The sequence below is a fragment of the Triticum urartu genome, chromosome 7 (assembly GCF_003073215.2).
Source record: "Triticum urartu cultivar G1812 chromosome 7, Tu2.1, whole genome shotgun sequence".
NCBI classification, from domain to species: domain Eukaryota; kingdom Viridiplantae; phylum Streptophyta; class Magnoliopsida; order Poales; family Poaceae; genus Triticum; species Triticum urartu.
In genome coordinates this window covers 89,065,491-89,137,579 of record NC_053028.1, presented here as the reverse complement: position 1 = coordinate 89,137,579, position 72,089 = coordinate 89,065,491, and the positions used below count along the sequence as shown (strand labels likewise).

Here is a 72,089-nt window from a genome sequence, read left to right as displayed (position 1 = left end):
TACGCGTCAGATCTAGATCCGGCGGCTATTGGTGAAAGATGGGAGGCACAACATCATCACCAACTCAGGGCCTGTTTGATTCGCAGGATTTTGAAAACGCAGGAATAGGACACGACAATATTAAAAGTTTCAAACTGATATTACAAATGTTAGGAGTAATGCTGCACCTACGAAGAGGGAATTACTAGGAAGTTTACGTAAGAACTTTCATTACTTTAGGTGGATGCAACATTATCGTACAAACTAAAATCCACCGCCCTGACAAGTCACTAATGGGCAAACAAGTTTTTGAGTCTCTGGCCACTTGATGTTTCAAAAACAAATTCAGCTTCTGTGGAGAATTTGTCATTTAGGCTTAGACGCTTGCGGTGATCAGCACGCCATTCATTGTTGCGCCAGAGAACGCCAAACCTCATTACCTTGAGCACACTTGCCTCCAGAACAAAGAACCTGGCCAATTTAATCTCAGATGTGCTGCCTCGGTAGTCGATCAAATCAATTTATGTAAGATGGAGATCAAGGCATTCGATGAGATTGTTATAGTGCAGCACATTTTTCACTTTCGGGTCTTTTTTTATCTGCAAAAGAAGAGAACATATTAGAGCAGCTGGCTGCATAAGATTGCCGTGTCATCAAGAGGTACCAATATCATTCGCTCATACGATAGGGTTGGCTGGCTAGTGATATTTTCTCTCTCTCTCTCTCTCTCTCTCTCTGTTTCCTCTCATTTAACTAGGAGCACATGAAGAGCTTGGGCATTTGTTGCCTTCCACTATGTGGCCGATGCCATATTTCACAAAAGTATGCCACATAATACGCAAGATGTCAAATCAAAAGATTTTGGCACTGCTCTCGCGATGTGAGAGAGTTGGCACCGTTGTGCACACAGACCCACATGTATAAACAAATCAATCAAACCAACTACACCAGCCTCTCACTCTCCCAAACAAGTGTTTTTTATTGCCTCAGTCCTCTCTCTCTCCCACGCAGTGTTTTTTCATTGCGTGAGTTAATTTGGCACCGGAGCAAAGTAGGTGATCCAGATTGGGACACCAGGTGAGCAATGGAGGGGCATCGATGCCAAATGCATCACAAGTGAATTTGGCACATGTATTGGCCTACATAGCCCACTTTTGTACTCCCTCCGTACCAAAATTCTTGTCTTACATTTGTCTAAATACGGATGTATCTAGTTACATTTTAGTGTTAGATACATCCGTATCTAAACAAATGTAAGACAAGAATTTTGGGACGGAGGGAATACTACCTCGTATTTAGTATAAAATTTTGACCATAGATTTACCTAAGAAAATGCCAATGCATGTCACTAAAAATTACACCATTTGAAATTATGTTCAAATACGAATCCAATGATATAGTTCTTAGTGACATGCATTAACATTTTGTCAGTTAAATCTATGGTCAAATTTTGATACTACAAAATTGGAAGAGTAAACCAGGACGGAGGTAGTACTTGCCCTTAGGGTAACCATAGAGTTACTGGAGTAGTCTAAGTTACTTTCCACTATGACTAGCCTAGGCTACTATAGTAGTACAGCATAAAAACGATGCAGGTGATCACGTGAGAAAAAATACTAAAAACATTTCTTTCGGTGCAGTGCGTAGATGCAGTTTTGAACACTACACTTGTCATCGTAATTTGGGAAAATTACAAAAAATGAGCTACGTTGTGATTACCGTTTACTTATAGGAAAGAAGTTTCACCTTGATGAGTAGCTTCTCCGTGCACAGAAAGCATGTAAGGAATCCAACAATTTGATCCAGATTGGGGCCGATAGATTTTAGTGCTAAGATCTTCACTGTGCGCATGGACTGGGTCAAGCTTGTGGGAATTATTTTCTGGAAGACGGTCGTAAATACATCAAGAAGAAATTTAAAAATGTGAATTTCAAGAAGACGGAGAAGAAGATGAGTGTTGTACCTGAACGATTACGGATCCAATAAAGAGTTCGGAGAATTTGGCAGATGAGTACACCAACATTGTCAATTTCGGCGCGTCAATGACCCTGATTTTTGTTGGACCTTCTAGATCCGATACAAGCAATCTCTCAAGGAAAGGCACATTCTCAATGACCATAACGTGGAACTGCTGGAGTGATCTCTTCCCAATTGATGTCTTGTTGCGGGGCCAGCAAGACACATAAATCCATCGGAGATTCGTCGAGGCGATGTGGAGGCTAATGAACCCGTGGATCTTCTTAAGACGAAGGTACTCGAGCACAGTACAGCTGCGGAGCAGGTGCTCCATAGCCTTCTTCGAGATGACAATGTCGAAGAGGTCAAGCTGCTTGAGTTGAGGGAGAAGAAGGGCGGGCGCGGCATTAATCTGGGGAAGATAGCAGGAGCTAAAGCTGGCGCGGCGCAGCGTTGGCGTGATGCGGAGCGCGGACGGCGGCAAAGAGCGACATCGTCCAGCTTCAAAGATGAGCTCCTCGAGCTGATCTAGGGCGGGGGATAAGAACCACTCGTCGAACTTGGGTTGGACCTTGCAGTTGGTACTGAACATGCGGATGTCAAGGCGTCTGGCTAGCCCAGGGTGCGATGAAAGGATCTTGGAGACTGCGGCCATGCGTTTGCAATCCGCGTCGCAGAGGCAGCTGTCGACGGTGAGGTTGAGGGGGACGCAGCGCCAGAGGGGGCACCACCGCCGGGAGAGCAGGGCGGTCCGCACGGCAGATTTGGTGGGGAGGAGGCCGATGATGACGAGCAGCATGTTGTCGGGGAGGCTGCTGATGAAGTCCAGGCTCGCCAGATGCGGTTTTGGCTCGAGCTGCCTCCGCTTGTTGGCTACCTTGCCGTCCATCTCAACCGGCGGCGACGCCGGTGTACACGTGTGCTGGTGTGTGTTGTGTGTTGGGTGTGCGCGAGTGCGTCCTTCTGTGCATGCCGCCATGCAGTGGTGAATTGTGCGCGAGTGCGTCCTTCGCGCGCAAGAAGTTTGTCCTCAATGCGCCCTCAATTTACTAGCGTGCGGGGTGCTACCCCAAGTGGTTTCAACTTTGTTTACTTCACCGCATGTCAGATGGGCCTCTAGTTTACCTATTTTCACCCACTGCCACATGGGCCAGCACACGAAGATACAGAACATGAGCTGACAAGGCAGCATGTGGATTGGTTGACCTGTCGTGGAATTAACACGTCAGATGTCCTCTTGAAAGGACTTAGTCGTGGAGCCATCGCTACGGGTTAGCTTGAAGGGGTTAAATCGGACAAGGGACACGGGAGTTTATACTAGTTCGGCCCCTTCGATGAAGGTAAAAGCCTACGTCTAGTTGTGATGGGATTGATTGGGTTTCGATGACCAGGGAGCGAATACGCTTTGCCTGAATCTCGAGTTGTTGTTTTTCTGCCCTGAACCGCCGCCGGGTCACCCCTTTATATACGAAGGAGGACCCCGGCCGGACTATAGAGTCCCGAGGCTGGTTTATACAAGTGTCCGCCTCGGTCTCCTCTTTCTTATCGTACAATACAAGTTTCTACAATCATGGCGGTTTACTATCATGGGCCCTAAATCGCCTGTGGGCTCTGGGCCTCTAAGCTTCATCCGTAAAGCGCCATCTTCTGGGTCTTCTTGGGTTTTAGTATAGCTAAAGGTGAACTGGCCCCTCTTGGGCGGTTTACCCTTAGTAGTTATATCCTCAACATTAGGCCCCAGATTGATTTGAACCTGTTCATGTCAATCTTCAATCCTTAGAAAAACTACCTGAATTTCCGATAATTCTCGTAAACCGCCATATTGTCTTCTCCCTGTGAATTTTGGTGAACCGCCATGACGTCATCTTCTGTCACTGCAGTACATCCTTGTGATGTCATCCTTGTATAAAAAGATTTATGAAGATTCCCTTCTCTTTAATTAATTCCCGAAGATCGAGGCGACAGCTGCATCCTCTTTCCCCGCTTAGACTCCTCGATTTTCGCACCTGCCATTTTATCCCTCTTCCTTTATAAATAAGACCGGGGTTCCTCCTCGCGACCCGAAGACCTCAAGCATCGCCGCCACCACCGTCGTCGATCTTCAAGTCTGCACCAACTAGGCCGCTGCATCACCCTGTTCATACCAGATCTCCTGTGATACTCCGCCGTTGCGTGGCCCTGGTAAATACTCCTTTCCTTTATTAGATCTACATTTAAGGGCTCGAAGTTTCTTCGGTGTTCATCAGCGTTCATCAGTGTTTATCTGCTTTTCCTTGAGCATCTTACTGAATCTAGCTAGGCCTGATAGTTTCTCTTTGCGACTGGATCTGTAGCTTTACTCTCCCGTACTACCGCATCTTACTGTTCCTGGATAGATCCTTATCTGAACCTTCCCTGTTCTGCTTCTCACCATTGTAGGGCTCAGAAAAATTTCTTTAGTGAACAACGGTAGATCCAAAATTATATCACCATCTTGTGAAACTTGTTTATGCAACAATTAGCAGATTTTTAGATTAGGTTCTGCCTCCCAAGGACGGTTTAACCTTTAGTAATCGGTAATCCGTCATATGCCATTAGCCCTCACTTAAACCACCATCTAGACTTTGAATAGCAATGCCTTGTTCACTTCATATGGACACTTTGATTAAATTGCCAGTTTAACATTGGCAAACACACATGAACCGTTAATTGTAAACCGCCTATTTTCCTTTTACAGACCTTGTAAGATGGTGAAGCAATTTGCTGCTTGCAATTGGGTTCCATCTCGGATCACAGAGACGCAAATCAATGGATATGTCACCACAGGCGCTTTAGCTTCAAAAAATGTCCTTCATTGGCGAGTTCCTGGCCCTGAGTGCCCTCCTGAGCCTCAAGATGGAGAAGTAATTGTATTCATGCAACATCTAGCTCGAGGGTTTAGTCCCCCCGGATCAAAAAATTTCCGGGATGTACTCGCCAGCTTCCAGCTCCATCCTCAAGACATTGGACCAAATTCTGTGTCCAACATATGTGATTTCCAAGTATTTTGCGAAGTTTACCTGCAAGAAGAACCAACCGTTGATCTCTTTCAAGACCTCTTCCACTTAAACCGCCGGACCGAATTTTCTGACGGCCCCAATACTGAACTTGGAGGTGTGTCGATTCAAAAGAGGAAAGAGGTTGAATTTCCTCACGCCAAACTTCACAGCCATCCAAAAGACTGGAACCAAACTTGGTTCTATTGTCAGAACACTGCCCCTGCTGAAGAAAATCCTTTGCCGGGTTACCGTCCACACTGGATTATCAATAGCCACCCTTTACCTCAACGATTGTCTGCCAAAGAACGACAAGCCTACGCACCTCAACTCGCCAAACTCCGGGCTTTCCTTGCCAACGGTTTAACTGGTGTGGATCTCGTCCGCTGCTGGGTTTCATGGTGTATTCTACCTTTAAGCTGCCGCCCCAGATTGATGTGTGAATATACTGGCAAGACCAATGACCCACAACGGTTTAATGAGATAGAACTATCTGATGATGAAGTTACTAAGAGTGTAAAGAAAATGCTTGACGAACCGCTCGCCGTATGCACTCAAACCGGTCTGCGCCCTTTTTACGCCTCCAACAAACCACCGGCGATAAAAACTTTAACCTTGTATCTTTATGATCCTACTCCGCTTTAACACTGCTATAACAACCCTTTGTGCAATCCCGCAGGCCAATAGCTCCTTCTGGAAAAGGAAAACGCAAGAAAAACCGGCCAAGGTTCCTCGTGTCAAGAGCAAGGCCACCAAGAGAACTGTCAAGAAGAAAACTGCTGAGTCTTCTAAACCGCCAGAAGATGTCAGTGACTCGGCTGAAGAGGTAAAACTTGATTCCCTTGGCTCCTATTTTATACACCTTATTGATAATGATTACTCCCAGGATGATGCGGAGGCCAGCCGTGCAGATCATATTGAGGTAATTTGCCTTTCTGACTCAGAACTTGTGCCGGTTCAAATATTTCACCGTGCAGTTCGGAAAGTGAAATGCTCTCACCCTCTTGCTTATTTGGGTCAAAAACTTTCTTTGAAGACACAGCAAACCGAAGGGCGTCGCACAACTCGGCACAGCAGTCAACAGGTCACTTCTTCCGGTTTACCTCATACACCAAACCGGAAACGTCGTCCAGAGGTTGCTTGTTCTCCTGAAAAACTTTATCCTTTGAAGGGTTTTTTCCCGATGCCCTCCAAATCCATCTGATTCAAATTACCAGGTGTCTTCTAATTCGTCTGGCGGTTCTACCCAGCTGCCTCCACTGAAAACCATCCCTGGGTAAATATGTCGCCCTCCATTTTTCCTTCATAATTCGGTTAATCATGCTAATCCTTATTTTAATATTAGTGGCCAAGCTCGTCTGAGTAAGAAGGATAAGACCAGTGCCCCTACTGGCGAACTTGAACCGGAGGAGACTCCTAAAAATGCTGATGAAAACCTTGATAATATCATGGATGATTATGTCCCGCCGGAGCCAGCTACCAATGCTGATCCGCCGGAAGCTGATCCGGCTACACATGAGGGCACATCAAGTCCACATGCTACACCTGCAAGTCCAGTTGTTGATCCACTAAACTCAACTGCTAATCCGCCAAACCCTGCTACCACTCCAAACCCAGCCAAAGATGATGACGTTGTTGTTACTGGCACTGCTTATACCGCCCCGGGCAATCCAGTTATCTTGGCAAAACACACCGCCAAGGACGAGTTTGTTTTTATGGGCAAGGGGAAGATGGAGGTTGACTTGACAAAATATGCTAATCTTTCTGCCCAGGATCTTCATTCCGGATTCTTGAATCGGCTTTATGCAAGCCGAGATTATGAAGCTGATTTGGTAACTCTAATGAAGGACCGCTATGAGGTGACCATTTTCGTCCTTATCTTGTATCCTCACTGCCTTGTATCTTGTAGCCCCCAAGGGCCGGTTTAACTTGCAAAGATAAACTGGGACTTTTGATCTTCCATACTGCACTTTGTTGACTTTCCCTTGCTTATATTCTTTGAGCAAATACACATTAGCCCCCAAGTGCCAGGATTGAAACTTGTATTAATCCTCCGGACTTTGAACAAGCAGTAGTAAAGAAGCAATCCGCATTAGCCCCCAAGTGCCAAGTGTATAACTAGTTGTATACTTGGGACTTTGATAAAATATTGATATGCTCCTTTGATTGTGACGGGCTGATATAAACCATCAACGCACTCAAATTGCTGATCTTCAAGAAAGTATCAAATCCCATCAAGAAGAATCTTTCAAGGCCAAAGATGAGCTAAGAGCCGCTTTGACTTCCCTGGAACAACTTAAAGAAGGATTCAAGACTGAACGTGCCAATTGGGACACTAAGAAGGATGCATTGCGGAAACGGGCTGAAGACGCCGAGTCAGCTCTTAAACCGGTGGCAGAGGAGCTTTCTGGATTGAAGCATCAAGTTAATGCCATGACCTCTGCAGTATTTGGTAAGTACTCCTATCAAGGCATCTGAAATATCCATCTTGTAAGGTGCCAGTTGAAATATGAAATCCTTAAACCTTTATAGGTAGCCGCATTACTCATCTGGGCTCGGATGTATGGATGAAACTGAAAGCAGCATATACTCTGATTGAACAACTATATGCTGGTGCCCAACGGGTTATCTGCGCAGCATCCTACGACAAACCGGCCCCAACACTGATCAAGGACACTCTAGCAAGGCTATCCATGGCACCAGCACAGATAGAAGAGGTGAAGCAATCCGCTGCCAGGGCTGGCACTTTGTTGGCACTCACTGGAGCCAAAGCGTGGATAGCCGACCTGGATCCGGTTGACCTCGCCAAAGGCTTTCCCAGCACACAAGAAGATGGGAAGATTTTGGTGACGAAGCCCTTAAAAATGTGACAAGGGAAATGCGTCCTCTGGCGAGTCAACTGGCATAAGATGCTAACTTGACTGTTCGCCGGTCTTGTTATGATGCCAACAACAAACGGATTAACGCTGTCATGCCGAAAGTGCAAAATCTTATTCCGCCAATCCGTAAGCACACTTATGCCCCTGACGTTGATCCGTCGGAACTTATCAGTGAAGAAACTGTCTTTCAGGCTTTAACCCGGATTGACTGGACCACCGCGGACTTCCAGCCACTAGGTGAGAAGGAGGAGGCTAATCCGACGCCAAATGAATCAACTTCACATCCACATGGAAATGAAGCTTGATCCGGCAATCTGATTGATGCTCCATAAACTTTGTTCAGTTGGAAACAATGCCATATTTTGGGCCTTAAAGCGCCTTGTAATAGGCTAGTGAAAATACTTTGATCTGTTGCCATCGTGCCCTGGATTATATTTTTGCTTTGATCCATCATGATAAGTTTAGTACTGGCTTATGTACTTTCACAATACTATGCAATCCCTGTGTCTGCATAAGAGAAAATCTGTCCGGGCGGTTTACCACCGGACGGGTCAAAATACCCAACACAACGTGGTATACAACCATGGTTGCTATGAAGTAGCAATAATAAATCATACCTGTGATATGCAACTATGCTGTTGGTTTACCAATTTTGACTTTAGTAAGGGTGAAAACCCAACTTCCACCATGCAATGCTGGTATATATGATATAAAACCGGGTTTGTGATGAACGTCGGATGATTGCTGGAGACAAGGTGTCAGAACCAGACCGGTTTGAAGGATACCGGATTACCTTTAATTGTATGCTTTAACAGAAAAGATCCGTAAGCCATACCGGGTTAAGAAACACCGGGTTAACATAAATATTATGAAAGAACAAAAAACTTGGCAAGAAGCAAAACAAAAAACCATGGTCAAGGCTTTTCAAGGGCTGTCAGGCCCAAATCGAGGCTTTTCATGGGCTGCCAGGCCACTGAGTTAAACCATTTTGACAAAGCCTTTTAAGATGGGCCTCCAACTAACCAATCATCGTTTTAACTTTAACAAGTTCAGGGTCTCAATGAGAGTAACTGTCAAACGTTCGACGGGTCGTGCCAGGATTACCTGGATAGGAGTGGCTTACTAGATGAAGGCAGGTTAACCCGGGGTTTTAGGTGAATACACCAAGCTTCCAAGCCGTGGGTCGATACCCGGCTACAAGGGTCCTTTCAAACTCTTTGGTATTGACACAAAGAGCCCCCAAGTAACTTTGTGAGCTGTGCTCAATGGGTGCCTATGTTTGAGTCGTGCTTTGAACAACCAAACTATCTTTGGCCCCTTGGGTGTGAAGCTCCCAAGCTAGGTGGTGGCATGATAGCCGGTTTAACAGGTAGTACTTCGCTTTATTAGCTGAAGCCCCCAAGTAAAAACAGATATTTGAAGAAAACGGCGGAGACCCTGCTTAACAGCAAGGATGTCGGTTTATTATATTGGTCATAATATATACATTGTTGAAATATGTACATAAGAAAAGCCTCTGGCTTCAAGTGTAATAAGGCCGTAGGAGAGCTATGTTCCATGGCCGTCGGGTCTCCTCCTCAGAGCTGCGTGAGTCTTCTCGAACGTCAATGACGCAGTATGATCCATTGTGCAGATCTTTGCTGACCACAAAGGGCCCTTCCCAAGGTGGGAATAACTTGTGCATATCGGTCTGGTCTTGAATGAGCCGGAGCACTAAATCGCCTTCTTGAAAGGTTCTTGTCTTAACCCGGCGGCTGTGATAATGTCGCACGTCCTGTTGATAAACCGCCGACCGAGCCAAATCCATGTCCCGTTTCTCATCTAACAGGTCCAGTGCCTCTTGGCGTGCTTGCTCGTTGTCCACTTCAACATAATTCGCAAGCCGGGGCGAGTCATGACGAATATCACTTGGGAGGACGGACTCAGCCACGTAAACCATGAAAAAAGGTGTATAACCCGTGGATCGGTTTGGGGTGGTATTGATACTCCATAACACAGATGGTAATTCTTCCACCCAACAACCCGAAGTCTGCTTCAAAGGGACCATAAGCCGAGGCTTGATACCCTTCAGGATTTCTTGATTCGCCCTTTCATCTTGACCATTAGACACGGGGTGAGCCACGAACGCTACATCAAGCCGGATGTGCTCTCGTTGGCAAAACTCCTCCATTTCACCTTTAGAAAGGTTCATACCATTATCTGTAATGATGCTGTGTGGAAAACAAAAACGGAAAATAATCTTTTTGAGAAATTGAACCGCCGTGGCTGCATCACATTTATTGATGGGCTCCGCTTCAACCCATTTAGTGAACTTGTCAACCGCCACCAACAGGTGGGTCTTCTTATCCTTGGAGCGCTTAAAGGGTCCAACCATATTAAGCCCCCAAGTAGCAAACGGCCAAGTGATGGGAATCATGCGTAACTCTTGAGATGGAACATGAGCTCGACGTGAAAATTTCTGACAAGCGTCGCACCGCTTTATCAGATCCTCCGCATCAGAATGAGCTGTCAACCAGTAGAACCCATGTCGGAAAGCTTTAGCCACCAAGGATTTTGAACCAGCATGGTGACCACAATCCCCTTCATGGATTTCACGTAGAATCTCTTGTCCTTCTTCAGGAGAAACACAGCGTTGGAATACGCCTGAAACGCTAGAACGGTGTAGCTCACCATTGTGAACAACCATAGACTTGGACCGCCGGATTATCTGTCTGGCGAAAATCTCATCATCTGGTAACTCGCCCTTGTTCAGATACGCCAAATATGGAACCGTCCAATCCAGAGTGGTATGTAAGGCGGCTACCAATTGGGCCTCCGGATCGGGAACAGCTAAATCCTCCTCTGTAGGCAACTTTACAGATGGGTTATGCAAGATATCTAGAAAGGTATTGGGTGGTACCGGTTTATGCTGAGATCCCAGCCGGCTTAGAGCATCTGCTGCTTCAGTCTTGCGCCAGTCAATGTGCTCCACCTGATAACCCTTAAAGTGACATTCTACAATATCCACCTCGCGCCTATAAGCCGCCATGAGTGGGTCCTTGGAATCCCAAGTACCAGAAACTTGCTAAGCCACCAGATCAGAGTCTCCAAAACATCGAACCCGGCTTAAGTTCATTTCCTTAGCCACACGGAGACCGTGGAGTAAGGCCTCGTACTCTGCTGCATTGTTGGTACAAGGAAACATTAAGCGGAGAACATAACAAATTTTATCACCTCGAGGGGAAGTAAGGACAACCCCAGCCCCCAAGCCTTCCAATTGCCTGGACCCATCAAAATGAATGGTCCAGTATGTATTATCCGGTTTGTCCTCTGGTGCCTGTAACTCGGTTCAATCATTGATGAAGTCAACAAGCGCCTGAGATTTGATGGTTGTTCGGGGCATATACTTCAACCCATGTGGACCAAGCTCAATTGCCCACTTCGCAACCCGGCCAGTTGCTACTCTATTCTGGATTATATTGCCCAAAGGAGCAGAACTAACCACTGTGATAGGATGGCCTTGAAAGTATTGCTTGAGCTTCCTACTTGCCATAAAAACTCCATACACTAGCTTCTGCCAATGCGGATATCTTTGCTTTGATTCGATCAGTACCTCACTGATATAATAAACTGGCCGTTGAACCGGATATTCTTTTCCAGCCTCCTTACGCTCAACCACAATCACCACACTGACCGCACGAGCATTGGCAGCCACGTACAATAATAGAGGCTCATTATCAACCAGAGCAGCAAGGACGGGCAGTTCAGCCAGCTACCGCTTCAAATCCTCAAATGCCGCATTGGCGGCGTTACTCCAGACGAATTTATCTGCCTTCTTCAACATCTGATGCAGGGGAATCGCCTTCTCTCCCAAACGGCTGATAAACCGGCTGAGGGCTGCAATCCGGCCCACCAGACGCTGAACATCATTGATACACGCCGGTTTAGCCAAGGATGTGATCGCTTTGATTTTTTCCGGATTGGCCTCAATGCCTCTGTTGGACACAAGAAAACCCAAGAGCTTGCCTGCCGGAACACCAAAAACGCATTTGTCTGGGTTGAGCATCATTTTGTAAACCCGAAGATTGTCAAACGACTCCTTGAGATCATCTATCAAAGTTTCCTGCTTCCTGGACTTTACCACAGTATCATCCAGATAGGCATGCACATTACGCCCGATCTGCTTGTGAAGATAATTTTGCACACAACGCTGGTAAGTTGCTTCGGCACTCTTGAGCCCAAAGGGCATAGAGACATAGCAGAAGGCTCCAAAGGGAGTGATAAAGGTTGTCTTCTCCTGGTCCTTAACTGCCATTTTAATCTGATGATAACCTGAATAAGCATCCAGGAAACTCAGGCGCTCACAACCCACCGTCGCATCAATGATCTGATCAATACGCGGGAGAGCAAAAGGATCTGTCGGGTAGGCCTTGTTCAAATCAGTGTAGTCCACACACATACGCCAAGTGTCGTTTTTCTTAAGAACGAGCACCGGATTAGCCAACCACTCGGGATGAAACACTTCGACGATAAATCCAGCTGCGAGTAGCCGGGCTACCTCTTCACCAATGGCCTTGCGTCTTTCTTCGTTAAAATGGCAAAGGAACTGCTTGACCGGTTTAAACTTGGTATCAATATTGAGAGTGTGCTTAGCGAGTCCTCTCGGTACACCTGGCATGTCAGAAGGCTTCCATGCAAAAATGTCCCGGTTCTCATGGATGAACTCGATGAGCGCGCTTTCCTATTTCGGATCTAGATTGGCACTGATACTAAACTGTTTGGATGAATCACCAGGGACAAAGTCAACGAGTTTAGTCTCATTAGACGGTTTGAACGTCAGGGCCGGGTCATGCTCAGTTGTGGGCTTCTTTAGAGGGGTCATGTCTGCCGGATCAACATTGTCCTTATAAAACTTCAGCTCCTCTGTAGCACAAACCGATTCAGCATAGGCTGCTTCGCCTTCCTCGCAATCCAAAGCAATCTTGCGACTTCCATGTACTGTGATCGTCCCATTATAACCCGGCATTTTGAGTTGTAAATAGACATAACAGGGTCTCGCCATGAATTTCGCATAAGCCGGCCGTCCAAATAGCACGTGATATGGACTCTGGATTTTTACCACCTCAAAGGTCAATGTTTCAGACCTGGAGTCGTGCTCATCCCCAAACACAACTTCCAAAGCAATATTTCCAACAGGGTATGCCGATTTACCTGGTACCACACCATGAAAAACAGTGTTTGACGGTTTAAGATTCTTATCAGTCAACCCCATGCGACGGAAAGTCTCATAATACAGGATGTTGATACTGCTCCCTCCATCCATCAGAACTTTGGTAAACTTATAACCCCCCACCTGAGGTGCTACCACCAAAGCTAGTTGACCCGGATTGTCAACCCGGGGCGGGTGATCCTCTCTGGTCCACACAATGGGCTGCTCCGACCATCTTAGATAATGTGGTACAGCCGGTTCAACAGCATTAACTACCCTCTTGCGAAGCTTCTGATACCGCTTGCACAGGCTAGTAGTGAACACATGATACTGTCCACTATTCAACTGCTTGGGGTGACTTTGGTAACCTGACTGCTGCTGATTCCCTTCGTTATTCTGCTGGTTATTACTATGGTTGTTCTGATGGTGAGGGAGTCCTGGATTAGGGGGTGTTCGGGTAGCCGGACTATACCTTCAGCCGGACTCCAGGACTATGAAGATACAAGATTGAAGACTTCGTCCCGTGTCCGGATGGGACTTTCCTTGGCGTGGAAGGCAAGCTTGGCGATGCGGATATTCAAGATCTCCTACCATTGTAACCGACTTTGTGTAACCCTAACCCTCTCCAGTGTCTATATAAACCGGAGGGTTTTAGTCCGTAGGACAACTTCATCATACAACAATCATACCATAGGCTAGCTTCTAGGGTTTAGCCTCCTTGATCTCGTGGTAGATCTACTCTTGTACTACCCATATCATCAATATTAATCAAGCAGGATGTAGGGTTTTACCTCCATCAAGAGGGCCCGAACCTGGGTAAAATATCGTGTTCCTTGCCTCCTGTTACCATCTGGCCTAGACGCAAAGTTCGGGACCCCCTACCCGAGATCCGCCGGTTTTGACACCGACATTGGTGCTTTCATTGAGAGTTCCTCTGTGTCGTCGCTTTTAGGCCCGATGGCTCCTTCGATCATCAACAACGATGCAGTCCAGGGTGAGACTTTTCTCCCTGGATAGATCTTCGTCTTTGGCGGCTTCGCACTGTGGGCCAATTCGCTTGGCCACCTTAAGCAGATCGAAAGCTATGCCCCTGGCCATCAGGTCAGGTTTGGAAGCCTAAACTACACGGTTGACATCCGCGGGGACTTGATCTTCGACGGATTCGAGCCACAGCCAAGCGCGCCGCACTGTCTCGATGGGCATGATATAGCTCTGCCGCCGAACAGCGCCTTGGAGGCTGCACACGCATCGGTTCCGACCATTGATTCGGAGCCTACTGCGCCGATCGAGGATCAGCGGTTGGACGCTGCCTCAGGGGCTGCGATCTCATAGGCGATCGAGCCGAACTCCAGCCCCGCACTCCGCATGGCCCGTGACTCCGAGGAGCCGGATTCCTCTCCGAACTCTGAGCCCCCCGCGCCCCTGCCGATCGAATCCGATTGGGCGCCGATAATGGAGTTCACCACCGCGGACATCTTTCAGCACTCGCCCTTTGGCGACATCCTGAATTCTCTAAAGTCTCTCTCTTTATCAGGAGAGCCCTGGCCGGACTATGGTCAGCAAGGTTGGGATACGGACGATGAATAAATTCAAAACCCACCCACCACCCACTTCGTAGCCACTGTCGACGACTTAACCGACATGCTTGACTTCGACTCCGAAGACATCGATGGCATGGACGACGATGCAGGAGACGAACAAGAACCAGCACCTGTAGGGCGCTGGAAGGCCACATCGTCATATGACATATATATGGTGGACACTCCAAAGGATGGAGATGGCGATGGAACAGCGGGGGACGATAACTCTAAGAAACAGCCCAAGCGCCGGCGTCAGCGGCGCCGCTCTAAATCCCGCCAAAGCAAAAACAGTGATCCGGCACGGGAGATAATACTACTCCGAATAACGCCGAAGAACACCCCCTCCAGCAAGATTCAGCACAGGAGGACAGAGAAGCCAGCCCTCACGAGAGGGCGGCGGACCAAGAGGTTGAGGAATATAATTATACGCCTCCCTCCGAAGACGAGGCAAGTCTCGACGACAACGAGTTTGTCGTGCCAGAGGATCTCGCCAAACAAGAGCGTTTTAAACGCAGGCTTATGGCCACGGCAAGCAGCCTCAAGAAAAAGTAGCAACAGCTTAGAGCTGATCAGGATTTGCTAGCTGACAGATGGACTGAAGTCCTTGCGGCCGAAGAGTATGAACTCGAACGCCCCTCCAAGAGTTACCCAAAGCGCAGGCTGCTACCCCGACTAGAGGAGGAAGCACCTACATCACCAGCGCATGACATGGCCGACCGGCCACCTCGTGGCCGTGACAGAGAGGCCTCTTGGCCCTCCACTAAAGCCATGCCCCGACGCCGCGTTAAGCATACTAAGGCACGGGAAAATGCGCCCGACCTGCGCGACATACTGGAAGACAAGGCAAGGCAAACAAGATCGATCTACGGATCGCGTAGGCGCCCCACGGCATGTGACGGTGATCGTCACTCCGGATGCAATAAATCCGGTCGGGCCGAACTCAACAGACAAAGCTCCTTCGAGCTGCGTCGTGATATAGCCCAATACAGAGGCGCCGCACACCCACTATGCTTCACAGATGAAGTAATGGATCATAAAATCCCTGAGGGCTTCAAACCTGTAAACATCGAATCGTACGATGGCACAACAGATCCTGCGGTATGGATCGAGGATTATCTCCTTCATATCCACATGGCCCGCGGTGATGATCTACACGCCATCAAATACCTCCCACTCAAACTTAAGGGGCCGGCCCGGCATTGGCTTAACAGCTTGCCAGCAGACTCAATCGGTTCTTGGGAGGACCTGGAAGCCGCATTCCTTGATAACTTCCAGGGCACTTATGTGCGACCACCGGACGCCGATGACCTAAGCCACATAATTCAGCAGCCAGAGGAATCGGCCAGGTAATTCTGGACACGGTTCCTAACAAAGAAAAACCAGATAGTCGACTGTCCGGACGCAGAAGCCTTAGCGGCCTTCAAGCATAATATCCGTGACGAGTGGCTTGCCCGGCACCTGGGACAGGAAAAGCCAAAATCTATGGCAGCCCTCACGACACTCATGACCCACTTTTGCGCGGGAGAAGACAGTTGGCTAGCTCGCAGCAACAACTTAACCAAGAACTCTGGTAATCCGAATACCAAGGATAAAAGTGACAGGTCGTGTCGGAACAAACAAAAGCGCCACGTTAACAGCGACAGCAACGAGGATGCGGCAGTTAATGCCGGATTCCGAGGCTACAAATCCGGTCAACAGAAAAAGCCATTCAAAAGAAATACTCAGGGCCCGTCCAGTTTGGACCGAATACTCGACCGCTTGTGCCAGATACATGGCACCCCCGAAAAGCCAGCCAATCACACCAACAAGGACTGTTGGGTGTTCAAGCAGGCAGGCAAGTTAAGAGCCGAAAACAAAGACAAGGGGCTACATAGCGACGACGAGGAGGAGCCCAGGCCGCCGAACAACAGTGGACAGAAGGGATTTCCCCCGCAAGTGCGGACGGTGAACATGATATACGCAACCCACATCCCCAAGAGGGAGCGGAAGCGTGCGTTACGGGACGTATATGCGATAGAGCCAGTCACCCCAAAGTTCAACCCATGGTCCTCCTGCCCAATCACCTTTGATCGAAGGGACCACCCCACTAGCATCCGTCACGGCGGCTTCGCCGCATTGGTTCTAGACCCAATCATTGACGGATTTCATCTCACAAGAGTCCTCATGGATGGCGGCAGCAGCCTGAACCTGCTTTACCAGGATACAGTGCGAAAAATGGGCATAGATCCCTCGAGGATCAAGCCCACCAAAACGACCTTTAAAGGCGTCATACCAGGTGTAGAAGCCAACTGTACAGGCTCAGTCACACTGGAAGTGGTCTTCGGATCTCCGGATAACTTCCGAAGCGAGGAGTTAATCTTCAACATAGTCCCGTTCCGCAGTGGCTATCACGCACTGCTCGGGCAAACCGCATTCGCAAAATTCAACGCGGTACCACACTATGCATACCTCAAGCTCAAGATGCCAGGCCCTAGAGGAGTAATCATGGTCAATGGGAACACTGAACGCTCCCTCCGAACGGAGGAGCACACGGCAGCGCTCGCAGCAGAAGTACAAAGCAGCCTCTCTAGGCAGTTCTCCAGTTCGGCCTTCAAAAAGCCGGACACTGTCAAGCGCGCCCGGAGTACCCTACAACAAGACCGCCTGGCATGTTTTGAACTAGCGTAGCAATGCGGCCCCAACCCTAGCCCTCGCGATATAGCGAAACCAGTGCTTCGCGTACATAACTACGCTCTTGAAATACCATGGGCACAGGGGAAGGGGCACTATCACGGCACGCTCGAAATACGGCTTAAACCGCACCAGGGGCTGTCGGATTCCTTTTTTTCTTACTCTCAGGACTCCATACTTCGGATGACCCGTTCGGCAATTCAACTACCGCACAAACGATGCAAGATCCAGGAAAGCAGACAAGCCACACCGCATTATGGAACTCCCAGGTGGTCTCTATTGCGAGCAGTATACCTGTTTTTTAATACAATTCCGCGGCCTGCCCCTGGCCAGGACATGTTAAATAGTCCAATTTCTTTTGCTTATCGCACTATTTGTATCGTTCCGCTTTCATAGCAGCCTTTCTATAAACAATGCATAGCTTTTTGTCTATTTTTTGCATTATCCTCTTGTTATATATATGTTTATTAATAACATGTTGCATCCGTACACTGTGGTACGGAAAAAATACGCCAGGGGCTTTAGTACCCATCAATATGGCGTGAGAAGTCCGTACACTTTCACAAGTGCGGAACCCCGAACTTATAGCACTATATGCATCGGCTCCGAATCATGATTTGGGTCAATAGTTGGGTTTGCCCGGCTCCTATGTTTTGGTGCCTTACGTTCCGCTATATCGGCTAAGGTAGCACTAGGAGAACTACTGCGATTGTACCCCAGTTGAGCTGGGTAGAGCACCTCAGTAGAGAAAGCTAAAACTGACTGTCATGATGAGGCGAGAGACCGGTCGCTGTTCGAGAGGTTTTTCGAGTCCTTAAAGACTTATGCCGCTTCGAGCGAGGAACCGGCTTTGTCCGGCCAAGGCGTGGATAGCGCCCCGAACTCGGTCTTCCGAATACTAGGGGCTTCGCCGAAATTTAAAATTATAGAGTTCTATGGCTAAGTGAGAGTGTTCAAGCATTATAGTCCGATTGCCTTGTTCGTTGTGCTGAGCGCCTCCCTCGACGGACCCAATCATGGGAAAAAGAGTGCTCAGGTTTATCCCGAACACCCCAGCACTAGTGGCATGGGGGCAGAAGCCGACGACTGGCCATCTCTCAATTTTTTGATAAACGGCCGCACAGAAAGTAATATTTTAAATTCAACAAGCATTGCTTAGCGCATATGAACAGGTTTTCAGCGCACAGGATAACACGAGCGAGTTCATTCAAAAATTACATCCTTGGTACATTCATCCGCCATAAGGCGGGCACCAGCCAGAACATCCTTGTAATAGTTCTCGGGCTTGCGATGCTCCTTCCCCGGCGGCGGCCCGTCCCTCAGAAGCTTCTCACCATCAAGCTTACCCCAGTGCACCTTTGCATGGGCAAGGGCCCTACGGGCACCTTCGATGCAGACGGAGCGCTTGATGACCTCGAGCCTGGGACAAGCCTCCACCAGCCGTCGCACCAGTCCGAAGTAGCTCCCAGGCAGGGCCTCTCCAGGCCACAGCCGAACTATGAAGCCCCTCAGGGCCTGCTCGGCCGCCTTGTGGAGCTCGACCAGCTGCTTCAGCTGGTCGCTCAAGGGCACAGGGTGTCCGGCCTCAGCGTACTGAGACCAGAACACCTTCTCCGTCGAGCTGCCTTCCTCGGCTCGGTAGAATGCGGTGGCATCGGATACGCTGCGGGGAAGATCTGTGAATGCCCCTGGAGAGCTCCGGATTCGGGTAAGTAACAAGTAGTTTACTTTTATATGTCTGCTTTGCATAGAGAATGCCTTACCCGCCGCTATCTTTTTCACCCCATCCAATTCCTGGAGGGCCTTCTGGGCTTTGGCCTTGGCAGATTTGGCAGTTTTAAGGGCCACAGCAAGCTCGGATGCTCGCGTCTTCGAGTCGAGCTCCAAACTCTCATGTTTTTTCATGAGAGCCTGAAGCTCTTGCTGCACCTCGCCAACCTGTGCCTCAAATTTCTCCCACTCGGTGCGCTCCGTGGCCGCTCTCTTCTTGGTCTCGGACAGCGCCTGCTTGAGGGTCGCCACCTCAGTTGTGGCCCCTACAATAAGCAGTATACTCCTGTCATTTTTTGCAATTGCGTCTTCTTATAGGCATTTTTTCTATAAGGTATCTCTTACCTTCTTTCTCCTCGAGCTGCCGTTTGGCAAGGCCGAGCTCTTGCTCGGTCCGCTCGAGGCCCTGCTTCAGGGCACCCACCTCCGCAGTCAGTGCGGCGGTGGCTAGCAGCGAAGCCTGCATACGTATATTGACTCCTTTTTAGTTAGACTCCTGCTATATTTAATAGATCCTCTATTCGGCTTTTCTTTCCGAACGCCAAATAGAGCATCAGGGGCTACTGTCTATACGGTAATATTTTTACATATTTTTACTTACCTCGAAGCCTGTTAGAAGGCTAGCACAAGCTTCAGTCAGTCCGCTTTTGGCGGACCGAACCTTCTGAACCACCGTACTCATGATGGTACGGTGCTCCTCGTCGATGGAGGCGCCCTTAAACACCTCCAGCAGATTGTCCGGCGCCTCCGGTTGGACGGAGGATGCCGGCTCAATAGGCTTGCTCCTCTTGGCAGGAGTTTGCCTGTCGCAGTCCGGAACCGTTGATGATTCCGGCGCAGTGTTCGGCTTAAAGCCGGACTTGGAGCCCTGGGGGGTCTTGTCCCCTTTACTCCTGGAATCCGGGAGGTCGCCTCGCGGCTCCTCCTGGACCACCTCCTCTTGCCCCAAAGCTTGTCGCGACGCCACTTCGGCGTCATCCGCGGCACAGGGGGAGGCAGCGGGCAGAACTGAATTCACGTCCGATGAATCCAGGGAGCCGCTCGACGACTCGTCGAGCCCATCCTTGGGAGGGCTGCATGATTATATTCGACATTAGGGAAAGTTGTGCAACAAAAGGAATATCATGAGTTACTCTGGTATCCGAACACTTACGATTTTGCCGGACGCTTGGCCCTGTCCGGCCACTCCTCTTCGTCCTCGTCGGCGTCGGGGGCGTAGTCCGGCGGAGGGGTTTTCCTCTTCTTGGACCCTTCGGCCTCCCCTACTAGGGCGGCCTTCCTCTTCTTTCCTCCCCCCGCTAGAGGGGGAGAGGTCTCTTCTTCCTCCTCCTCGTCTTCACGGGAGGAGTGCGTCTTGGACTCGTCGGACGACGAGTCCGACACCACCATATGTCGGGAACTCTTTCGAGTCCCCGTGGCCTTCTTCTTCTTGGCCTTCTTCTCCGGCACCACATAAGGTGCCGGAACCAGCAGCTTCACTAGGAGAGCAGGGGCTGGGTCTTCGGGCAAGGGAGTCGGACAGTTAATCAGTCCGGACTTCGCTTGCCAATCCTGTCAAAGGTGAGGGAGTTTAGATCCCGCATAGAGTCAAACTATGAAGAAAACTTAACATCCTGTAAAAGATGAAAATATTTTACCTCGCCAGCAGGACACTGCGAGCCGAATCCGCGGTCTTCGGAGGCGGATGTGGGAGCCTCGGCGCCTTTGGTTAGCCCCCTCTAGACATCTTCGTACGTCGTGTCGAAGAGCCTGCTCAGAGTTCGATGCTGCGCCAGGTTGAACTCCGGCGAATGAGCATGACCTGGACTACGTTGACAAGCTTGAGCTGCTTGTTCACCAGGGACTGGATGGATTTTTGTAGTCCGGTCACCTCTTCTTCGTAGCCCCACAACAAGCCCGTCTCCTTCCAGGACGTGAGCCGCGTAGGGGGTCCGGATCGGAATTCAGGGGCTAGATCCACTTCGGATCGCGTGGCTCGGTGATGTAAAACCACCCTGCCTGCCACCCCTTTAAGGTCTCCACAAAGGAGCCCTCGATCCATAGGACGTTGGCTATTTTTCCCGCCATGGCACCTCCGCACTCTGCCTGCCGCGCGCCACCTTTGGCTTGACGTTGAAGGTCTTGAGCCAGAGGCCGAAATGGGGGCGGATGCAGAGGAAAGCCTCGCACACGACGATAAACGCCAAGATATTGAGGATGAAGTTCGGGGCCAGATCATGGAAATCTAGGCCATAGTAGAACATGAGCCCGCAGACAAATGGGTGGAGAGGAAAACCCAGTCCGCGGAGGAAGTGGGGAAGAAATACTACCCTCTCATGGGGCCTTGGGGTTGGGAGAAGCTGCCCCTCCTCAGGAAGCCGGTGTGCGATGTCTTTGGACAAGTATCCGGCCTTCCTTAACCTTTTGACATGGCCCTCCGTGACGGAGGAGACCATCCACTTGCCTTCCGCTCCGGACATTGTTGGAGAAGGTTGAGGTAGGAAGCGCGGGCTTGGGCGCTGGAGCTCGGGTGCGCAGAAGATGGATAGGCAAAGAAGGAAGAAGGCGTAGGTAAGAAGGTGGATCCTTATCCCCTTATATGGGCGGATGCGACTATGCGTCCCCACCAGCCTAGTAAAACTCACTTGCCTCCCAAGCGCCGTGATAAATGGCGCGGTTGGGTTACCCACGTCCGTATTGATGAGAATCCCGTAAATGGGGGACATGATCTCTGCTTTGACAAGACGTGCCAAGGAAACCGCCTCGCAAAACACGCTGAGGTGGAAAAGTGAAAATGATTCGAATAAAGGCTTGGCCGTAGTGTGATGTCACGCTGCGGAATACGTCAGGAGATTAGATTTGTGTTATTATCTCTGTGGCAATACGTGGAAACTTATTTTGCAGAGCCAGACACTACTCTTGGTGTTTACAAACTTTTATGAAGAATTTGGAGGAGGAACCCGCCTTTCAATGCCGAAGACAATCTACGCGCCGGACTCGTCGTCATTGAAGCTTGGTTCAGGGGCTACTAAGGGAGTCCTGGATTAGGGGGTGTTCGGGTAGCCGGACTATACCTTCAGCCGGACTCCAGGACTATGAAGATACAAGATTAAAGACTTCGTCCCGTGTCCGGATGGGACTTTCCTTGGCGTGGAAGGCAAGCTTGGCGATGCGGATATTCAAGATCTCCTACCATTGTAACCGACTTTGTGTAACCCTAACCCTCTCCAGTGTCTATATAAACCGGAGGGTTTTAGTCCGTAGGACAACTTCATCATACAACAATCATACCATAGGCTAGCTTCTAGGGTTTAGCCTCCTTGATCTCGTGGTAGATCTACTCTTGTACTACCCATATCATCAATATTAATCAAGCAGGATGTAGGGTTTTACCTCCATCAAGAGGGCCCGAACCTGGGTAAAACATCGTGTTCCTTGCCTCCTGTTACCATCCAGCCTAGACGCACAGTTCGGGACCCCCTACCCGAGATCCGCCGGTTTTGACACCGACAGATGGCCTTGGTTATTTTGAAACCCAGAGTTTGAACCGCCGCCCCCATGGAAACCGGGACCTGAACTGCCCGGCGGGCCCTGATCGTACCGGTAGAGATCAGAGTTTTTGAACTCCCTCGTTATGTAACAATCCTTCCAAAGATGTGTGGAAGGGGCCTCCTTGGTTCCATGCTTTGGACAGGGCTGGTTTAACAAGCGCTCCAGATTCATCCCTCCACCGCGCTGGGGCGGTTTACCTTTACGACGCTGCATATTTGTGTTAGCCACGAAGTCTGAACTATCCGCTTTGCGCTTACCATTATTCCCATGGCCTCCTTGGTTGTGGTGGTGTCCTTTTGCACCGCCGTTCTTCTTTCCCTTCTCCGGTTTATCCTCATCAGACTCGAGATCCTTGGTATTATCAGAATCGGCATATTTTACCAAGGCTTCCATAAGTGTTCCGATGTCATTGCAATGGCGCTTGAGCCGCCCCAACTTCATCTTGAGTGACTTAAACCGGCAATTACGCTCCAAGGTTAAGATCGCTTGGCCAGCATTAATCCGGTCTGACGAATGCAAAATTTCTAAAACTCGGCGCACCCAATGAGTTGTTGACTCGTTCTCCCCTTGGACACAGGCATCCAGATCAACAATGGACATAGGATGTTTGCAGGTGTCTTTGAAATTGGCTATAAATTGGGCCTTCAACTGACCCCATGAGTCGATGGAGTTGGCTGGTAGGTTTTTCAGCCAAGTACGGGTTGTCCCCTCCAACATCATCGTGAAATATTTTGCACAAGCCGCTTCATCCACCTCCAGCATCTCCATCACCATCTGGTAACTCTCGACCCACGCCTCAGGTGGCTGATCAGCAGTGTAATTTGGTACCTTCCGCGGACCTTTGAAATCCTTAGGTAGTCGTATGTTACGGAGAGTCGGAATAAGACACGGCACCCCCCCCCAGGAACTGAAAGCAACCCCAGTGCCTCGGTCTACCGATGCCATTGGCTGAATTGGGGCGGTTTGATGGCGACCCGCATCCCTTCGTGCTCTGCCATTATCCACCACATCCTGAGCATTTATTTCACCGTGCGCCGCATTACGGCGCCGGGCGCTGCTAGATACTTCCGGTTCATCCATGTGCCTGCTATAGCTTTTGCTTGGACGGGGGGTCGAATGAATTCTATCCCGGCTATAGGAATAAGTCTGCTGCTGTACCATGGCGGTTTGAAGAAGATCCCTGGCCCGCCGCGTCTCAATCGCTGCCAGTGAATCGCCCTCCATCGGATAATTGACCTGGCGGTGTTGGCACATATGGCGGCAGGTTGTCCGTCCGTCGAGGTGGTTCTGTCAGGCGTGGCTGATCCGGCGCCGCTCTAGGCGCATCGGTCCGGTTTACGGCTGCTGGATTACTCGTCCCAGCCCCTGGCGTATTAAAGAGGTTCAAACCTTCAAAGATCGGCGGCATACGCGATCGGTACTTCCGCCGCATTACCTCATTTGATGCATTCTGATCCAACACGAGCCGGTAATTCTGTGCCTGTATCAGCTGTGACTGGGCATCCAAAGCGGCCCGTTCCTCAGCCATCCTAGCATCTTCAGCTGCCAGGTCCTCCTTAGCCTGTGCTATCTGGTCTTTCAGCTTCGCAACGTCCGCATTATGCTGGTCCTGCGTCTTCGGGGTAACTACCGCGGTTAATAGGGTCGCCCAGGCATCCATTAGATCAGAGAGAACTTGAGCCGGTCGGCGCACCGGGCCTCCTGCCGCGGCCGCTGTCGAAGACTGCAAAGTGGGCTGTGTTCCGGCCATGTAAACAGCAACCCGACTTGGCGGTTCAAGGCGATCCAGAATACTGTTGCCGTCGAAATATCCTTCGAACCCATCGTCATGAATTTGGTATAGGGACTCGGTTTCATCGGTGGATGACTCGCTGTCGGAGTAAACCACCGTCTCGCCTTCAGACACCGATTCAGATCCGGTCCCATGGACACATCCTACGAACGCACGCTTCATGGCAGGCTTAACCCGGGCAGGGCTCGCGCGCTGAGTTGTTTCGATGAGGTCAGCGCGGATGTCCAGCTCAGGGCCCGGTTCGCCGATCTTGCCGATGAAGACATAAATTCCTCCAAAGGGGACCCGGTATCCATACTCGATTGAGCCGGTCTCGGGGCCCCACCCTTCGTCGTCGATGTAGAGCTTGCCGCGACGACTCTTGGTCATCCGGCCGACCGCGTACCCTTTGAGTCCTTCAAAGCTACCCTTCAGGAACTCGAAACCATCGTGCGATAGCCCCACGGTGGGCGCCAACTGTCGTGGAATTAACACGTCAGATGTCCTCTTGAAAGGACTTAGTCGTGGAGCCATCGCTACGGGTTAGCTTGAAGGGGTTAAATCGGACAAGGGACACGGGAGTTTATACTAGTTCGGCCCCTTCAATGAAGGTAAAATCCTACGTCTAGTTGTGATGGGATTGATTGGGTTTCGATGACCAGGGAGCGAATACGCTTTGCCTGAATCTCGAGTTGTTGTTTTTCTTCCCTGAACCACTGCCGGGTCACCCCTTTATATACTCAGGAGGACCCCGGCCGGTCTATAGAGTCCCGAGGCTGGTTTATACAAGTGTCTGCCTCGGTCTCCTCTTTCTTATCGTACAATGCAAGTTTATACAATCATGGAGGTTTACTATCATGGGCCCTAAATTGCCCGTGGGCTCGGGGCCTCTAAGCTTCATCCGTAAAGCGCCATCTTCTGGGTCTTCTTGGGTTTTAGTATAGCTAAAGGTGAACCGGCCCCTCCTGGGCGGTTTACCCTTAGTAGTTATATCCTCAACATGACCGGTCAACTAAATAATATACGGAGCTATACGCTGACACAGTGAGCGTATAATCCGTCGGTATAGAGGGTTCGAGTGAGAGGGGAGGCCCGTGAGAGATAGCAGAGAGAGAGAAAGAGCTACTCCCTCCGTTCGATAATGTAGTTCCAACATTTTTTTAAGTCAAACTTTTGAAACTTTGACCAAGTTTATAAAGAAATTACTTATATCTACAATACCAAAGATAAATGATAGTATGAAGTAAGTACATGTTGTGATGAATCTAAAGATCGTTCCAGATGTAAATGTTTTTCTCCACATATACCTGGTCAAACTTTTCTGAGGTTTGACTTTTCAAAACATCCATATGCTTATGGACGTGACAGAGTCCCTAACTAGAGAGAGAGAGAGTGAAAAAAGTGTGTGTGCGTGTGTGAAAGAGACATGGACAACACACGATAAAAGTAGAGAAAAAGCATGCGTGTCTTATGCAAACATATCACACATGCATCTTTGACAACGGAGGCAAGGTGAGGATATAGTGTGTGGTTGTTTGGAACCGAGAGAGCAAGACCCCTAGCACGTGGCCAAGAGGGGTCTGACAAACAAGGGAGAGAGGTCGAGAGAGACGTACGGAGAAAATGCAGACTTGGGGAGGAGAGAGTGTATGTTTGTCATAGAGAGATCCCCTGGAGATCGTGATGGGACTACATGGGTGGGAGATCGAGTGACAAGGTGTGTGCGCGATAGAAGATGCCCCGAGAGATATCGAGATAGACTTATGGATGGAAGGAGACAATACGTGTGTTCCTGATGGCTAGTAAGAGATAATCATACTTAGGAGGGGGGAGTGCTTGCGCCTATGATGGAGTGAGGGATTATGGTACTTAGGGGGGTGCGTGTCACATGGAGAGAGAACAAGGGCGGAGAGTGTTGGATGCGTCTATATGTATAGCGTGAGCGAGACATGTGTATGTGTGAACCAGGGAGATATAAGGCCAGTTTGGCTTGCGTCCTGAGCATCTTTTGCCTGGCCTGGGGTTGTGGCTGGATTTCATGCACGCTTGTTTGGTTGCTACCCTGTGAAAAAGAAAGCCCGCCTGGTCTGGGTTCCCTTGCACTTTAATTAGCCTGGCTGAACTCCAGACACTGCAAGTAGCATGGCCCAGGCGACCAATTTCGAACGCCTGGACGTGCCTGGTCGTGTGGCCACGAGGCTAACAGCAACATGGATGGATATTAGCATTAAATAATTGATGTATGGATTGATTGATGGGACGTTGATGCTTTGCCTGGCCCAGGCATGAACCAAACGCTTCAGCACCACACAAGCCTGGCCAGGCAGAAATATTTTACATCTCACGTCCACACCAGGCAGTACCGGCCATCAAGGCATGAGGGTCAGGTCACGAACCAAACTGACCAATAAAGTTTGAGAGAGATTGAGGAGCCCCGATAAGGCCGAGTGGTGCGTCAGATAGCTGGGAGGGAGAAAGAGATATTCCATCCGCTCGATAATGCAATGCATGTAAATTTTTTAGAAGTCAAACTTTGGAAACTTTGATCAGGTTTACGCAAATGTTATTTATATCTACAATACCAAAGATACATCATACAAAACTGAAGGAAATATTCCCTAGAGGCAATAATAAAGTTATTATTTATTTCCTTATATCGTGATAAATGTTTATTATTCATGCTAGAATTGTATTAACCGGAAACATAATACATGTGTGAATACATAGACAAACAAAGTGTCACTAGTATGCCTCTACTTGGCTAGCTCGTTAATCAAAGATGGTTATGTTTCCTGACCATAGACATGAGTTGTCATTTGATTAACGGGATCACATCATTAGGAGAATAATGTGATTGACATGACCCATTCCGTTAGCTTAGCACCCGATCGTTTAGTATGTTGCTATTGCTTTCTTCATGACTTATACATGTTCCTATGACTATGAGATTATGCAACTCCCGTTTATCGGAGGAACACTTTGTGTGCTACCAAACGTCACAACGTAACTGGGTGATTATAAAGGAGATCTACAGGTGTCTCCAAAGGTACATGTTGGTTGGCGTATTTCGAGATTAGGATTTGTCACTCCGATTGTCGGAGAGGTATCTCTGGGCCCTCTCGGTAATGCACATCACATAAGCCTTGCAAGCATTGCAACTAATGAGTTAGTTGCGAGATGATGTATTACAGAACGAGTAAAGAGACTTGCCGGTAATGAGATTGAACTAGGTATTAAGATACCGACGATCGAATCTCGGGCAAGTAACATACCGATGACAAAGGGAACAACGTATGTTGTTATGCGGTCTGACCGATAAAGATCTTCATAGAATATGTAGGAGCCAATATGAGCATCTAGGTTCCGCTATTGGTTATTGACCGGAGACGTGTCTCGGTCATGTCTACATTGTTCTCGAACCCGTAGGGTCCGCACGCTTAACGTTACGATGATAGTTTCATTATGAGTTTATATATTTTGATGTACCGAAGTTTGTTCGGAGTCCCGGATGTGACCACGGACATGACGAGGAGTCTCGAAATGGTCGAGACATAAAGATTGATATATTGGATGGCTATATTCGGACACCGGAAATGTTCCGGAGAAGTTTTAGATAAAACCGCAGTACCGAGGGGTTACCGGAACCCCCCCCCCCCCGGGGGGGGGGGTTAATGGGCCCCATGGGCCCAAAGGGGAGAAAGGAGGGGCGGCCAGGGCAGGCCGCGCGCCCCCTCCCCCTCTAGTACGAATTGGACAAGGAGGGGGGGCGGCGCCCCCCCTTTCCTTCCTCTCCTCTCTCCCTTCCTTCCTCCTCTCCTAGTTGGACAAGGAAAAGGAGGGAGTCCTACTCCCGGTAGGAGTAGGACTCCTCCCTGGCGCGCCTCCTCCTGGCCGGCCGCCCCTCCCCCTTTCCCCTTTATATACGGGGGCAGGGGGCACCTCTAGACACACAAGTTGATCTTTGTGATCGTTCTCTTAGCCGTGTGCGGTGCCCCCCTCCACCATAATCCTCGATAATATTGTAGCGGTGCTTAGGCGAAGCCCTGCGATGGTAGAACATCAAGATCGTCACCACGCTGTCGTGCTGACGGAACTCTTCCCCAACACTTTGCTGGATCGGAGTCCGGGGATCGTCATCGAGCTGAACGTGTGCTAGAACTCGGAGGTGCCGTAGTTTCAGTGCTTGATCGGTCGGGTCGCGAAGACGTACGACTACATCAACCACGTTGTCATAATGCTTCCGCTTTCGGTCTACGAGGGTACATGGACAACACTCTCCCCTCTCGTTGCTATGCATTACCATGATCTTGTGTGTGCGTAGGAAATTTTTAAAATTACTACGTTCCCCAACAAAAACTACATCTCATGGTGAATCTAATGGTATATGTTTGCCGTACTAGATGTAATTCTTTTTCTCCACGTACATGGTCAAACTTTGTGATGTTTGACTTTTCAATAAATCTATATGCTATGGACCGAGGAGAGTGCCTCAGTCGAGACAGATCAAGTGCGTGTGAAGGAGAATGAGTAAGTGTGCAAAAATAGTATGTGTGTGAAAGAGAAAGTGACAACAAACGGTAAATTAGAGAGTGTGTGTTTTTTCGTTTCTTATGTGAACATATCACGCATGCATCTCCGAGATGGAAAAGCGAGGAGAGGACATACACGAAGATAGCTAGTGTGTGATTGTTTGCAACGGAGAGAGACACCCCTGTAGCACATGTCCAATAGAGGTCTGGCCAACAAGGAACAAAGGTCGAGAGGGACACATGGATGGCATGGACGCATGGGGAGGGAGAGAGGGTGTGTTTGTGATAGATAGATCCCGTCGAGATCGCGACGGGACTATATGGGTGGGAGATCGAGGGAGTGCGTGCGCGATAGAAAGATGCCCCGAGAGAAATCGAGATAGACCATGCACATGTTTGTGATGGAGACTAAGATTAGCTAGTAGTATACATATAGGGGGGACTGCGTGTGCCTACAATTGAGTGAGAGACCATCATACTTGGCTAGCTGGGCATGAGATTGTGTGTGTGTGCGTGTGAGATGGAGAGAGAACGAGGGGGGAGATAGATTTTTAGATGGGCCTATCGAGTGCGAGTGAGATATGCATGTGTATGTGTGACCCAGGTGGGTGGAGAGTTTGAGAGAGGGGGGAGAGCTCTGAGACGACATAGTGGTGCGTGAGAGAGTTACGGGCAAAGAACCAAGGAATTATGTGTGCGTACGATGAGTGCACCCAAGATATCTAGCTTGGACTAGCTAGAGTATCATACATAGTGTGCGAGAGAGACCTATAGATGGTGTATATATGCATGCGAACTAGAAAGACCCCCCCACACACACACAAAGAGAGAGAGAGAGAGAGAGAGAGAGATGGAGAGAAAGGGAGAGGGACCAACAAGGTTTTTGTGTCGGATGCGTGCGAAAGAATTGAAGATTGTCGGCGAGAGAGAGAGAGAGAAAGAGAGAGAGAGAGAGAGAGAGAGAGAGAGAGAGAGAGAGAGAGAGAGAGAGAGAGAGAGAACAGGAGTCCGGTAGAGGGGGAGGTCGCGTTTTATGCATCAAAGACTGATATAAACCATGTTTCGATATAAACTTGCATTCAAATATTTAAATTGGAGAACATGTTGTCTGCAATCCACACATGAACGGATATATGCGTATATCAAACAAGTTCATTGATTTGACTTTCAACATGTTCATGGAGTACTATAATACTGTACAACATGCTACTCGATTGAGGTGTTCAATTTTGGATTTAGTTCACTATTTTGACCTACTGAACGAGCTATTTCATTGAATCGAGATATTTCATTTTGGGTTTGATTCGCGTTTTTGAGTGGGTCAACTATTTGTCATATAGTAAATCGCTAGCAACGAGCATGTAAAAACACATTACTCCCGAGCATCATCTCTCCATCTAAAAAAGAAGTGGCAAGCTAATATTTCAATTTGATCTGAATCGATTTGGTAAGGTAGACGTGGATGCTCGTTCTCCCAAAATTTGAACGAACCGTTAAACATCCTCTCTGCTCAGTCGAATTCGCCCAAGCAAATAAATGGGAGACGCGAAATTACCGTCCTATGTGGGACACGCATCAATTGGCCCGTTGTACATCGAGGGTAGGTTCATAACTTCATCCAAGCGCGCCTTCTCCTCGGCCGAAATGACATGTGCCGAATAATTCATAAACCATGGTCGGCAAAACACGCTCTCCTCGCCCAAAATAGCTCGCGCACACTATTTCAAAACACGCTCTCCTCGCCCGAAATCGCTCGCGCCCACTATAGTTCAAAACACGCCCTCCTCGCCCAAAATCGCTCCCGCCCACTATTTGGGGAGAAGCAAAGTTACTCTACTATCCCCGACCCTCAGTACACAGACCCAAGCCGAGAAGCCTATAGGCAAGGGTAGAACTGTAACTCCCCCTCACATTTCAGACAAATGCGTCAGTAAGACATGGTTCCACTCCCCTCCCAATTCCCCCCGCCCGCCCCCATTCATACCTCGTGGGCGCCAAATCACCTTCTCCCCGAGAAGCTCCCTTCTCCCGAGTCGCGAAACCTCAGCCCCACCTCCATGGCGCCCCCACCGCACCAATTTCACAGTCGCCCTCCTCCCTAATGCCGGAGACGCTGTCCATTTGTTGTGGTGCACTGGGCCGTGTGCCTCTTACTCCGTGCTGCTGGTGTTGCCTCGACGATGGCCGCGTGAACCGTACCGGAGCCGATTCACCCCTGCCGTTGTTCACGGCGCCGGAGCGGCTCCAACTTTGCATCCATCCAGAGTCCTGGCGCTGCTTCGGCGTAGCCGTCGACCGTCGCGACATCGCTCTTTCCCTGCCGCCGGTCGCCACCACAACCGCGTCGGCCTCACCGACTCGGCAGCTGGACCTGCCTACTTCACCATGCCACCAGATAGGTCGCACCCTCATCTCAAATCACTTTATTTAGGTGTCAGTTGTCTGAATTTTTATTCTGGGCCAATCGATTCCCAATGGGAAGCAGCACCCCTCAAGGCGGCGGAGCTCCTAGGCTGCCGGTTGGCTGGTGTCTAACGTAAGGGTGCGGGGCCGCAAGTTCGCCACGGAAGCAGCGCTTAGATGGCTACCTTTTAGAGTTGCGTGGGTTGAAGGTACTGCCGCCGCCGGATCTGGATGACGGGGAGTCTTTGTGAATTGGCCCGGGGCGGCGCAACCACGGCAGTGCGGTGGGGCGGGGAGCGGGGTTTTGGCCGGGGCCACGAACGGTGGAGGCAGGCTGCTCTGCCGTTGGTCGCTGGCTCTTCGGGGAAGATTCCGAACAGTGTCAGCCGGGAGGCACAAGACGGCCAGCCATCCAGCGTAGATCGGACAGTACCAAAATAAAATAAAATCGTGTGACCCCAATTTAGTCTTCAGTCAACAGATGTGTGACCACTCTCGTACCTTGTTGTTGATCTCTTAGTGTATTTCTTCAGATCAAAGAGATATGTCGTTCTTAACATTATGCGTTATCTGCATCTTCAGACACACCGTCTTCCGACTCACCGCAGCTGCTCCAACAAGGGAAGCATACACCAGAAAGGAGCTATAGTCCCCACTCAACAGTTCCCTGCATTGAATGCGCGTGCCTGACATGGACAGCCACAACAACTGCAGGGCCATTGACAAGTCAGCACATGATGCTCACTCCTATGGATGGCAGCCAGATAGGTTGTACCCTCATCTGACTTGTGTGCAACATTTATGGCTTTGTTATTCATCTAAGCATGGAAAATAGATCATCACATTTCACTGTATATTCATGCTGATCTCTTACGGGTCTTGTTCAGGAGTTAACGCTGTTCCATAGTTCAGCTAAGATACTTGTTCTTTAGGTAACGATGTTCCATAGTTATCATCCATCAGCCAATGCTATCCCACAGGCCGGTGATTATAATATTATACCACTTCTAGTATTACATATGTTGTTCTTTAATACTTTTGTGTGCCATTTAGTTAATCTTGAGTACAAACAATACATATTCTGTAGCTTTCATCTGTGTTCTCCCTTTAGTTTATGAGACCTGTTGCTGCTAGTTAACCCCAGTCCTACTATTTATGTCGTCTCCTACAGGCACTCATTACATAAATCTAACTACTAGTTGTCTTCCATGCATGTCAGATATAATTGCACACACTGATATATCCACAAGAACCTCACGGAGCAATGTAAAGGCCAATAAACTTGATGTTAATGATACCCAATATGATGGAACTTGTAAAGGAAGTTCTTCAGAAGACTTGCAGAAAGATGATGAATCCTCTTCACCCCACAAGGTCCTTGCTCTAACTTGGCCTGTGATATGGGTACAACATGCATATAATGTCCTGGACTGTATCTACTCTGTTGCAATGCCATGTGCTTAGCATGCTGATCATGCATGTAAATATGTCATGCCTTCCTGTTTTTCAGTACCTATTCCATTCATGATAACATGTTTTCAATTCAAGTATTGTCATTCTACTCTATCGCAATGCCATCTGCTTAATTCGGACATCATGCTTCTGAATATCTTATGCATTGTTATTCATCAGTATGTACTTCATCTGTCTACCATACCATGTTTTTTTACATTGAAGTGTTGTTCTAGTGCTCTGTTGCAATGCCATCTTATTTTCCCAATCATACACGTGTATGTTGCCTTAGTTATTTCTGTATGTATTCCGCTAGCATACAGTTTTACATTCAACTAGTGTTTTTTGCTGTGTTGTCCTATCGTATCCCTAGCTCTTACACCATACTCCCTCCGTCCGGATTACATGTTGCCGAAATGGATAAAAAAAGGATGTATCTAGAACTGAAATACGCCTAGACCCATCCATTTTTACGGATGGAGGGAATACATGTCAATATGTCATGCCTTTCTATTCTTCGGTACCTATTCCATCTCTCTGCTGCCGCATGTTTTATAATTAAAGCACCATTCTTCTATACCAGGCATGCAAGGGGAAGACGACTATGTTAGAATCTGAAGGGTTACAAACAAGGCCTTTGCAAAAGATCCAAATGCCAGGAGATAATAAACCAACTCCAGTTTTTATAGATACTGCTCCAGCACAGAGAAACCCAACTCCTACTGATAATAAGCAGATTCCACTGGCCAAAGAACTAGTCCGCTCCAGTCCAGCAAAAATATGTCAACTCAATTCTAAGAAGCGTGTGCGTATCCTTGCATCATGAAATTTTATAGCATGCTGATCATATTTTCTACATGTTTCTTACCCATCTCTCTTTTAGAAAATAAGCTTAACAGTTAGAAGATTTTCTGCAATGGTATCGTTTATGAGGAAATATTCTTGCAGGAATTCTCTGTGCTCCAATGTAGATGTAAGTACCTGTTGTATATCACTATATTTTTACATCAGCATGTATTTTGTTAATCGGTGTGAATCCAACCTTTATCTGATCTAAATTTAGTTGTAGCAAAATGTATGATTAAAGGCCACAATGTTGATTTTTGCAAGGAAAATTGTCTGGTAGTTTTGCATCCTGAGCTGCATGAGTGTACTATCTCATATCAGTGGGTTTGAATACTTTGGTTCTACAGTGGGTTTTTCAGTGTTTTTTTACTGTGTTGTCCTGTCGTATCCCTAGCTCTTACATCATACTCCCTCCGTCCGGGTTAAATGTCGCAGAAATGGATAAAACTGGATGTATCTAGAACTGAAATACGCCTAGACCCATCCATTTATTTTCGGATGGAGGGAATACATGTCAATATGTCATGCCTCTCTATTCATCAGTACCTATTCCATCTCTGTTGTAGCATGTTTTATAACTGAATCACCATTCTTCTATATAAGGCATGCAAGGGGAAGACGGCTATGTTAGAATCTGAAGGGTTACAAACCAGGTCTTTGCAAAAGATCCAAACACCAGGAGATAATAAACCAACTCCATTTTTCATAGATACTGCTCCAGCACAGAGAAACCCAACTCCCACTGATAATAAGTAGATTCCAGTGGCCAAAGAACTAGTCCGCTCCAGTCCAGCAAAAGAATGTCAACTCCATTCTAAGAAGTGTGTGCGTATCCTCGCATCATGAAATTTTATAGCATTCTGATCGTATTTTCTACATGTTTCTTACCCATCTCTCTTTTAGAAAATAAGGTTAAACGATACAAGACTTCCTCCATTGGGATCGTATTCGAGGAAAATATCTTGCGGGAATTCTCTGTGCTCCAATGCTGATGTAAGTACCTGTTGTATATCACTATATTTTTACATCAGCATGTATTTTGTTAATAGGCATGAATCTAACCTTTATCTGATCTAAAATTAGTTGTAGCAAAATGTTAAAGTCGCCAATGTTGATTTTTGTAAGGAAAACTGCCTGGTAGTTTTGCATACTGAGCTGCATGAATGTACTATCTCATATCATGCACATTACTGAATTGTAGTGCTTCTCTGGTTGCCCATTCATTCATTGTGTCAATGTTGCTTTCGTATTACCTTACCTGGCTGATGATAGCTGTGCCATATTGTGTTAATTTGGTGTAGGCTAGTTGCCCAAACGTTCGTTGTGTCAATGTTGCTTTCCTATTATCTGACTTGGCCAATGGTAGCAATGCTAGTGTGTTAATTTTGTGCAGGATGCTGAAGATAAGAAGACAAACTCTGAAAACAGCAAGGCAACCCCATTGTTTCTTTCCAGTAAATCTAGGCCAGGTAATATGGCAATAACTCATGATTAATTTGTTTGGTTCCTGTCCTAATTTATGTTATGATGCAGTGGTCGAGACACTCTCCACTATCAATAATACAAGCCTGCCAAAATTGCCATCTGAATCTGTTCAGTATCCTCTGTCTCGAATGCAACGGAATAAATGTATGTTTATGAACCAATTAATGGCTGAAGCAATGATGGAAATGGTGGATGAATCAGAGGTGCAGAGTCGTGCGACACAACAACTGGTCAATGTTTTCAGAGGCAGTGTAGCAGAGCAGCAAGAACTTGCCCACATGCTTATGGGCGTCATCTGTGCTGAGGTTGCAGATTGTGACATTGTAGATGGTTAGGTTCTGCTCATTTATTTGCACTGGCATCAATCTTTGATTGCCCAGTGGATGTAATTTCCTGTAATATATGCTGGATGTGCAACGTTATTCCCTGTATGCCATACCTTTGCTCGTCGTAATGGGCTCAAATTATCTAATTTGGCCTAAAGACATGAACGAACTTTAGTGGACCCATTAAGTTAATGGGCCGTTACTAGGCTGAAAGTTAATGGTCGGCCCTCTTACCTCCCGGGTCATTAACAGGCCGACATCGAAGCGGGCAACAGGTGGCCCCAATTTATTTCACGGGCCGTTAACAGGCCATTACTAAGTTTGGGCTACATATGGCCCAACTATATTGTAAGCCTTTAGCAGGCCGAAAGAGACAGCGGGCTTGTACTGGACCATGAAGAGCATGGGCCGCTAAGAGGCCGAAAGTTAGGTCATATTGTAAACGGCCCAACTGTGTTGTGGGCCTTTAGCAGGCCGAAAGAGAAACCGGGCTGGTATTGGACCATGAAGGGCATGGGCCATTAAGAGGCCAAAACTAAGGTCCGACTACAAATGGCCCAACTCATTTATGGTCCGTTAACGGGCCGAGAGGCACACAGGGCCGGGAATTGGCCCAACACTTAAATGGGTCGCTAAAAGGCCAAAACTCAGGTCCGATTACAAATGGCCCAACTGATTTACGGGCAGTCAACAGGCCGAAAGTGACACCGGGCCAGAAATTGGCCCAACACTTAAATGGGGCCGCTAAAAGGCTGAAACTCAGGTCCGACTACAAATGGCCCATCAGATTTATGGGCCGTCAACAGGCTGAAAGACACACTGGGCCGGAAATTAGCCCAACATTTAAATGGGTCGCTAAAAGGCCGAAAGATGTACATCCTGAAAATTGGCCCATCCATTAAATGGGCCGTTAACAGGCTAAAATCTCATCGGGCCAATATTGAGCCCAAATATATAGTGGGTTGTTAACGGGCTCGAACTGACGATGGGCTGCAATGGTGTAAAATCTTTAACAGGCCGAATTGGCACATCTTGTATGGGCCGTGGGCTTAAGTGGACCTGACACAAGTAGGCCTTATATGGGCCGGCCTGCTAATTTTTACTAGGCCGGCCTTTTTCACCGGAATGGGCCACTATTGGGCCGTGCCACGTGTCGACCTATCATAGGCGCCTCCTGTCCAATGAGTGGATGACATCTGTCCCAACGATGAGCCGACACGTGTTTCCTCTAGCCAATGATGATTTTACACGTGGAAAATCCCCATTGGTCGGGGCTGTTAACGGGTTATCAGATCCAAAACCCGACCCGATAGCTTAACGGCGTTCCATTACAGTGGATGCCACGTGTCGGTCACCCTTGACGAAAGCACTTCTGTGACGCACGATTTATCGTCATGGAAGTGGACACTTCCGTGATGATAATTTTGGTAATGTCATGGAACACTTCTACGACAGCACAGGTATGACTATCTTGATTCTGTCATAAATTTGTCATGGATGTACATGCATGACAAAAAACGCGACCTACTGTGACAAACACGTATCATCACGGAAGTGTATTTTTTGTAGTGCAAGCTGGTGACGATGGTGATCATGACGGTGCTTTGGAGATGGAGATCAAAGGCACAAGATGATGATGGCCATATCATATCACTTATTTTGATTGCATGTGATGTTTATATTTTATGCATCTTATTTTGCTTAGTATGGCGGTAGCATTATAACATGATCTCTCACTAAATTTCAAGGTATAAGTGTTCTCCCTAAGTATGCATCGTTGCTATAGTTCGTCGTGCCGAGACACCACGTGATGATCGGGTGTGATAAGCTCTACGTTCACATACAACGGGTGCAAGCCAGTTTTGCACAGGCAGAATACTCGGGTTAAACTTGACGAGCCTAGCATATGCAGATATGGCCTCGGAACACTGGGACCGAAAGGTCGAGCGTGAATCATATAGTAGAGATGATCAACATAGTGATGTTCACCATTGAAAACTACTCCATCTCACATGATGATCGGACATGGTTTAGTTGGTATGGATCACATGATCATTTAGATGACTAGAGGGATGTCTATCTAAGTGTGAGTTCTTAAGTAATATGATTAATTGAACTTTAATTTGTCATGAACTTAGTACCTGATAGTATTTTGCATGCTATGTTATTGTAGATAAATGGCCCGTGCTACTGTTCCTTTGAATTTTAATGCGTTCCTAGAGAAAGCTAAGTTGAAAGATGATGGTAGCAACTACATGGATTGGGTACGTAACTTGAGGATTATCCTCATTGCTGCACAAAAGAATTACGTCCTAGAAGCACCGCTAGGTGCAAGACCCGCTGCAGGAGCAACTCCAGATGTTATGAACATCTGGCAGAGCAAAGCTGATGACTACTCGATAGTTCAGTGTGCCATGCTTTACGGCTTAGAGTCAGGACTTCAACAACGTTTTGAACGTCATGGAGCATATGAGATGTTCCAGGAGTTGAAGTTAATATTTCAAGCAAATGCCCGATTGAGAGATATGAAGTCTCCAATAAGTTCTATAGCTGCAAGATGGAGGAGAATAGTTCTGTCAGTGAACATATACTCAGAATGTCTGGGTACCACAATCACTTGACTCAACTGGGAGTTAATCTTCCTAATGATAGTGTCATTGACAGAGTTCTTCAATCACTGCCACCAAGCTATAAAAGCTTTGTGATGAACTATAATATGCAAGGGACGGATAAGACAATTCCCGAGCTCTTCGTGATGCTACAGGCTGCGGAGGTAGAAATCAAGAATGAGCATCAAGTGTTGATGATTAACAAGACCACCAGTTTCAAGTGAAGAAGCCCAAATCTGCACCTAAGCCTGAGACTGAGTGCTTCTACTACAAAGGGACTGGTCACTGGAAGCGGAACTGCCCCAAGTATTTGGCGGATAAGAAGAATGGCAAAGTGAAAGGTATATTTGATATACATGTTATTGATGTGTACCTTACTAATGCTCATAGTAGCGTCTAGGTATTTGATACTGGTTTTGTTGCTCATATTTGCAACTCGAAACAGGGGCTATGGATTAAGCGAAGATTGGCTAAGGACGAGGTGACGATGCGTGTGGGAAATGGTTCCAAAGTCAATGTGATCGCGGTCGGCACGCTACCTCTACATCTACCGTCGGGATTAGTTTTAGACCTGAATAATTGTTATTTGGTGCCAACGTTAAGCATGAACATTATATCTGGATCTTGTTTGATGCGAGATGGTTATTCATTTAAATCAGAGAATAATGGTTGTTCTATTTATATGAGTAATATCTTTTATGGTCATGCACCCTTGAGGAGTGGTCTATTTTTGTTGAATCTCGATAGTAGTGATACACATATTCATAATATTGAAGCCAAAAGATGCAATATTAATAATGATAGTGTAACTTATTTGTGGCACTGTTGTTTAGGTCATATTGGTGTAAAGCGCATGAAGAAACTCCATGCTGATGGGATTTTGGAATCACTTGATTATGAATCACTTGATGCTTGCGAACCATGCCTCATGGGGAAGATGACTAAGACTCCGTTCTCCGGAACAATTGAGCGAGCAACTGACTTATTGGAAATAATACATACTGATGTATGCGGTTCGATGAGTGTTGAGGCTCGCGACGGGTATCGTTATTTCTGACCTTCACAGATGATTTGAGAAGATATGGGTATATCTACTTGATGAAACATAAGTCTGAAACATTTGACAAGTTCAAAGAATTTTAGAGTGAAGTGGAAAATCATCGTAACAAGAAAATAAAGTTTCTACGATTTGATCGTGGAGGTGAATATTTGAGTTATGAGTTTGGTCTTCATTTGGAACAATGTGGAATAGTTTCTCAACTCACGCCACCTGGAACACCACAGCGTAATGGTGTGTCCGAACATTGTAACCGCACTTTATTAGATATGGTGTAATCTATGTTGTCTCTTACTGATTTACCGCTGTCGTTTTGGGGTTATGCTTTAGAGACGACTGCATTCACGTTAAATAGGGCACCATCTAAATCCGTTGAGACGACACCATATGAACTGTGGTTTGGCAAGAAACCTAAGTTGTCATTTTGTAAAGTTTAGGGCTGCGATGCTTATGTGAAAAAGCTTCAACCTGATAAGCTCGAACCCAAATCAGAGAAATGTGTCTTCATAGGATACCCAAAGGAGACAGTTGGATACACCTTCTATCACAGATTTGAAGGCAAGATATTCGTTGCTAAGAATGGATCCTTTCTAGAGAAGGAGTTTCTCTCGAAAGAAGTGAGTGGGAGGAAAGTAGAAATTGATGAGGTAATTGTACCTTCTCCCGAATTGGAAAGTAGTCCATCACAGAAATTAGTTCCAGTGATTCCTACACCAATTAGTGAGGAAGCTAATGATGATGATCATGAAACTTCTGATCAAGTTACTACCGAACCTCGTAGGTTAACCAGAGTAAGATCCGCACTAGAGTGGTACGGTAATCCTATTCTGGAGGTCATGTTACTTGACCATGACGAACCTACGAACTATGAGGAAGCGATGATGAGCCCAGATTCCGCGAAATGGCTTGAGGCCATGAAATATGAGATGGGATCCATGTATGAGAACAAAGAATGGACTTTGGTTGACTTGCGGCAAGCCATAGAGAATAAATGGATCTTCAAGAAGAAGACTGACACTGACGATAATGTTACTGTCTACAAAGCTTGACTTGTTGTGAAAGGTTTTCGACAAGTTCAAGGAGTTGACTATGATGAGACCTTCTCACCCGTAGCGATGCTTAAGTCTGTCCGAATCATGTTAGCAATTGCCGCATTTTATGATTATGAAATTTGTCAAATGGATGTCAAAACTGCATTCCTAAATGGATATCTTAAAGAAGAGTTGTATATGATGCAACCAGAAGGTTTTGTCGATCCAAAAGGTGCTAACAAAGTGTGCAAGCTCCAGCGATCCATTTATGGATTGGTGCAAGCCTCTCGGAGTTGGAATATACGCTTTGATAGTGTGATCAAAGCATATGGTTTTATACAGACTATTGGAGAAGCATGTATTTACAAGAAAATGAGTGGGAGCTCTGTAGCATTTCTGATATTATATGTGGATGACATATTGTTGATCGGAAATGATAATGAATTTCTGAATAGCATAAAAGGATACTTGAATAAGAACTTTTCAATGAAAGACCTCGGTGAAGCTGCTTATATATTGGGCATCAAGATCTATAGAGATAGATCAAGACGCTTAATTGGGCTTTCACAAAGCACATACCTTGATAAAGTTTTGAAGAAGTTCAAAATGGATCAGTCAAAGAAAGGGTTCTTGCATGTGTTACAGGGTGTGAAATTGAGTCGGACTCAATGCCCGACCACTGCAGAAGACAGAGAGAAAATGAAAGTCATTCCCTATGCCTCAGCCATAGGTTCTATCATGTACGCGATGATGTGTACCAGACCAGATGTGTGCCTTGCTACTAGTTTAGTAGGGAGGTACCAAAGTAATCCAGGAGTGGATCACTGGACAGCGGTCAAGAACATCCTGAAATACCTGAAAAGGACTAAGGATGTGTTTCTCGTTTATGGAGGTGACAAAGAGCTCGTCATATACGTCGATGCAAGCTTTGACACTGATCCGGATGACTCTAAGTCACAAACCAGATACATATTTATATTGAATGGTGGAGCTATCAATTGGTGCAGTTCCAAACAGAGCATCGTGGCAGGATCTACGTGTGAAGCGGAGTACATAGCTGCTGCGGAAGCAGCAAATGAAGGAGTCTGGATGAAGGAGTTCATATCCGATCTAGGTGTAATACCTAGTGCATCGGGTCTAATTAAAATCTTTGGTGACAATACTGGTGCAATTGCCTTGGCAAAGGAATCCAGATTTCACAAGAGAACCAAGCACATAAAGAGACGCTTCAATTCCATCCGCGATCAAGTCAGGGAGGGAGACATAGAGATTTGCAAGATACATACGGATCTGAATGTTGAAGACCCATTGACTAAGCCTCTCTCATGAGCAAAACATGATCAGCACCAAGACTCCATGGGTGTTAGAATCATTACTGTGTAATCTAGATTATTGACTCTAGTGCAAGTGGGAGACTGAAGGAAATATGCCCTAGAGGCAATAATATATTTGTTATTTATATTTCCTTATATGATGATAAATGTTTACTATTCATGCTAGAATTATATTAACCGGAAACTTAGTACATGTGTGAATACATAGACAAACAGAGTGTCCCTAGTATGCCTCTACTTGACTAGCTCGTTAATCGTAGATGGTTAAGTTTCCTGACCATAGACATGTGTTGTCATTTCATGAACGGGATCACATCATTAGAGAATGATGTGATGGACAAGACCCATCCGTTAGCTTAGCATAAATGATCGTTTAGTTTTACTGCTATTGCTTTCATCATGACTTATACATGTTCCTCTGATTATGAGATTATGCAACTCCCGAATACCGGAGGAACACCTTGTGTGCTATCAAACATCACAACGTAATTGGGTGATTATAAAGATGCTCTACAGGTGTCTCCAATGGTGTTTGTTGAGTTGGCATAGATCGAGATTAGGATTTGTCACTCCGTGTATCGGAGAGGTATCTCTAGGCCCTCTCAGTAATGCTCATCACTATAAGCCTTGCAAGCAATGTGACTAATGAGTTAGTTGTGAGATGATGTATTACAGAATGAGTAAAGAGACTTGCCGGTAACGAGATTGAACTAGGTATGGTGATACCGACGATAGAATCTCGGGCAAGTAACATACCGATGACAAAGGGAACAACGTATGTTGTTATGCGGTTTGACCGATAAAGATCTTCGTAGAATATGTAGGAGCCAATATGAGCATCCAGGTTTCGCTATTGGTTATTGACCAGAGATGTGTCTCGGTCATGTCTACATAGTTCTCGAACCCATAGGGTCCGCACGCTTAACGTTTGATGACGATTTGTATTATGAGTTATGTGATTTGATGTACCGAAGTTTGTTCGGAGTCCCAGATGAGATCACGGGCATGACGAGGAGTCTCGAAATGGTTGAGACATAAAGATTGATATATTGGAAGGTTATGTTTGGACAACGGAATGGTTTCGGAAAGGTTCGGGCATTTTCCGGAGTACCGGGGGTTACGGGAACCCCCCCCCCCCCCAGAGTTAATGGGCCCTCATGGGCCCTAGTGGAGAGAGGAGGCGATGGCCAGGTGATGGCGCCCCCTCCCCCCAAGCCCAAACCGAATGGGACTAGGGTTGGGGGGGCCGGCCCCCCTTTCCTTCTCTCCTCCTCCTCCTTCCCTCCTTCTCCTAGTGGGAATAGGAAAGGGGGGCGAATCCTACTTGGACCGGGAGTCCAAGTAGGACTCCCCCCCATGGCGTGCCCCCCCTTGGGCCAGCCACCTCTCCTCCCTCCCCCCCTTATATACGTGGGAGGGGGCACCCCAAATACACACCAAGCCTTCTCTTAGCCGTGTGTGGTGCCCCCTCCACAGTTAGACACCTCGGTCATATCGTCGTAGTGCTTAGGCGAAGCCCTGCGCCGGTAACTTCATCATCACCATCGCCACGCCGTCGTGCTGATGGAACTCTCCCTCGTCCTCAACTGGATCAAGAGATCGAGGGACGTCATCGAGCTGAACGTGTGCTGAATGCGGAGGTGCCGTACATTCGGTGCTTGGATCGGTTGGATCGCGAAGACGTTCGACTACATCAACCGCGTTACGAAACGCTTCCGCTTTCGGTCTACGAGAGTAGGTGGACACACTCTCCCCGCTCGTTGCTATGCTTCTCCTAGATAGATCTTGCATGATCGTAGGTAAAAAATTTGAAATACTACGTTCCCCAACATCTTCTAGATAGATCTTGCGTGAGCGTAGGAAATTTTTTGAAATTGCATGCTACGTTTCCCAACACTATTAACTTCAAAGCTGCAAGAGGTTGATCACTCCAAGTAGATTTGTGCATATCTCATAGCTGCAAAACCTATTTTGAAGCTACCAAAGGTTGGTTTATTATTTTTGAAGCTGCAACAGGTTCATCACTCCAAGTAGATTTGGGCATATTTCAGAGATGGAAAATCTTTTGGGAAGATACATGACATCGGTCTATCAGATTTTGAAGCTACAAGAGGTTTATCACTCCATGAAGATTTGGGCATATCTCAGAGATGCAAAATCTATTCTGAAGGTACAAGATGGCATTCTATTAATTTTGAAGCTATAAGAGATTGATCACTCCAAGTATACTTGGGCATATCTCGAAGATCCAAAATATGTCTTGAAGCTACAAGAGGTTGGTCTATTAATTTCTATACTAGAAGAGGTTGACCACTCCATGAAGATTTGGGCATATCTCATAGACGCGAAATCTATTTTGAAGGTACAAGATGTCCGTCTATTAATTTTGAAGCTATAAGAGATTGATCACTCCAAGTATACTTGGGCATATCTCGAAACTCCAAAATATGTCTTGAAGCTACAAGAGGTTGGTCTATTAATTTCTATACTAGGAGAGGCTGATCACTCCACGAAGATTTGGGCATATCTCAGAGACGCGAAATCTATTTTCAAGGTACAAGATGTTGGTCTATTAATTTTGAAGCTATAAGAGATTGATCACTCCACAAGTATATTTGGGCATATCTCGAAGATGGAAACCTTTTTGGAAGATACATGACGTCGGTCTATTAAATTGTGGAGCTACAAGAGGTATATCACCCCCAAGTGGATTTAGCCTATCTGAGAGATGTAATATCTATTTGGAAGTTACAAAAGTTTGTCTATTAATTTCTATACTAGGAGAGATTGATTTATTATTTTTGGATTGAAGTTGCAAGAGGTTGAGCACTCCAAGTAGATTTGGACATCTCTGGAAGATACAAGATGTCAGACATACAAGAGCTTTTAGCAACAAGAAAGGAATATGCTACACCTATGAACGAATTTAGTTACGGGGAAGGTTATGCGATGACGAGGAGAAATCACAGGGGGTAGTTTAGATTAGCACTACGGGAAACAGCCAATTTGCCGTCAGGAGACGTCTTTGCCGTCAGCTTTTTGTCGGGCAGACGTCTTCGCGAATGCTTTTGCCTATAGGGGTGATTAGTTTGAAAATTTTCCGGGGGTGAGGGGTTAATTTAGATATGTTTGTATGTCCAGATAGTGACGTACTCGCTCCATCCAGAAATAACTTTTTTATGTCCATTCATTATTGTTATTGTTGTTGTTGTTGTTGGGATTGCCTCTCTAGAAGACGTTTATAGTTTTTTTTTAGAGAGAGGAACACAGGCTTTATTGATCACTTAACAAAGTTACAAAAAGTCTCCCGGATACAATCCGGAACAGAATGAAAAATCACAAAGCTAGACAAATTCTTACAAGATTTAGCTAACAAATGAGCCGCTACATTAGCTTGCCGATGAAACATGCTTGAACACCACAGAAACAAAGCTTTGAGAAGCAAACTTGATGTCTTCAACAACAGTACCAATGCTGGAGCGATCGCAAGATCTAGAATTCATACTTTGCACAAGCGAAAGGCAATCCGAAGCAAAGATAACATCAGAATAGCCTTCATCACTAGCTAATTGCACAGCTCTACGTAGGGCCAAAGCATTCGCAAACCGGTAAACACCCTCTAGGACGTATGTAGTGTAGTAGAAACACGCATAATGCAATGAAAAAACAGTTTGCTCAATCTAATAAACCAGTAAAAGGTTTTCTCGTTAACAAGACATTTTACTCCCTCCATCTGGGTTGGCATGTGCGTGTTTCTAGGTTGTCAATTTGAATAACCAAATATGCGTTGTACGTCACCGAAAATCATATGATTCTCAATTCATCTAGGTTGTCAATTTGAATAGCCAAATATGTGTTGTACGTCACCGAAAATCATATGATTCTCAATTCATCTATGGATGAAAGTTGTAAACATATAATTTTCGTCCCACACACATCAATTCCGGCTTGGCGAAACACCATGGCACACCTACCTACCCTGTGGACTCCAAGAACCGCCCTAGCCTGTGAGCAAACCGGGGAAGATCACTGGCAGACGACGTACGACACCTTCCTCTTCTGCTCAAAGTATAGACCGTGGCCTCCCTTAACTTTTCCTTTGGCAATTGGCATCCAGTGGTAGCTTAGCTGTGCTGCGAAGGGCGCGCCAGCCCCATGCCATGCCGGTCGACGACCTTTCTCCGTAGGCCATAGGCCCATAGCCCACCACCACGGACCACAGAGGAAAGGGAACGTGCATGGTGCTCCAACTAGTTCTGCTCGGGCCATTTTAGGATGGACGGGAGAAGAGAGCACGAGGAGGAGGGCCAGTGGTGGAGCGTGGGGTTCGTTGGTGTACGGCCACATGCATGTATGTATCCTGCCAGCCAGCTACCTCTCTCGCATCGTGTTGTTCAGCTTTGAACGACGGTTGTACGTACATGGACTACCCCAAGTGGTAGTAACTTTTTACAAGACGTATACCATGTCAAAAAACGTCTTATAATTTGACACGGAGGGAGTGTTTCATCGTGTTCTTCTTCTCGTTCTACAGTGTATCATAACACTTCGTCGTGTACCCACTATAATCATGCCGTCCGAAATCGTGTGAATGATTTGCATCAAGAATGGTACCGCCCTTTTCGTGTATGTATGTTGTAAGATGCACTGCCGCTGGATATTTATAAAGATCATGAAAGCATGCAGTGCAAGGCGGTCTACATTTACTGCTGCCGTTGGTTGGGCCCTTGCTCGTCCTCCTGGCGGACACTGCACCGCCCACCACTCCCCCTGCGCCGCTACAGCGCCCCCGCTGCCGCCTGTCATGCACCCACCCAGTCAAAACCGCGCTAACCGCTAACCACCCGGCCAGCCTCACCGCCGGGCTTACCGCGTCACCGTCCTACCTGGAGCGCCAGCGGCAGCTCGACCATGGCGGTGAAAATGGGGACGACGACGACAGCGCAGTAACCGGGCGGGCAGCGATCGGGTGAAGTGGTGTCCTGGCACTCCACACTGTCGGATGATCCGGCCTAGAGCTAGACCCACCGCCACCCGCCTTATCTTCCCCCTCCCTCCCCCTCTCCCTGCGTCCACGGCCTGCGTCTTGGCCTCTTGCCATTTACTATTTAGGCGCCGTGTAGGTGGCCGGCCGGCAGGGACACACATCCATCCATCGACCGCCATTGCCTGCCAACCCCGTCGTGTAGGTAGGTGACTGGCCGGCCGCGGTAGTGAGTGAAGGCTTCTGTGCTCTGCTCTGCTCTGTGAGGCGGCCATGGCGGGGCTGCGGCTTCTTGTTGGGGCGCTTTGGCTGCTGGCGGTGCTGCGGCAGGGCGCGGCGGCGGAGGCGGGGGCCGTCTCCGTGGACGGGCGGCGCGCCATTGCGTCCACGGGCGAGGACTTCGTGTGCGCCACCCTCGACTGGTGGCCGCCCGACAAGTGCGACTACGGCACCTGCAGCTGGGGCCGCGCCTCGCTCCTCAACCTGGTCAGTGGTCACCACCGACACCCCCCAGTTTCTCCCCTCCCTTCACCGCCGGCGAACTAACACCATTTTTTTTCTTTCTCAACCCCGCGCAGGATCTCTCCAACAAAATCCTTCTCAATGCCGTCAAAGGTAGGCCACCATCCATCCCATCCCGCTAGAGGTTCTTGGCGCGGCGGCTCACTGACCGATCCTTGCCAACGCGGCGCAATTCCCATTTTGGTTGCAGCCTTCTCGCCGCTGGTGCTCCGGCTGGGCGGCTCGCTGCAGGACAAGGTGGTGTACGGCACGGCAGACCGGCGGGGGCCATGCGCGCCGTTCACCAAGAGCGAGTCGGAGATGTTCGGCTTCACGGAGGGCTGCCTGCCCATGCGCCGCTGGGACGAGCTCAACGCCTTCTTCCAGAAATCCGGGTAATTTCCACCCTCAATCTTCCCTCGTTTCTTCCATGATTTGAGTTCTGAAGATCAGAAGATCATCACATCACATGGTCCGCTCCACTCTGAACCCGCAGGGCCAAGATCGTGTTCGGGCTCAACGCCCTCAACGGCCGGGTGCCGCTGCAGGGCGGGGCCATGGGAGGCAACTGGGACACCACGAACGCGGCGTCCTTCATCCGGTACACCGCCGGCAAGGGGTACAAAATCCATGGCTGGGAGCTCGGTACGTCCTCCATTTCCCTTGGTAACTGAAGCGAGAAACTCCACATGGAGATGGGGTTTCATCCTGAAATGTGCTCTCTCCTCCTTGCAGGGAATGAGCTCAGCGGCTCCGGCATCGGGACGAAGATCGGGGCGGCCCAGTACGTCAAGGACGCGATCGCCCTCAAGACGACGGTGGACAGCGTGTACCGGGGCAGCCCGGCGAAGCCGCTGGTGCTCGCGCCCGGCGGCTTCTTCGACCCGGCCTGGTACGGCGAGCTCATCGCCAAGACCAAGCCAGACATGCTCGACGTGGTGACCCACCACATCTACAACCTAGGGGCAGGTGTGTAAGCTTACGCCCATTTTAAAGAATTTTCAGACAAAAAGATACATGAACCGGACCTGAACTCGTTTGTGAAACACTGGACGTTTACAGGGGTGGACACACATCTGATTGACAGGATCCTCGACCCGAAGGCGCTCGACGGCATGGCGAGCCCGTTCAGGGATCTTCAGGGGCTGCTGAAAGCCGCCGGGACGTCGGCCGTCGCCTGGGTTGGGGAGTCTGGAGGGGCTTACAACAGTGGGCATCACCTTGTCACTGATGCATTTGTGTTCAGCTTCTGGTAAGATGGGAGATCCTTGAGATGAAAATTCAGTAGATACTCTTGATGAAGTTCTTACTTATGGGGTTTGTGGTTTTCAGGTTCCTGGATCAGCTCGGCATGTCGGCGAAATTCGACACCAAGAGCTACTGTAGGCAGAGCTTCATCGGTGGGAACTACGGCCTGCTGAACACGACCACATTCCAGCCAAATCCTGACTACTACAGGTAAGATCAGTATGCTACTTGATGAAATTTGCAATGCAAACAATGGCTAATGACATAGGAACTTGCCTGAAAGTGTGTAAGCTTCGACTTCCATGACATTTCCTCCTTCCTGTTTTCCTCTGCAGTGCTCTGCTGTGGCATCGCCTGATGGGAACCAAGGTTCTAGAAGCCAAGTTCACCGGGACCAACATGATCCGCGCCTACGCGCATTGCGCAAAACATGCTGTAAGCAATCCAGATGATCCTACACATTTTCATCACCACAACAACATCAACAGTCTCATCATCTACTGACCTTCTCCATGTCTGTCTCTTTCAGCCGGGGATAACCCTGCTGCTCATCAACCTGCACGGCAACGCGACGAACCACGTCAAGGTGGCAGGTTCAGGCGGCCGCGGCGCACACGCCGGAAGGAAGCACGGGGGGAGGTTTGCTCAGGCGACCGGAGCGGCGAGGGAGGAGTACCACCTCACGCCTGAGGGCGGCAACATCCAGAGCCAGGTGATGCTGCTGAACGGCAGGGCGCTGGTGACCGGCGCCGACGGGAGCATCCCCAGGATGGAGCCTGTGAAGGTGGACGCGGCGCGGCCCATCGCCATGGCGCCTCGGTCCATCGTGTTCGTCCACATGCCGCATTACCATGCCCCTGCGTGTAGCTAGAGGTTTTGGTGTTCTTGCTGGTATAGGTGGTGGTGATAAAGGGTGGCTTGCTAAGCATGTCCATCCCAAGATAGTTATAAGATGGCTGAAGAGTGTGTGGCTTTGTGTGATTAGATTGTAAGAGGATGAAGGGGAAATTGACATAGCACCAAAAGGTTTCTTCTGAGTGGTTTGTGTTTTCTTGTAATGGTGGCAGACAAAAAGGATAGGAAACATTTACCTTCAGCCTCAGAGCCATGTTGTTTTGGATGGGAACATAGAGAATCAAAGTAGGAATGAAGCTTTTCTGAACCAAGAGGCAATGGGAAACCAACTACTTCCACAGGAATTTTCAAAGAAATTTGTTGGTTTCATGCAGAAATTTCCAGGCATTTCACACAAGATCAGAACATTCCTACATTCTGAACTAGCACTTCTATCTAGCTGATCTTATGCAGATCGAGCAGCAAGTCACAGGTGCACACAGATCAGCTGAATAAGAATAAAGACTCGGCATAGGTGAGATGATGCAACAATCGTCATGATGTCATTGTTCAAGGGTTCAAACATTATCGTCGTCATCACGGGACGAGGAAAATTTGCCAGACACATACCAATAATGACCCGAGGACATCTGGTCTCTCTCTTCTACTACATGGAGCTACAAGCCGGTAATGGTGAGACTAACGTAACACACCCAAGAGGCCAAAGGGAAAGTGGGGGTAAACTGCGGCAATCCTGGAATAATGACACAAGAACCAAAAATAACAGCAGCGCACAACATACGAACGGCGGGCGGGCGGGGCAGAGTTATTCGTGATGGTGTCCGTAGATTCTAAGTCCGCTCGACGAGTCTTCTAGATGTACTTGAACAGCACACCTCCGTACGTGGCGAAGAAGGGCGCGAACACGAGGGACTCGACGGCCATCAGCTTGATGAGGATGTTGAGCGACGGGCCTGAGGTGTCCTTGAGGGGGTCTCCGATGGTGTCGCCGATCACGGCCGCCTTGTGGCAGTCTGAACCCTTGGGGCCAAGGGACCTCGCGTGCTCGCTGTTGCCGGCCTGAAACAAGTAGCGAAGAAGTTGATGACAAAGTTAAGAGACATGATCAATACATTGGCTCATCAATATATCAATATAAAGTCAAAAGGAAATGAACAATCAGGGCTTCTGAGAATATTTACCTCAATGTACTTCTTTGCGTTGTCCCATGCACCGCCGGTGTTGGAAGCAGAGATGGCGATCTGTAAGTAAGGAACTAGGTAAATGCCTAGAATAAACGGATTCAGAGGTACTCCCCAGGAAGCAAGGGGAGAGCACTAGGATACCTGTACTCCAGAAACAAGGGCACCAGCAAGAACACCAGACAGGGTTTCCACGCCGAAGAGGGTTCCGACAATGAGGGGGGTGAGCATGACCAAAGCACCCGGAGGAATCATCTCCCTGATGGAAGCATCAGTGGAGATCTTGACACAGGTGGCATAGTCGGGCTTGGCAGTTCCCTCCATCAGTCCAGGGATGGTATTGAACTGCCTGCGGACCTCCTCAACCATCTTGAGAGCAGCACTTCCAACACTCTTCATGGTCATGGCAGAGAACCAGTACGGAAGCATGGCTCCGACAATCAGGCCAATGAACACCTTGGGAGATAGGACATCAACGACCTTCACACCAGCTCTGCTGACAAAGGCACCGAAAAGTGCCAGGGACACAAGAGCAGCTGATCCAATGGCGAAACCCTGCAACATTATATGCAAAGAGTGAGTTACATAACCAATAAAGTGGCTTTCACTACAAACCCATCACCCACTGCCTAATTCCGCAATAATCAAATAGCCCATCTTATCAAATACTTTTAACTTCTCAATGTGGCAAAAAACAACAGTAGTCAAGTCAAAAAGGAGTTACCCAACAAATGTAGAGCAGGAAAATTTACCTTTCCAATAGCAGCGGTTGTGTTGCCAGCAGCATCAAGAGCATCAGTCCTCTCACGGATTCTGTGGCTCATGCCAGCCATCTCAGCAATTCCACCAGCATTGTCACTAATGGGACCATAAGCATCGATAGCAAGACCAGTTGCCATTGTGCTAAGCATGCCAAGAGCAGCCATTGCAATGCCGTACATTGCAGCAATAGAGAAGCTGACGTAGATGCTGACAGCAATAGCGAAAATTGGGATGATGACTGACTTGTAACCAAGGGCAAGACCGAAGATGACGTTGGTGGCAGCACCAGTTCTGCAGGAATCGGCAACATCTTGCACAGGGCTGCCACAAGGAAATAATTGGGGGATAAGACACCGTAACACAAAATATGAACAATAATATAACTAGAAACTAATTGGGGGATAAGACACCATAACACAAAATATGAACAATAATATAACTAGAAACTAATGGGTTCCTTACCTGTAGGCATTGCTAGTGTAGTATTCGGTCACAAACCCAATAATCAGACCAGCCCACAGACCAACTGCCACACAGAAGAACAGGCCCCTGTGAAACCAAGAGAGCATAATCAGAAGCGAGTACAACATTGCAAATTGAGTAACAAATATTGACAAATAAATTACCAGTTGGACACGTCCTTCTGAGCACCGAAGTTGAAGATGGTGAACTTAGCTGGGAGAGCCAACCAGCTGATCACCGCAACACCAATAGTCATTAAAGCAGTGGAGATGATGAGCTGCTTCTTCAGAGCAGGTTCAATTTCGCTTGCAGCCTTGATCTCAAAGAAATCAGTCGCAAACAGGGTGGTGAGCAAGCAAACAATGATGCCAACAGAGCTCACGAGCAGTGGGTAGCACATCGCAGTGAAATCATGGTTGATTCCAAAAGATGAGATAGAAGCAACAACAAGAGCAGCGCAGGACGATTCTGCGTATGAACCAAAGAGATCTGATCCCATCCCAGCAATATCACCAACATTGTCACCGACGTTGTCAGCAATCACCTGCAAACAAGAGTTTAAAGTTCAGCAAAGGATATGCCATGAAGCATAACAGTCACAGTATAAATTGTAATTTGCCTAAAACGATTAGCCAAAAGCTGAGAAGTGAGAAGTGAACTCACAGCTGGGTTCCTTGGGTCATCTTCAGGAATGTTCCTCTCAACTTTGCCAACAAGGTCAGCACCCACGTCAGCAGCCTTGGTGTAGATACCTCCACCAACTCTTCCGAATAGAGCCATGGAAGACCCACCGAGACCATAACCAGTGATGGACTCAAAAAGACCTTCCCAGTCATCACCGTAGTACATCTTGAACACGTTGATGGTGATGTAAAGAACCACAAGCCCACTTGATGACAACAAGAAGCCCATGACTGCACCAGAGCGGAAAGCGGTGATAAATGCCTTCCCAACACCCTTCCTTGCTTCCAGGGTCGTCCTGGCATTGGCGTATGTGGCGATCTTCATCCCAAGGAAACCAGACACCAGAGATGTGATGGCTCCAAGCAAGAAAGACGCAGTGCTGAAGAGAGCGGTGTAGAGAGCTGGCTTGCAGGTGCCCGTGCTGTAGGTGCAGGGCTGGCCCTTTGTGCTGAATCCCTCAATCGACCCAAGGAAGACGAAGATAACCGCAGCAAAGACGACCATGAACATACCAACATACTGGTACATGGTGAAAAGAAATGAGGTTGCTCCTGTTCACAATAAAAGTTAAACTGTTACACATAACTCATATGACCAAACTAAATAGTTATATTAAATAAAGCCAGCTTTTCATTACAGCTAGCAGTGCACATATTATTACATTATTAGATAACCTCGGTTCAATTGTACCTTCCTGAAATTAGTAAGTAACGAAATAGGATCTACCTAGAGACTGACACACGGAGAAACAAATATCTAGCACCCACTGCCGTCTTACATCTGGGGAAGAGCAGCAGGCCACGCACCCAATCCTATCCCAGCGGACAATTCCAAGAGCAGATCTTCCACTGTACACGTCCCAATCAAAGAAGAAACAAATCGGTGACACCAATCACCAAACCCCAAGAAACAGGACACGCATCCGATGAGGGTTAGGCAGATGGAGATGGCAATCTCACAAGGCTAGCGGCAAACTGACGACACGTCAGTGACAGATGGGCGGGATCCTTATCCATGAGCCTGACGTTTCAGGTCTGGATCTGCCTACCCAGGGCAGTGGAGTGAGCTAAGTCAAGGCAGCTCGCAACGTGTCCAGCTTGCTGCGTCTGGCAGATCCATCACGCGCCTTCCACCACCAAGCGAGTATGATACTCTTCTAATTAAAATAAGACAGCGACGGTAGAGATGTGCAGTTGCTCACTGAAAGCTGCATCTTTACTACAGCACCGACGCAGAACACGGGCACCGCTCAAGGCATTAAAAGAACTGTTTATTGAAGCCTTGATCTGGCACCAAACACAGGCATCTGATGTCAATTTTCATTTCATTCAGATTTAAAAAATGGAAGATGGTGATTTTGCTAGGCTTTCCTAGCCCCACATAAACAAAAATCTACTAGCGTAGCAAACAAAAGTGTCAAAGGGGCCAACTTTCAAATCCTGCAGATTTGGAACTAAGCCAGGAGCGACAAATATATCTTAGGGAAAACGACACTGTTCTGCAGCGCCCACGGGCGAATCAAAAGCTCCGGCGCCCGGATTCGGTTTCCTTTTGCATAAAAGGAAGCAAGGAAGAGCTTTTAGCATGGCTACAGCTCAGCTTTCTCATGGTTTTATCCTTCCATAAAGAGGAAAAAACACTCGGGGAGCTGAAATTCGAAAGTTCCCCGCTCAGATCAGCGCCGGAATCGACGAAATGAGCCAACGGACGGCCACAAACCGAGCCATTTGGCCCTGAAAAATTAAGGCTGCCTAGGCGAGATTCTACTTTGTACAGTAAAGAATATCCAGCAGTTTCAAACATTGTCCGCGCTCGAAGCGCGGCCGCTTCCGCCGGAGAAACGGCCGCGAAACGGGCGGATCTGCTCCCGCCGAGCAACGGCCGCCCCGGATCTGGGGAGAGAGTGAGAGGGGGGGAGGGGGGGACCACCCGGGCGGTGGAGGAGGCGGAGGATGCTTCTCACCTTCAGAGATGGCGGTCTGGATCTCGGCGCACTTGACGACGACGTTGTGGTCGTTGAGGCCCTCCTCCTCCTCGATGAGGTAGTCGCCGTAGCCGTTCTTGCCGCCGCCGCCGGCGGAGGCGGCGCCGGGGGTGACCTTGACCTTGGAGACGATGAACCACTGCGCGACGGCGAAGACGATGCCGACGACCCCGCAGACGGGGATGAGGATCTCGGTCCCGAGCTCCCCGAGGATCGCCATGGCGGACGGCCGAAACCCTAACGGACCGAACGGACGGGACGCACGGGGCGGCGGCGGGTGAGGGGGGTGGGGCGGCGGGTCTCTCGCTCTCTCTGCGTGTGTCTCCGTGCTCCGGATGCCTGCCGCTTTATATAGCGGCCGCGGCCCGTGGCGAGGAGAGGGAAATGGGACCCATCCGTGATTGAGAAGAACTCCAGGGGGCTGCGCGCAAGAGTCCCTCTGTCCCGTTGTACGCAAGTGTTCTGCGGCCATCCTGGTCCCAATGGCAGGCGGGCCCCGGGGATAGGGCATCTTTTTATCCGGTGGTAGTGGTACTCGCGAGGGGATTCGATTCTCTTTTTTTTTTTTGCGCCTGCCTCGGTAGAATCTGCCATCACAGTGACGGCATCACGGAGCGAAACCACGGCTAACCCGAACGGATCAGCCGTCTGAGTGAACAAATTCGCGTGGTTAACCCGGCTTAACAATGCATTTCTGGTGGTAACCACGAACGGATGGCACGCCACGGCTACTACTCGCGGGCGGCGCCGATGGTTATCCTTTCGGGTCGACCGGGGCATCTATCTATCTATCTACTCCTGCTTATCTAGGTGCTGGCGGCGAGCTGGTCGTTCCATCTCAGCTACAGCACGACGCCTGGTCACTGGATTGATGGTACTGGTAAGAAGTTTTTATTGCCATTGATGAGATAGTTAAGACGCCCGATGATGACGGTGCTTTTGGTTAGGCCCGATAAGCTACTTCACCAACTCTGATCCATTACTTGCTGGCGGAGTGCTTTTTCATATAAATGGGAAGATAAAAAGTTGAAATGGGCTAGGGAAGTCCTTGATGGCAGAAATTATAACCAGAGGTGTGCACTCGTAGCAAAAAATAGAGCCGGGATAGTGCTTTGGCGCAATTGCAGTTGTATTGCATTTTTCACCTCGTGGTTTTTTAAATAATCCGTTAGGGGAGGAGCGTTGTGAGCCTGGTCTTCTAGATTTGGACGGGTGAATTTGGGCACAGGGGAGGTGTAGGTAAGGGTTTGGGGGGATTCCAAAAATGGCTAAAGCCTCCGTCCCTCTCTGTATGTATATAGACGCCTCCATAATTGGCTTTTGGGTTAGAGGCTCGGTGGAATTCCATGCCTATTTTCATTTAAGCCTCAGCATGTAAAATGTGCAAGTTTTCCTGCAAAGAAAATGTGTGCAGGTTTAAAGGTTTTCCATGCTCATTGTGTGAAATAAAGATGGTTAGCTAGCGCCCCTTTTTGGTACGGCCAATTAGGGGTTGCTTGGTCATTTTTTTCCCTACCTTCTTATGTTATTGTTTTATTTAATTTTTTATCTCCTTCTCTGCATTTTTATTTTCCTTTCTTCTTTATGCCTCCTTTGGAGGGGATTTGGTCGTCCCTCCCCTCCACCCAATTTTCTTAATTCCTCACTAATCCCCTTCCCCCTCCCTGTTCCTCGTAAATCCTTTTTGTTTGGTTAAACCGCATACGACAGTAGTAGCATCGCGAGCACCCTTGTCTCATCACGTTCCGCGAGTGGCTTCTAGAGTTTTCTGTAACACGTCAACTGGGTCTTCAAAGGGGTTGGTGGGGGGAAGGGGCTGGCATGGGCCGATAGTGATTCCTTGGTATTCTGGGCCCTATGGGGATATTCTCATCTAAACCTCTTCTAACGAATAAGGCCTTATGGAGAAATTAGATATTAACCCACACTATACTTTTCACTTTGATCATTTTTGCCCCCCCCCCTCGAGATTGACGGGTGGGCGAGGCCACTAGCCATTGAAACAATCCTGGGGCAAATCATTAAACCCCTAATAAAGCGTGGCAATTCATCTAATCCCCCAGGCCTTATGCTTCCATGAAAATTGTTATGTTTATTCAAAATTTGATTTGAATTACTTTTATCTGTAGTATTTATTTATAAAAACGCAACAACATTTTTCAATGCATCAATATTTTTGAAAACTCAGTGACCATAAATTTTGAACATATGGACATTTCATAAATACACAAATATCTTTCATTTGAGAACTCAATAGATATCAGTATTAAAAAAGTTGATGTATAGCACAAAATAGTTATGTTACTTATGAGTGGTGTGAACATTTAACTAGTAGTGTGAATATTTTATTTGCCATATATAATATCTTTTCATAAAGAGTGAAACATATCTCGAGAAAATCCTCAGGGTCCATTTCATCGTTGATGAAAGATCAATTCTATAGGATACTCAACATTTAGCCACCAATAATAGTCTCGATCATTTGAAAGACACATTCACCAATGATGAAATCGATGAGGTTGTTAATTTATACACAATGATAAATCCCTGGAACTAGACGTTTTAATGGCCTTTTCATGAAGAGATGATAGCATGTTATTATAGACCAATTTTACAAGTTCTGTTTTAACCAAAAGCACCATTGAAGATCGATCTCTAGTCTACTACAGATTCAAGAGTAGGTATCTTAGAAATGATCAAGTACTCCCCTAGCCCATTTCAACTTTTTTCCGTTCCGTTTCACTGAATAAAAGTGGAAGTAGTGGATCGGTTGGTGAAGTGGTTTACCGGGCCTAACCAAAAGCACCATCATCATCGGCGCCGGGATAGTGTGTTGGCGCTATTGCAGTTATATTACATTTTTCACCTCGTGGTTTTTCAGATAGCCCTATTAGGGGAGGAGCATTGTGAGCCGGGCTTCCAGATTTGGACGGATGAATTTAGGCACGGGGGATGTGTGGGTAAGGGTTTCGAGGGATTCCAAAAAAGGCTAAAGCCTCCATCCCTCCCTGTGTGTATATAGACGCCTCCATAATTGGCTTTTGTGTTAGAGGCTCGATAGAATTCCATGTCTATTTTCATTTAAGCTTCAGCATGTAAAATGTGCATGCTTCCCCGCAAAGAAAAAGTGTGCAAGTTTAAAGGTTTTCCATGCTCATTGTGTGAAATAAGGATGCTTAGCTAGCGACCCTTTTTGGTATGGCCAATTAGGGGTTGCTTGGCTTTTTTTTCCTACCTTATTATGTTATTGTTTTATTTATTTTTTATCTCCTTCTCTATATTTTTATTTTCCTTTCCTCTTTGGAGGCGATTTGGTCTTCCCTCCCCTCCACCTAATTTCCTCAAGTCCCCACCTACCCCCCCCTCTTCCTCGTAAATCCTTTTTGTTTGGTTAAACCGCATACGACAGCAGTAGCATCGCGAGCGCCCTTGTCTCATCACGTTCCGCGAGTGGCTTCTAGAGTTTTCTGTAACACGTCACCTGGGTCTTCGGAGGGGTTGGTGTGGAGGGAGGAGGGGGCTGGCATGGGCCAACGGTGATTCCTTATTATTCCGGGCCCTATGGGGATATTCTCGTCTAAACCTCCTTCAACGAATAAGATCTGGATAAATTAGATCTTAACCCACACTTTACTTTTCACTTTGATCATCCCCCACCCCATCGAGATTGACGGGTGGGGCCGGGGCCACTAACCACTGAAACAATCCTGGGATAAATCATCAAACCCCTAATAAAGCTTGACAAATTATCTAATCCCCCAGGCCTTATGCTTCCATGAAAATTGTTGTGTTTATTTAAATTTTGATTTACATTACTTTTATCCTTAGTATTTATTTATAAAAACGCAACAACATTTTTCAATGCATCAATATTTTTGAAAACTCAATGACCATAAATTTTGAACATATGGACATTTCATAAATACACAAATATCTTTCATTTGAGAACTCAATAGATATCAGTATTAAAAAAGTTGATGTATAGCACAAAATAGTTATGTTACTTATGAGTGGTGTGAACATTTAACTAGTAGTGTGAATATTTTATTTGCCATATATAATTTCTTTTCATAAAGAGTGAAACATATCTCGGGAAAATCCTCAGGATCCATTTCATCGCTGATGAAAGATCAATTCTATAGGATACTCAACATTTAGCTACCAATAATAGTCTCGATCATTTGAAAGACACATTCACCAATGATGAAAACGACAAGGTTGTTAATTTATACACGATGATAAATCCCTATAACTAGACAGTTCAATGGCCTTTTCATGAATGATGGCATGTTATTATAGACCTATTTTACAAGTTCTGTTTTAACTATCATAATGAAAAAAAATAAGCATACAACTTGTTAACAGTCTCTAAATATCGCTCATTTCTAAGATACCTACTCTTGAATCTGTAGTAGACTAGAGATAGATCTTCATGGTGAGCATGCCTATTAAAGTGTTAACGAAATCAATGGCTAATAGGGTATAGAGAGATATCATATAAATACCTAGAAATAATTAATATGGGTTAAACATCAAAAGTATTCAGGAATCCTTATGTTAGGCTTTTGAATACCTTCAAATCCGCCACAAATCTAAAAGAGAAGTTGCATTCTTTAAGATCAATTTTGACAGAGCGTCTAATAAGGTATAACATAGTGCTTTTGTTTTCATGCCTCAATTGGATTTGGTGGGAAAAAATCTCGAATACGCACAATATTAAAGGGGAAGGAGGGTAAAGAACCCAGTCCACCGTATGGTGTTACAAGTTGTTACAACCCCACCTGACACCATAAGAACTCCACCCAACATGCATCAAACTATCACAAAAAAACTACTCCCCTCTCGCCCACATGGCTAAAGCACCGAAAAAACATCCAAATCTCCTTTTAGAAGGCCCACTTATCGCCATGCCCCACCTTCCTTCGCAATTCGTGAGACCACTACCGGTCGTAAGGGCGAGTCCCCTATCGAACACTACGGCATTTTGATGCATCCATAGTTGCCATAGAGGACAAGGATGAAGATGGCACGGAATTCCTTAGGTATGTATCTCCTAGCAGCTTCGTCCGAGCACCATTTCATGAGCGTGCCATTTTTTGTTGGTGTCCACTCTGGCCTGCCCAGCGGCAAACGGATCTGAGTCCACACGGTCCTTGCGGACACACACGTGAGTAGGATGTGGTCGATCATGTCCTCAACCTGCACATAGCAAGCACACTTCCTGGTGAGGCAAACCCCTCTATGCCAGTCAGCCCGAAGTCCTTCATCTATTCCGCGGTGCCAGCCATGTAAAGAAACGACACTGAAGAGGTGCCTGAGATTTCCACATGAAATCTGTGATACGTCGCAAATGTATCTATAATTTGTAATTGTTTCATGCTATTACATTATCACTTTTGAATAAATTTTATAGCAATTTATATTATTTTTCTGGACTAACCTATTAATTTAGTGCCCAAATCCACTTGATGTTTTCTACATGTTTTCGGTTTTACAGAAAATCCATATCTTGAGACGCGTATACTCATAGCAGAAATACAATTGATATAGTGTGTTGGTGCAACTATAATTATATTACATTCTTTTTCTCCTCGTGGTTTTTCAAATAACCCATTAGGGGAGGAGCGTTGTGGGCCTGGACTTTCATATTTGGATTGGCAAATTTGGGCACTTCTTATCGATGGGTAGGTTCTGAAAATGGCTAAAGCCTTCACCCCTTCCTATATATAGATGTCTCCATAATTGGCTTTCCATGCTAGAGGCATGTTAGAATTCCATGTCTAATTTGAATTAAGCTGCAACATGTTAAGCGTGCATGTTTTAGAGGTTTCCCATGCTCATTGTGTGAACTAAGGATGCTATGCTAGCACCCCTTTTTGGTACGGCCAATTACTGGTTGCTTGGCTTCTTTTACCTGTCCTTTTCTTCTATTATTATATCTTATTATCCCCCCCCCCTCCTTCTCTATATTTTAATTTTCCTTTTTTGTGTGTTTCAACAAGAAAACATTATCTTCATTTGCATTTTGATTCAAATTACTTTCACCACTTCTGTTTATTTATGAAAAAACACAACTACATTTTTGGATGTGTGAGCATTTTTTAAAATCTATGACATTTTGAACTTATGGACATTTTTTAAATACACACATATTATTTATCTGAGAGCATGAACATTTTCAGTAGATATTGTAATTAAAAAGGTGGACGTATAGTACAAAGTTGTTATGTTACTCATAAGTAGTATGACACATTTAACTAGTAGCGTGAACATTTTATTTGACATTTTTAATATGCAATTAGAGATATCTAGAGAAAAGCCTCGGGACCCTTTCACCACCGACGAAAGATCAATGATACTTGGCTTTAGCTACAAATAATAATCTCAATCATTTGGAATACACACTCATCACTCATAAGATTGACCAGGTTGTTAATTGTATGCACAATGATAAATCCCTACAAGTAGATGGTTTCGATGGTTTTTTCATGCAGAGGTGTGGGCATGTTATTATAAATCAATTTTATAGGTTCTGTTTTTGACTTTCATGATGAAAAAGGTGAACTGATAACTTGTTGACACTATCTGCATTTCACTCATTACTAGGATACTTCTGAATCTACAACAAACTACAGACCAATCTCCCTTATAAGCATGCCTATTAAAGTTTTAACAAAAATACTAGCTAACATAGTGCAGAAAAATATCATATACGTAGCAATAATCGATGTGTGTTCGTTAAAAACATAAATATTCTAGATTCTTACATTGGGCTTTTGAATACCTTCAAATCTTCCACAAATCAAAAAGAGATTTTTTTTATCTCTAGGATTGGTTAAGAAAAGGACATTTGATAAGATAGACCATTGTGCTATTGTTTTCACGCTTCAACAGTTGGATCTGGGGAAAATGGATCATGTGGACAAGGAGCATACTGAACTCTGCTATAACCCATGTTACACTTAATGGTGCGACTGGCAAAAGAATTGTTTGCAAAGGAGGTATCAGATAGGGGGATCATCTATCTCGCCTACCTTTTTGTGCTGATTATTGAAATCTTGAAAAATTCTGATCAATGAAGCTTGGCATAATGATGAAATAAAACTGTCTATTGAAGAATCTTTTGGATTGGGAAGTCCTACTATTCAATTAATATGGATGGCAGTGAACCATCATAAATATTGATCCAGATCAACTGAACAATCTTAAAGATATACTTCGAAAGTTCTTAGATTCACAAACAATATATAACTACAAATACGTACATATGCATGGATGTGTTTACTCCTTGATGGCTGGTCGTGCATGCAAATGTGCAATGCATACTTTGCTTTGTTTATGATCGTGCTTAGCTTTTTTTTCCAGAAAAATGACTATTTACAATAGAAATGGATGTGCTTAGTAGGGAATCATACTCATGTACAAGAAAAATGTCTGCATTACAAGCTCTTTTGGGATTTTGGTCTACCCATTAACTTTCCCATGAGCTTGAGTGAGTAGGTCGCAACTTCTCTTAATCTTGTATGCGGTCACCGGCCAATCAGTCTATATGAACGACGGCAGCAACTTTAGTACCACCTTGCTTACCTACCTGATGATGAGTAGATGTAAGATCTAGGCTTGAGCGCGTGAATGTTGGACAATGCAAGCGAGACAAGCTCACGTGCTTACGTGATCGAGTCCTTGTATGGTCGTTCGCTCAAAAAGTATAAATATATTTTTGTAATTCGGTCAACTGTTTGGTTTTTAGCTATATACCATGGAACCCAAAATTCAAAATGGTAGGAAATTTTCATACTGTACTAAAAATCAAAAACTATAAAACCACAAAATTAGTTCCGTTCCATCTATTTTTGGCATGGTTTTCCGGTTCAGGTTTAAAATGCAGAGAGTGTGAGTCAAGACAATAAACTTTGTCTATAGTGTCTATCAACAAAACTGATGACAAAGAAAAGGACCTAGCCCATATTATTGAGTAAAAAAGGGAATCCATGCCATATGAATGTCGTACATACAAAAAAAATGATCATTGCTATGGATATTACAATGGCATATCTCTAACCAATTCATCTTTTTTTAGATGGATTCATCTTCATTTCGACTGTTCCCTTTTGGTCATATTGTCGCAAGAGTTGGCACCTTGGACTGATGGTCATCTCAGCCATCACCCTTGCATACCATAAAAGGCGCTATTAACCACATCACTGATTAAAAATAATGATTGTCTTGAAGACATTCCCTGCCCATCTAAGTACTTAACTTCTCTAACTTCGAAATGTAATTCAATATATATTTGCGTGTAGTTTATACCGTTTTGCTAAAGCACATCTAAATATGCCCTAAGAATTGTACATCTAAATTATATATGGTTTATTTTTAGGCGAAGATTCATGTGGGTGGTTCTTTTCCTCTTTATATATGATTAAGCCATTTAGATGTGCAATAACTAGTCTAGATGTTCCCTAGACATGCCCTAGCTTATAACATCACTCTCATATAATTGTGTCAAAATTAAAAGTCCATTCTACTAACAGGTGAGTAGCAGTTATTAGAGCATCTACAACCGGGGCCTCAAATCCCTTTTCATACGCCCGCATGAAACGGCCGGGTCACTGACCGGTAAAAGAAAACCGACCCAGACGGGCGCTTCAAAACGACCTCAAATGTCTGGGCTGACCGGCAACCATCATAATCAACCTGAATATGGGGGCGGATATGGGGATGCCCGAGTGCGGCCGGGCGTGTCCTCCACGTCGGAGCTAGCCCACGCTGGCCCATCCAACCCCACATATATTCGTCCTCATCCGCTCCCCCGACCAAACCCTAGCCACTCCACTCCACTCCGTCATACAAGTTCCCATCCGGCGAACTCCGGCATCGCAGGTAGAGGATATGAGTCCTACACCTCCAGATCCGTCGACCCCAAGCTCATCTCACGCGGCTGAAAGATCGTGGATGTCGCCTAGAGGGGGGGGGGGTGAATAAGCGCTTTAAAATAACTATGGTTTAGGCTTGAATAAATGCGGAATAAACCTAGCGGTTAATTTGCCAAGCACAAAACCTAAAACAATTAGGCTCACCTATGTGCACCAACAACTTATGCTAAGCAAGATAAGCAACTATGTGATAGCAAGATATATGACAAAGAACAATATGGCTATCACAAAGTAAAGTGCATAAGTAAAGGGCTCGGGTAAGAGATAACCGAGGCACGCGGAGACGATGATGTATCAAGAAGTTCACACCCTTGCGGATGCTAATCTCCGTTTGGAGCGGTGTGGAGGCACAATGCTCCCCAAGAAGCCACTAGGGCCACTATAATCTCCTCACGCCCTCGCACAATGCAAGATGTCGTGATTCCACTAAGGGACCCTTGAGGGCGGTCACCGAACCCGTACAAATGGCAACCCTTGGGGGCGGTCACCGAACCCGTACACTTTGGCAACCCTTGGGGGCGGTCACCGGTACCCGTCAAGTTGCTCGGTGCGATCTCCACAATCTAATTGGAGACCCCGACGCTTGCTCGGAGCTTTACACCACAATGATTGACCTCCGAACACCACCGACCGTCTAGGGCGCCCAAGCACCCAAGAGGAACAAGCTCAAGGGTACCATGCACCCAAGAGTAATAAGCTTCTCAACTTGTAACTTCCACGTATCACCGTGGAGAACTCAAACCGATGCACCAAATGCAATGGCAAGGGCACACGGAGTGCCCAAGTCCTTCTCTCTCAAATCCCACCGAAGCAACTAATGCTAGGGAGGAAAATGAGAGGAAGAACAAGAAAGAGAACACAAAGAACTCCAAGATCTAGATCCAAGGGGTTCCCCTCACATAGAGGAGAAAGTGATTGGTGGAAATGTAGATCTAGATCTCCTCTCTCTTTTCCCTCAAAAACTAGCAAGAATCCATGGAGGGATTGAGAGTTAGCAAGCTCGAAGAAGGTCAACAATGGGGGAAGAACACGAGCTCAAAGGATAAGGTTGAATGGGGAAGAAGACCCCCTTTTATAGGAGCTCCCGAATCCAACCGTTATGTGCTCAGCCCGCGCACGAGCGGTACTACCGCTCGGGCAGTAGAACACGGAGAGCGGAGCGAAACAGAGTGCGGGGCAGAGCCGTATGAGCGGCACTACCGCTGGAGCCATCGGTACTACCGTTGGCCGCAACGGTACTGCCGCTTGGGATAGCGGTACTACCGCTTGTGGCGATAAGCGGTACTGCCGCTCCGGCCTGGCGGTACTACCGCTGGGACCGCGCACAATGCCTACCACGAGCACAGGGAGAAGGAACAGAGAGGAGGGCCATTGAGCGACACTATGGGTGGTGGTAGCCGCGGTACTACCGCACATAAGCGGTACTACCGCTCCTACTGCCGCTGAACCCGACACGAGAAAACCACGTCTCGAGTCGAGGCGGTACCAACGCGGAACCGGAGCCGTACTACCGCTTATGGTCATGGGCGGTACTACCGCTATGGGACAGCGGTACTACCGCTTGTGGCGATAAGCGGTACTGCCGCTCTGGCCCAGCGGTACTACCGCTAGAGCCATCATTATGCCACTTCCACGAAAGCAAGTAAACTCCACGGAAAACCAGAACTGCCATAACTTCTGCATATGAGCTCCGAATTGAGCAAACTCAAGCTTGTTGGAAACAAGACGACGAGTAGCATCAAAACAACGATTGATTATAGTAAGAAGAGGCAGGGGAGGTATGCTAACAAATAGAGGAGTGAAGCCTCCAACCGAGAAGAACCGGCATAACCTCCAACATCGAAAACATCATAGAAGAAGCATGTGAACCCCGTTTTTGATGAACTCGAGCTTGTCATCAAGATGACCATACACTCTAAGACTCACAAAGAGAACCAAACAAGAACCAAGAAAAATGATGCAAGGATGCAATGGTTTGAGCTCTCAACGAACGATACAATCAAGCTACTCATCGAGAGCCCCCCTGATAGTACGGCAATCGATCCTATAACCCGGTCTCCCAACTATCATCATGAGACCGGTAAAATAGAAAACCTATCAAGGGCAAACATTTGCCTTGCACATGGTCCACTTGAACTAGATGATGACGATCTTGACTCCCTCAAGTTGGACCACCTTTCTTGATTGTGTTGACTCGATGAAGACTAGTTGATTGCTCCCCCATACTCCACTATGGGTGAGCCACTCTTCCACACATCTTCACAAGTCCATTGTCACCACAAAGGACGACAAGCTTCAAGCATTTGATCTCTTCGTGATGCTCCACTTGAACTTGCACACCGCAACCTTTCTTGATTGTGTTGACTCGATGAAGACTAGTTGATTGCTCCCCCATACTCCATTATGGGTGAGCCACTCTTCCGCACATCTTCACAAGTCCATTGTCACCACAAAGGACGGCAAGCTTCAAGCATTTGATCTCTTCGTGATGCTCCACTTGAACTTGCACACCGCAACCTAACCCCACAAAGAACCCTCACGAAGACCATGGGTTAGTACACAAAGCGTAATTGACAATGCTTACCATACCATGGGATCACTTGATCCCTCTCGGTACATCTTCTACGCTTTGATCAACTTGATTCACTTTTTGACTTAGTCTTGATCAACCTCTCACAAGACCAATCTTTAGGTAATTCCTTGAATAGCACCTTGGTCGACACAAACTCTCATTGAAACCAACACATGTACTCCAAGAAAAGCCTATGGACAAAATCTTCAAATATAACTCAAGGCAACCATTAGTCCATCGAGATTGTCATCAATTACCAAAACCAAACATGGGGGCACCGCATGTTCTTTCAGCGGCCTCGAGGAAAAGATGATCGTTTGGTTTGCGCTCCGCCGCTCCCTGAAGGAGGCCGCCTGACGGCAACGGTCGGAGTCCTTCTGTCAAGAATCAATTGCATCCTCCCAAATGGTGCATGGATCCGTCGTGAGGCGTGTCGCCGCTGCCTCACAAAAGTCGGTGCGGTCTGTCTAGCGTCTAAACGTGGGGGCGGACGTGCAACCCCTCCATTGCCCCGCTGAGCAGGAGGTGAACGCATGTGTGTCGTCCGACGCAAACATGACGCGCCATGCGAAGTAGCTGGCGCGGGAGACGGCGACAACCCTCGCAGCGGTGGACGTTGGCGAGGCGTTGTCGCATTCTCTAGCGCCCGGTACCAGTCCGGGCACTGTAACCGCGTCGTGGTGGATGTCGTGGAGGACGGATTCATCATCGATCTGACATTCATCGGCATCGTCAGGTTCCGGGCACCGACGAGAACGAGTAGGGCATGAGAGACGGCGGCGCCTTGAGTTCTGTTAGCCGGGCCATGTCTCATGTCCTACTCTACCTCGCCAGCGACTGGACCAACATTCTGAGGGGTGCAGCCGGCCGCCGGACAAGCTCAACGTAAACCTAGTTTTAAGTTGAGCTTGTCCGGAGGCCTAATACGAATTTGTGGTTTTCAATTTGAGATGACCGGTTGTGGAATCGATTGTTTGAAATATGACCCATCCGCGCGTGTTTGATGGATCAAATCTGCAAAGTCCACCTGCAGATGCTCTTAGTAGAAGCAGTGTCAGCAGACGAGGTAGTACATACAGGTACCCTGCTCACACTAATCTTGACCAAACCCTGCTCATCGGATGCCCAATTAACCCGTTCCTGCCTCATCGGATGCCTAACCAAATCCTGCCCGCCCGCCCGTCCCGACAAAGCCCTGCTCCTGTGCAAACGCCCGAACAGTACAAAGAGACAAAAATGTACCATCGGAGCATAAACAACAATATCTCTACAGCTGGAGGCACACTGCCTGCCTGTCGAGCCAAGGTGAAAAGAGCGAGCTGGTGGTAAATCTGAAAAGTGAAACCCAAATCACCCTGGCTTTTTTTTGTTGCTAGTATTCGGTAAAGCCACGTGGCTGTTCGAATGCAACAAATTTTTTCTTTGAAAGGAGGCAAAAGATTTGCCTCATATATTAATTAAGAAAAAAGAAAGAGTTAGAGGGATTACAACACCAACTTACAAAGGGACTACTCTCCCTACATGATTGAACTCAACTTATTAGCACCGGCGGCGACCCAAAGTGCCGCCTCCTCTTTGATGAGGGCTAGAATTACAAATGGCGGGGCAAACAAGTTTTTTTAGTCGCAAAGAAGAAGAAGAAGAAGAAGAAGAAGAAGAAGAAGAAGAAGAAGGATGCAACAGAAATTAGGAGGTTGGTTACGGGGTAGGCGTCACGGGGTGGGCAGTTCGTTCAAGGCAGCCGGGCTGGCTGGCTGGCTGGCTGTTGGGCGCACTCCAGTCCAGTGCAATGCAGTGGGTGATGTCGATGGACAGTAGCTAGCTAGCTACCAGATCGATCGACCGTTCGTTGGTGGTACACTGCACTGCACCACTCTATGATTCAGTGGTTGCGCCTGCACGTAACCGCAGCCATGCAAGCATGCCCTTTCCGTGGCTCAGATCCGCACACGCGCAGGCTATAGATCCGTGGTTCAGATGCCTCAAACTACTTTTTATCATGAGCATGTGTATCCGTATGCTACCGTTTTATATGCCCTAATTGCATATTGGTAGAGCAAATGATTTTTTTTACTTGGATTTAGTCATTGGTTATGGGTGCGAGGTCTCGGTCTTCCAGAGTGTATTACGAGCGCCGATCGGGCCAGCTAAAGTGATATCTCAGCCGCTGATAATACTGAAAAATCATGGTATTAGGCGCATGCTTCAACAAACCGCATCGTGGGCGAGTGAGGTCACTGGCCAGCCGAGCAAACAAAGGAGGAGATCGATCGCCCATACATGTCAACCAGCCGATTGATTGATTGATTGAGGCCTTCAAGCTGTACAAATGGCTTAACTAATCCTCCCTCCATGTCACGCAGTATACATATAAATTAACTACTCGTCCATCCTCTTTTCAAGTTCCACCGTCGACCACGATCATGTGGGGAAATCCCGGCGGCCACGGCGTGGAATCACCCGGATCGGATCGGGGGGTGAAAGACGGGGGAGATGCGCGCGTAGAGAAAGACCGACCGACAGAAAGTAGCTTGGGATGCCGGCATCACGCTAGCTGGGGGCTGGAGCCTCTGCTGGTAGTAGGATCCATCGACCCATTGGTCGATCGACGCCGACGCCGACGCGCGCGCATGCATGATTGGGGTTGGTGGCGCACCGGTTCCGTCGCGCGGGCCGGGGGCCGGGGCCGGGCGGAAAAGGGCTACTCCGCTCCAAATTGACGAGCACGGCCGCGGCCACGGACCCCATCCATCCATCCATCCCCCGATTGTCTGGGGCGCCGCGCGTCCGTCCGGTGACGGTGGCGGATCGGCGGCGCCGCGCGCACGGCGGTGGCGGTTCGCGCTTGGCCCGGACTGGCTGGCTAGGACTAGACTAGACTGGGGCCATGGACACGTAGGCGTCTTTGATTGGCTGACTGATCTGGGGAGGACCGGGCCTTTCCGTGCTTGCGCTTGCAGTTGCTGTGCAGTGAAATTTCCTTCGGTTCAGGCTGGTCATAATGGGGGAGTAAGTTAGATAAGTGTCATATGCATGACACTAGTCTAAATTACTACCTTCACAGTACAAAATAACATAGTAATAGGGTCATAGACTGCTTCATTTATTAGCTTATAGATTCATTTTGTCTCGGGAAGCGCTATATTACAGTAACATATTAAGTTACCACAAACATCTCTTTTCTCATTAAATATTTGTCACATAAACAAAATTATTTTGGGATGTGTTAAGTTACTACCTAAGAGTTCATTCATTTTGATGAAGCCACACGTGGGGCATTATTGCTCAGCTATGGTGCGTGCACTTGGGACTCGGCCTCGGCTGTCAGCCATGTGTGCGTGCTCCATCTATCTTGTTTCTTTCGTGAAACTACGTATGTACATATAGATGCATCGTCCTTCATCTTGCCAGCCCACTAGCACACGCATGATTGACTCCATTCCTGCTTGACTCGAAACAGAGCATATACAGCCGGAGTTTACAAATCCTGCCCTTCAAACACCGGGGCACCTCTGTGGACATTGACCGATCAGGTCCTACATTTGCCTTTTCACAACCAAACACCTCAATCATCATATCTCAAATTCATACAAACTCATGTAATAACGTCGATGTATTACATACATCGTCCGGCTACTCCATCACTACTAACATGCCACCGGACTATCAAAATTTGGCATGTTTGGCTATGGCGGAGATCATCCACGGCTGCCCTTGCCCTTTCCGGCACCCTTGCCGTCCTTCTCGCAGAAGTATCGGTGGACCGAGCTGAATCCGCTCGTCGCCAGAGTTGTTCTCGTCGTCGTTGTCCTCCTTCTCCTCCTTCGGTGGCAGTCCGGCCATGGCACGAGCCGTCCGATTCTGCTCTTGGCCGAGGACGCGCGTGTTCCTCCGGTGCCATTTCTTCACAATGTAGGCGCGAATGGCTTCCTTCTCCACGGCCGCCCATGCCACCGCATCAACCACCACCATTTTTGCCGCGATATGGGCCTCGGCGGCCCTTATCCTCTCCTTCCCACGGCGGGCCGTCCGTTCCCGATGGGACTCATAGTCTGCCTGACCAATGATGGAGGAGAGATTTTCCGACTGCCTGGACCACGATGATCCAGCTCTAGTGGACCCAACGCCCGTTGAGCCAACGCTATGGAGTCACGCCGGACAGATCCTTCCGTCGGTCGGGCGCTGTTCCCCGGGAGCGGCGGAGTGCAATACGGACCGTCATTACCTCCTCCAACCCGCACGAGATGACACCTCAGTCGACGGATCCAGATTGATCGGAGTCAAATCCGCTACCCGTCATGTCGTAGACGGCTGGAAATCGCTGGAGGTGAGCTTGGGTGGCATAGGGAGTTGAGGGGAGTGGAGTGTGAGGTGGCTAGGATGTCCGGAGAGCGGATGGGGAGGAATATATGCGGGGTCAGGTGCGATTTTTACGACCAATGGCAGCAGCGCTAAAACCACACAATTTGAAATAAAAATCATCCCAAAAGTTTTATCAGTTCTCAACATCAAATTATTACATAGTTTATCAAATCCACAACATGGAATGCAACATAAACTACAACAAAATCCTTGCACAATACAACAAACAAAGAAATGAAACTAGGAGGCTTGATCCCTATGCCATTTTCACCACTCCTTCATGACTTCTTTCTAAAGATCATTGCACGTATGGACCTCTCTAATGCCATGGTACACCTCCATGGAACGTCGGACTCGGTCCTCTCTTCTAATCGTCCGAGCGTGTACGCCCATCAGATGATAGAAGGTATAATTCAAATCGTGCCCACCCTCATTCCGAGCGATCATTCTGTGCATGATCACACAAGCAGTCATGATGTGCAAAAGGTTTTTCTGATCCCAGAATCTAGCCGGTCCTCACACAATAGCAATTTGGGATTACGAACTCCAAATGCCCACTCAACATCTTTCCTAGTTGCCGCTTGAGCATTGTGAAAATAGAGTTCTTTCTTACCTTAGGAGGTTTGGATTGTCTTCACAAAAGTGCTCCACTTCGGATAGATCCCATCCGCATGGGTAGTACCCATAGTTGTAGGTGCGGCCATTTGCTTCGAAGGTCACTGGTGGAGCTCCTCCGTTGGCTAACTTGGTAAAAGGAGGTGATCTGTTGAGCACATTGATGTCGTTGCAAGATCCAGGTCCCAAAATATGCATGCCAAATCCATGTCTCTTTATCGGCAACGGCCTCAAGAATGATGGTGGCATCCTTGGAGCATCCTCCGAACTGTCCGTGCCATGTTGTAGGACAATTCTTCCCCTTTCAGTGCTTGCAATCGATAGACCCAAGCATACCTGAAAACCCACGGGATTTGTTCATCTCCAAAAGCCTATGAGTATCCTGAGCACCGAGTGCTCTCAAGTACTCTAGACCGGGCATGTCAATATCTCTCGCTCAAGACCGAGCATGTTACTCTTATCCGGGCATGGCAATATCTCTCTCTCAATACGATTGTCAAGAAGGACCATTCAACAAAAAGTATTGGGCATGCATCGATGAATGTTTCATATTTCATCTTTGGTGGACAACGAAAGTAGCCTCAAATCTCTAACAAACTGACGGGGTATGATTCAAGAGATTTGTAGTCTTGGGCGTGCTATAAGGAGCAAATGAAGTACGTTCCTCCTAGCGGTTCTACCATTGCTCAATATATAGGCATTGTTGTTATTTTTTGATCGCCACATTTCCATTACTTTGAGCATTATCATCAATTTGTGAACCTGTTTGTTTTAGGACGCCATAATCCAAGCGACGTACAGATAAATGGCCAAGTCAAAGAGCAAACCATTTTGCCTCCAACATTGTTGGGTTTGTTGGAAGAGCACGTGGAATGAGAATGGCAAGTCAAAATATATGGAGGGTGCCAATTTCTCTTCAGAGATGGACGATGTCGCAAATGATGTTGATCAAGAGGAAAGGGCAAATGTGCCTAGAAGTACCATTCCACCAGCTATCATGGGTCGCCCTGACGGGAGGAAGAGAGAAAATGAGAAGCTTAAGAGAGAAGGAGAGGTGGAGGCGATGAAAAAAAAAGATCGGTGAGTTGATAAAGGCAAGAAACAAACACGGCGAGAAGAGAAAGCACGAAAAGCTAGAGATGGAGCAGAAGAAGAATGAAGAGAAGAAGGCGAGACGGGAGGTTATGCATGAGAGCAAACTGCATCAGCTGGTCACCGAGGACAAGGGGCTCCAACTTAAGATCGAGATGGAGCCGCGTGGGCTCCAAATTAAGGCAAAATCGGGCGAGAGATAACCGCATGAACACCAAGAATCAGTTTATCATGATGGATCCGAGCACAATGGATCCAGTGGCTCGATAATTTTGGGCAAAGCCGTAGAACATCACCATACGTTTGAGGAACCTCGAAGAAGAGCCCAATGCACACGTCGAAGGAGGGAACGTTGCAAATGCCGGCGAAAGGGGACGGTGCAGACAACGAAGGCATGCGATTCGGGCATTTCGCCTTCATTGGAATTGTCAAAGACCATGT

The 72,089-nt window shown here is 47.4% G+C and overlaps 2 protein-coding genes across 2 annotated transcripts; one reads left to right on the top strand and one right to left on the bottom strand.

Moving 5' to 3' along the window:
• Positions 1–46,219: 46,219 nt before the first annotated feature.
• On the top strand, positions 46,220–49,309 carry LOC125520335 (heparanase-like protein 3). Its single transcript, XM_048685229.1, has 9 exons — positions 46,220–46,880; positions 46,973–47,009; positions 47,107–47,290; positions 47,392–47,540; positions 47,631–47,864; positions 47,958–48,147; positions 48,228–48,353; positions 48,479–48,578; positions 48,673–49,309. Exons 1-9 carry the CDS (start codon positions 46,668–46,670, stop codon positions 49,012–49,014), a joined length of 1,575 nt encoding a protein of 524 aa, XP_048541186.1. The 5' UTR covers positions 46,220–46,667; the 3' UTR covers positions 49,015–49,309.
• A 209-nt stretch (positions 49,310–49,518) lies between these two features.
• LOC125520334 (pyrophosphate-energized vacuolar membrane proton pump) lies at positions 49,519–54,398 on the bottom strand. The gene is made up of 8 exons (XM_048685227.1): positions 54,051–54,398; positions 52,067–52,638; positions 51,568–51,947; positions 51,404–51,490; positions 50,932–51,262; positions 50,324–50,734; positions 50,180–50,239; positions 49,519–50,057 (listed from the first exon to the last, which is right to left on the bottom strand). Exons 1-8 carry the CDS (start codon positions 54,289–54,291, stop codon positions 49,851–49,853), a joined length of 2,289 nt encoding a protein of 762 aa, XP_048541184.1. The 5' UTR covers positions 54,292–54,398; the 3' UTR covers positions 49,519–49,850.
• Between the last annotated feature and the right edge of the window lie 17,691 nt (positions 54,399–72,089).

Excerpts from the sequence above, each read along its gene's own strand:
- LOC125520334 (XM_048685227.1), bottom strand. The coding sequence starts at position 54,291 with ATGGCGATCCTCGGGGAGCTCGGGACCGAGATCCTCATCCCCGTCTGC. Across the intron at positions 50,735-50,931 it reads CAACCGCTGCTATTGGAAAG|GGTTTCGCCATTGGATCAGC; the intron begins GTAAATTTTCCT and ends ATAATGTTGCAG. Across the intron at positions 50,058-50,179 it reads ACGCAAAGAAGTACATTGAG|GCCGGCAACAGCGAGCACGC; the intron begins GTAAATATTCTC and ends TACTTGTTTCAG.
- LOC125520335 (XM_048685229.1), top strand. The coding sequence starts at position 46,668 with ATGGCGGGGCTGCGGCTTCTTGTTGGGGCGCTTTGGCTGCTGGCGGTG. Across the intron at positions 48,148-48,227 it reads GCATTTGTGTTCAGCTTCTG|GTTCCTGGATCAGCTCGGCA; the intron begins GTAAGATGGGAG and ends TGTGGTTTTCAG. Across the intron at positions 48,579-48,672 it reads CGCATTGCGCAAAACATGCT|CCGGGGATAACCCTGCTGCT; the intron begins GTAAGCAATCCA and ends TGTCTCTTTCAG.